Genomic DNA, 72089 nt, shown 5'->3' on the forward strand with positions numbered 1-72089 from the left:
GGTTAAGTCAGTGATAGAAGAATCTCCAAAAACTCAAGAGTGCAAGAGTTAGGGAGAATTCACGTACCTCAAAAAGGGTAAGGTTTGTGGTTTATATAGTGGTAGAGAACTGACCCAAGTCCCTTGATGCAGGGGAATTTCCTTGTAGATAGAGGAATCCAAGATACTCGGGATCGCCTTTCAATATACAAAAGATCTGATTGCGTGGTCTTTGGTTGTGATGTGCAAGTAATTTCCATGCAAGGATGTATGAGTGGGCCCCACATAAGCCCTATGGAAAACCTAGGGGGGTGGATCGGGGATTGCCCAATCCGTCAGCCTATAGGTCAGTCATATCTCTTGGGGTTGTCAGGAAGGTTCGACACCCTCATACCGATCAGTAAAAATCATCCTTATTAGTTGCTCCCTACTTCGTGAGTCATCGGGATGGCCGACAGGTCATAGAGTTGTCATAAATGATTTGTCTTAGTGTCATGCGTCATAAATAGGGGTAATTATGTCCTTCTGACAGGGCTAGAGACATGTGTCACTCTCTAATTTGATGAACCAACCATTAGGACGCTTCATTTTCAGTGCCAGACCGCCCTATAAATAGTTCAATGCCATTATTGTCCTTACCATTTGAACATTTTCCATTTCTGATCTTAGAGCTCATTCGTCAATACTCCTCTGTCGTCGGTTTTCTCATATTCATCCGTTTTAGGTAAGCTTCATCGGCTTTTTATTATATATTTTTTCTTTTTTCCTTTTTGGTCCTTCTTCATTGTTAGCTACATACTTAGGAAGTAGAGTAGAATCATAGTTTGCATTCGTCACTTGTAGGTGAAAGATGTCTAGAGATAATGAAGTGACAAGTGATCGTATGCCATTAGTTCACATGGGTTTGAACAACGATTTATCTAGTCCTAGGCTTGAGTCCACGTTAGAGTGCTTGTCAGTTTCTGATAGAAAGTCAGTATCTGAATCCCCCTCTGAGGAAGCTAGTCCCTCTAGGTGACATCCTAGGGAGATCGTCCTTCTTGACAATTGGTCCATCCACGACTTTCCAGCGAACATGAATAACGAGATCTTCAGTAAGCTGATGCCTCGCTTCCAAATACCAGACGACGTGCCTATTAGGAAGGGTGACATAGGGGAGAAGTGCTATGATGGGAGGTCGTCCAATGTAGGTTTTTACAAGACCGCATTCATAGCAGGGCTTTGTCTACCCCTATCTACCCCGCATCGTCGGTTGACCTCTTACATGGGCATGTCTGTCAATTAGATTACCCCAAACGCTTGGAGGATCTTCATCAGGGCAGAGGCGTTATAGGGTTAGCTCAGTGGAGGTCATCGCTCCCTAACTTTAGAGAAGTTTTTCTATTGTTACAAACCCCAAGAGATCCACCAATCCAAGGGTTTTTATAATTTTGTATATCGTCGGGCTGCCCTAGATTGATATCTGATATGCTTGACTCCAACTGTCAGTGGAAGACTAGGTTCTTCTTTGTCTAGGGGGTCAATTGGGTGTCTCGTCTCGATGAGTGGGATCACGATCACATAGGGTCTTTCTATGATCACTCTTGGGGGCTTTTGAACAAATCTAGTAAGTCGTTAGGACTGTCAAGGTCACCAATTTGCACTCTTTATTTTTCTAACATGCTCTTCTTGTTTTGTTTTAGCCATAGTTTACCCGACAATCCTTCTTGAGCAAGAAGTATTCTTGGAGAGGGTTTTTGAGATACCCTTTGAGAAGAGGTCTTGGGAGAAACTTGTCAATTTAGACACATTTCACGCCTTCTGTGGTGGACCCGTCCCTTCTAAGGAAGCTCGACGATTGGATCATTTCTCGAGAGTTCGTAAGTGTTTTTGCTCGTCGCTTTTACTTTGTTTTAGTTTTAACTTGTGCACTTTCCAAACCACTCGTCGGTTTCAAAGATGGATTCCTTAAAGAACAAACAAGTTGCAAAGAATAGGCAGGAAGAGATCAAGAAGGCCGCCGCCTTGAAGGCTCAAGGTGAGGGGTCGTCAGCCATACCCCATCATGTCTCCAAAAAGAGGAAGCACACCTCTGACGTTCAGTCATCAGATAAAGGTGCCAGTGGCTCATCCATTCGTCCGGAGACACGCAAGATTGTTCCTGACGCTCTTCGTCATGAAGTTAAGAAAGGTCTTATGACTTCCCAAGGCCCCGTCGCCCCTCCTCCTCTTCCTTTACTGGTGAAGGATAGGGATTATGCAATGGACACTACTCGTTCCATTGTCCAGGATGCTGATCTGGACGAGTGCTTAGAACATAAGACCGAAGCATCGATTAAGCGCCTAAAGGATCGTCTGGAGTCCTAAGCGGATAACTTGAAGAAATTCAAGGATTCTTCTCAGACTTTCAGTCAGGAGGTGATTGATCTAAAGGCCAAGTTGAGTGAGAGGACCCACCAAACCGACGAGCTGATGAAAGAGAATGCCAACTTGAAGTCTGAGGTGGCTGCACTCCATGAGCATATGGACAAAGTAAAGGAGGAGGCCATTGAGGAGTACCAGGTATCCCAACCCTATTTCGATGAAATGAGGGGTTACTATGGGGACAGGTTTGAGGACTTTCGCAAACAAGCTATCCTTATGTTCCTAGACTTGGACTTCTCCCAATCCAGATTAAGCTCAATGCCTCGACGACTCCTGCTGCCAAGCCAACTCAATGATGTGGAGATCGATAAAGAGGTGTTGGTGACCGACGGGCCTAGTGATGTGGCCGACAATCCCGTGAACCCTCAAGAGCAAACTGACAACCCCCTTGCTAATCCTTAAAAACTTTACTTCCTTGTACCCTTTTCTTTCTTTTTCTATTTTTTTAGTCTTTGGTTTGTTATTTAAAAACAATGATGGTGCCTTGTTTTGGGCTTAAGTTATCTTTGCCCTTTGTTTTGGGTTGACACTTATGCCTTTTAGCAATTTTATAAAAGCTTTCAATTTACTATATAATTAATTTTCTTACATTTCGTGCAAATGCTCATGCTCGTCAGTTTCCCTTATATCGCATCAATATTTATTTAATCATCAGTTTGGAGGGTTTATCTTTGTATTGGGCATTGAGGGCTAGGACTCGTGGGTTTGAGTCGTCGGTTTTCCTTTTGGGTAGGGTTTTGAGTTTTGATGAGGATCAAGTGTATGAAGACATCCTTAATCGTCTGTCCATCCCTTAGGTAGGACTTAGGATTTGATCAGGTGCACGAGGGCATCCTTGATTGTCTATTAACCCCTTAGGTAGGACTTAAGGTTTGATTAGGTGTACGAAGGCATCCCTGGTCGTCTGTCCACCCCTAAGGTAGGACTTAAGGTTTGATCAGGTGCACGAGGGCATCCTTGATCATTTGTCTATGCACGAGGGCATCCTTGATTGTCTATCCACCCATTAGGTAGGACTTAGGATTTGATCAGGTGCACAAGGGTATCCTTGATCGTCTATCTACCCCTTAGGTAGGGCTTAAGGTTTGATCAGGTGCATGAAGGCATCCTTGATCGTCTATCCACCCCTTATGTAGGGCTTAGGATTTGATCAGGTGCACAAAGGCATCCTTGATCGTCTATTTGCCCTTTAAATAGGGCTTTGTTTTTTATAAGCCTTTCCTCATTGTAGACAATAATAACTCCATTTGAAAATAAGCTAAATAAAAATGTTGATAACTTGCTGTTTGATCAGCCAAAAACTAGTTTGTCAACTACTTAAACAAAAACTTAAAAAAAAGCGATAACATAAGCAATAACATAGGTTGTTACTGGTGTGCTACTAATAGTATCTTTTGAGGTGCCCGATATTCCAAGGATGGTGCAGTCTTATTCCATCGAGCATTTCCAAGTAGTAGGTACCTTTCTTGTTGTAGTCTATGATTCTATATAGACCCTCCCAGTTAGGTCCTAACTTCCTTTGAGTAGGTTCCTTGATAGCCGTGGTCACTTTCCTCAAGACAAGGTCTCCAATGCTGAAGTCTCGTGACTTCACCTTGGCGTTATAGTGCTTGGCCATGAGGTCTTAATATTGGGTCATTCGTTGCTTAATGGCCACCTTTACCTCGTCCAACAAATCTAAGTGCAGACGGATCCCTTCTTTATTCTCCCCTTCGTCATGGTTGGCTATCGTGTAGCTTGTTATTCCTACTTCCACGGGGATGACAGCCTTACTCCTGAATGCTAGACGAAATAGTGTTTCTCTTGTGGTTGTCCAAGCAGTTGTCCTACCATAAGACGCTTGGTAGCTCATCCGGCCATATCCCCTTTGCCCCCTCCAGCCGAGTCTTGATTAGTTTAAGTAAGGATCAGTTTGTAACCTCAACTTGCCCATTGGCTTGTGGGTGGGCGGGTGAAAAGTAATAGTTCTTGATCCCCAATTGATTGCAAAAGTCTCTGAATGCATCGTTGTCAAATTGTTTGCAATGGTCTGAGATGAGGACCATAGGGATCCCAAATCGGCAAATGATGCTCTTCTAGACGAAGCTACGAACATTCTTCACCGTGATGGTTGCCAGTGGTTCTGCCTCTACCCACTTGGTTAAGTAGTCGATCCCCACAAGAAGGAACTTGAGTTGTCGTACTGCCATTGGAAAAGGTCCCATGATGTCCAGTCCCTATTGAGCGAAAGGCCATGAGGTGTTCATCAGGGTGAGTGGGTCTAACTGTTGCCTTACTACATTGCTGAAGCGTTGGCACTTGTCACATGCCTTTACATAGGATTGGGCATCCTTCTGCATCGTAGGCCAATAATACCCTGCTCGTATGAGCTTGTGGACCAATGATCACGCCCTTAAGTGGTTTCCACACACTCCTTCATGGACTTCCCTCATGACATAGTTTATTCGTCGGGGATCAAACACCTTAGGTATGGTTGGGAGAAACCTCTCTTGTATAGCACATCCACTATTAGCACGAAGCATAATGCACAAACTTTCAATCGTTGGGATTCATCGTGGTCTTTGGGAAATGTCCCGTTCTTAAGGTAAGAGATGATCGGAGTTGTCCAGTCAGCGCCTTTTGGAATCATTTGTATCTCCAATTCCTCAATGGCGGGGGACTGTTGAACGAAGGATAGGACCTGTTAATCGACCATTATGTGTTTCGCAGATACAGCTTTGGCCAATCGATCGGTGTGTTCATTTTCTTCTCTCGGGACTTGTAAGAATTTTATTGCAAAGGTTTGATTCATCTATCTTCTAATAAGGTCGATATATTTCTTCATTCATTTGCCCTTGACTTCGTAATCACCATTGATTTACCCAACGACAACTTAAGAGTCATTATGGAGGACGACTGATGAGGCCCTAGCTACTTTGGCAAAATCGAGCCCCGTGAGAATGGCTTCGTATTCGGCCTCATTATTAGTCGTCGAGAATTAGAGCCAGACGACACATTTGATGATGTCCCCTTCGAGGGATTGAAAGGACCACTCTAATCCCTCAAGCACACTTGTTGGATGACCCATCTGTTTGAACCTTCTAAAGGGTTGCCCCCTAGTTGTCAGTTTCGCCCATCATGAATTCTACAATGAAGTTAGTTAAGGCCTGGGCCTTGATCGCGGTCCTCAGGCGGTATTGTATGTTGAATTCACTCAGCTCTATCACCTATAAGACCAATCGTCCAGCGGCCTTTAGATTATCCATTGTTTTCTAGAGGGGCTTGTTCGTTTGAACCATTATGGTATGTGCTTAGAAGTATGGCCTAAGCTTATGGGCTGCTGTGATCAAAGCGAAGGCTAACTTTTCCATAGGGGGATATCTCTCTTCTGCCCCCCTTAGTGCTTGGCTGTTGTAGTATACTGGCAATTGTAAGCGATTATTTTTTTGGATTAGGGCCACACTGACGGTAGTGGGGGATATAGCCAGGTATAGGAAGAGTTCTTCATTGGGCTTGGATGGACTTAGGAGCAATGGGGACGCCAAGTATGCCTTCAACTCCTTGAATGCCCTCTGACATTCATCGGTCCATTTGAAAGCTACTTCAAGATTCTAAAGAATGGCAAGCATTTATTCGTTGCCTGTGAGACAAATTTGTTAAGTGTTGCGACTCTTTTGTTTAGGCTTTGCACTTCTTTGACATTCTTCAGAGAGCTAATCTCTAGGATTGCTTGGATCTTATCGGGGTTGGCTTTAACACCTCGTTGGGATACCATGAAGCCAAGGAACTTTCTCGATTATACTCCAAACATGCACTTGCTGGGATTGAGCTTCATTCTGTAGAGACAAAGAGTTTCAAACATCTCCCTAAGATCACTCAGGTGGTGATCCTCTTCTCTACTTTTTATTAACATGTCGTCTAAGTACACCTCGATGTTACATCTGATCTGTCAGACAACATCTTGTTTACGAGCCTTTGGTATGTTGCCCCCGCATTCTTCAATCCAAAAGGCATGACTTTGTAGCAAAAAAAACCTTGGCTTGTGACAAACAATGTCTTCTCTTGATCAGATTCCTCAAGCTTGATCTGGTTGTAACTAGAGAAAGCATCCATGAAACTCAACAATTGATGTCCAACCGTCAAGTCTACAAGGAGGTCGATCTGTGGGTGGGGGTAGCTATCGTTTGGACAAGCTTTGTTTAGATCGGTGAAGTCCACACACATCTTCCACTTCTCATTCACCTTCTTGATCATTACTACGTTGGCCAACTATTTGGGGTAGTAAACCTTTCTAATGAAGCTTGCGTTTAACAGCTTACGAACTTCTTTAGCTATGGCCTTGTCCCTTTCTTGTGCGAAGACCCTCTTTCTTTGTCGAACGGGTGGAAAGGATGGGGAGACATTGAGCTGATGGACCATGATATTCGGATCAATCCCGGGCATGTCCTCATGGCTTCAAGCAAAGATGTCCAGATTATCCCTTAGAAAAAGGATCAGCCCATTCCGGACCATAGGGCTGGCTTGCGTGCTGATGCGAGTGATCCGATCTACATGTTCTTCATCCAAGGAGATGGTTTCTAATCCCTCTGTCGGTTCTACATTCATTCGTTTCTCCTCAATGTTCATGGTGGTCATTTGTTCATCCATCTTCAACATGGCTACATAGCACACCCGGGCTGCCATCTGATCTCTATGGGCCTCTCCTATCTCGCATTCCATAAGGAACTTCAGTAGTAGGTGCTATGTGGATATGGCTACCCTCCACGCATTGAGCATTGGTCGCCCTATGATGGCATTATAGGCTAACGAGCAATCCACTACCAGGAGGTGACATCCTTGGTGATTTATTGGGGATAGGCATCGATGGTGACTGGCAATGTGTCAGATCTAACGGGTTTGACCTTCATTTCACTGAAGCCTACTAGAGGGATGTTTGATGGTATAAGTTGTTCCTTACCAATCCTCATCTGTTGAAAGGCAAGATAGTAGAAGATGTTGGCTGAGCTTTTGTTGTTCATTAAGACTCATCGGGTATTGAAGTCTGCTATGGTCAAATTGATCACCAAGGCATCGTCATGAGGGTGGTGGACTCGTCGAGCATCCTTCTCAGTGAAGTTGATCACCGAGTCATCCATCCGGGTAAGCTTAGGCGGACAACTAGTGAGCTGGACATTTTGCACCATCCGTAGGTAGGTTTTCCTTGCCTTCCTCGAGGATCCGATCATTGCGCTCCCCTCGACAATCACTCTTATCTCTTTAAGTAAGGCCCCAGGTCGTTTCTCGACTCGTCGATTCGGCTCATGGTCCTTTGGTAGGTTTTCACTTGCTCTTTCCTGCCCTACGAACCATTGCAACTTTCCTTGTCTAATAAGGGCTTCTATCTATTGCTTTAGGTCATAGCAATCGGAGGTGTAGTGCCCATAGTCACGGTGGAAGTGATAGTACTTATTCCTTGACCTTTTGTTTGGGTCACCTTTTAGCTTATTGGGCCACACCAAGGCGGGGTCGTCCCTAATCTGCATCAGGACCTGATCGAAAGCATTAAGCGGAGTGAAGTTAGTCATTTGTCTTGGCAGGGGCCTTGGCCTTCGTTCGTCCCTTCTGTAGCCCATTCGGGTAGCCTTCCTTCCCCTATTCAGACGAGGATCGTCATGCTTTTCTCACTTCTTCGGTCCACCCTCTCTGGCAGTTATGGCATCCTTAGGATTCATGTACTTTGTGGCTCGGTACAACATGTCAACCATGGTCTTTGGATTGTTCTTGTAAACAGAGAACAAGAACTTTCTTGATTAAGGTCCATTGGTAAAGGTTGTGACCAGGACTTTATTGTTGGCTTCATCGATTAGTAGTGCCTCCTTATTAAACCGAGTGACATACTACCTCAAGCTCTCATTATCCCGTTGTTTGACATTTAGGATGGTTGTCGAAGACCTCTTGTGTTGCTGACCCCTTATGAAATGCTTGACGAAGAGCCCACTTAATTCCTTGGAAGTTGAGATGGAATTAGAGGCTATCTTGCTGAACTATACTCAGGCTAGCCCTTTGAGTGTGGTGGGGAAGGATCTGCACATGATCTCATCTAAGACCCCTTGCAAGTGCATGAGGGTTTTGAATGACTCTAGGTGGTTGAAGGGGTCCTTCAACCCATCGTATGCTTCTACTTGTGGCATTCTGAACTTGACTGGTAGGGGGAAGGATGTGATCAGTGTAGTGAAGGGAGAATCGATACGATGGACTAGTTCATCCAAGCTAGTGGACAACCGACCCCTTAGGGCATTCATCATCATATCCATCTTTTCTTTCATCGTCTCCATCTCTTGCGTCATGTGCAACATGTCGACTTCTAGCTCAGAGGGACGACTGGTATCCTGCTGGTCTCGTCTATTGATGGCATTGCTTTCCTCTTGGTCGTCCCTCTCTTGGTGATCATTTGTTAGGGGATGATCATTGTCACATTCGTCCCTTTCCTATCCATCATTTTGATCATTCAGCTCTCAATCATTCCGCTGCCCTAACTATCGTTCCAATTCATAGTTCCCCTGAGTCAGCCATTCAACTGTTGCAGCGAGGGTTTGCACCTGCCTCTCCAATGTGTTGGGTAGGTTTCCGGTTTCTTGGTTAGTGGTGGCCATTGATCGTGTTAGGACCATAAAACTCTGTCTTTGAAATGACGATATGGCTTATCACTCGTTTCCCACAAACAACGCCAACTGATGATGCACAAAAATTGTCAGTGAGTTGATCGTCCATACACATGTCAATGGGTGTACCTAAAGAACAGAAGAGAAGAATCAATCAAAGGGCACCGGTGGGGGTACCAGCCAAAGACCCCTCGAAGGTTAAGTCAGTGATAGAAGAATCTCCAAAAATTCAAGAGTGCAAGAACTAGGGAGAATTCACATACCTCAAGAAGGGTAAGGTTTGTGGTTTATATAGTGGTAGAGAACTGACCCGAATCCTATGATACGGGGGAATTTCCTTGTAGAGAGAGGAATCTAAGATACTCGGGATCGTCTTTCCATATACAAGAGATCTAATTGCGTGGTAGGGTCTTTGATCATGATGTGCAAGTAATTTCCATGTAAGGATGTGTGAGTGGGCCCCACGTAAGCCCTATGGAAAACTTAGGGGGTGGATTGTTGGGATCGGGGATTGCCCGATTCGTTAGCCCATGGGTCGATCATCCCTCTTGGGGTTGTTAGGAAGGTTCGGCACCCCCATACCGATCAGTAAAAATCATCCTCATCATACCTTGAGGTTTGACTATAAATGCATTAGCTAATAGTTTCTTAAAATAAAAAAAAAGTGTAAACTTTAAACCCAAATTCGACTGACTAATTTGATAGAATCGTAGAACACACTAAGCAATTTATAATCAATTTATAATGACTTAGGTTAGAAGAGTCTTATCATACTACTACTACTTTTTTTTTTTTAATATTAAAAAAATGAAAAAAAAAAAAAAAAGAGAGAAAGAAAACGTGATTGATAGATATAAGAAAATATGATAGTTTTTTTTTTTTTTTTTAAATGTCATCAATGTAGAAATTATCAAATTAATGGAGATATATTCCGTTCTTTAGGATAGATTTATATTAATGGAGTTATTATATAGCTATATAATTTAGATCTCCTTTAAGTATAGTGGTTGTATGGCACCAAACAACTAAATTTAATTTTTTTTAAAAAGAAATTTAATAAATTTTCTGCAATTTAGTGCTATAAAATCGAAAAAATTAAATCAAATTAAAAAATATAGATTAAAAAAATGCCGATGTGGAAAATTGTGGAAATGTCAACCAAAAGTCAAAGATTTCAGTTTTATATATATACTAGTCGCTAACCTGTGTGATGTATAGGATTGTTCTAAAGAAAATTATATATATTTACTTGCTCAAATTAATAATCACTTGGAAAGAAAAAGATTTCATCTTCTACATACTATGGTTCAAAGCGTACTATGAAAGTATTATTATATTTGAAATGAAACTTAACAATTATATATCAATTATTGCAAAAAAAAATTAGATTAATTGAATGAAATACATACATACATACATACATACATACATATATATATATATATATATATATGTGTGTGTGTGTGTGTAAATGAATGCTTACTTTATGATAGAACACAAACCTTGGTAGGCAAATATATCATTTAACTATTTTTTGTTTATTCATTATTTTACTAATAAAAAAAATATATTCATTTTCCTCTATAATCTAGAAATTAGATGATACTTATAATTTTCATGAGCACAAAAAAGTTAAAATATAAGAGCTTAAGGGAAAAAATATCAAGAGAATACAATTTATCTCAAAAATATAAAGGAAGAAACTCATAATAAACACTAGAGATAATAATTTAATGATTTAACTACTTCTAGAGATAATTTTATTGCTAAATTCATCCAAATAAGTTATAAACACCCCCACTTTCACAAACTAAAGAAACTGTTATTCAAGTAGTTGGGTAGTAAATAGAGATACAACAGCTACCAAAATGGCTTTCACTACAATATCTAAAAATTCTCAAGGAAATAAAGGCATGGGCTACACCATTGCTTTCTCTATTGGCCCCTTTGAAAGATATTATGCTATTTTCTCTTACTTTTGCAATAAACAAGGGAATGGTTTGTTTTTATACATGATGGCATAACATAATTCTTAATGTACAACTCCTAATCTACACTTGAAAATATGTTTTTATACTTTTTCTTTATACATGTCTTATTTGTTCTTGATATGACATGTTTTACTTCATAAATTATAGGCCTGGAACAGGTTTAAATATTCTAACTCAAGCTTAAATACTACTAAATATTTACTATAGCATAATCATACGAACACAAATTTTATGGTCACATGACATAATGATTTTGACTTGAGGTTGGGGAATTTTACTCTTCAAGTCTAATTGGAAAAGAAAAATCGACTAAATTTTAGGACAAACTTATTAAATAAAGAAATTATAATATTTTTAATGGATTGAACTGAATATGATCCTTTATAGATCAAATTGACAAAAGTAATTTTTGAGGCCAACCCCCAGTAATATGTTGAGTTTAATACATGATAATGATTCCTATTTTTGTCTTAAACCCACGGTTGAATAAATAAGAGATGAGATTATGAGAAGGTTGTTTAGTCTTGGAGTTCACAAAAATCTTGGTTAAGAATTGACCCTCTATTTTCTTGAATCATTCACAAAAATTCTAACAAGCTAAAAAGAATGCTCAATGTTTCAAGTTGGTATTAATTTTTGCAGCAAGGTTGCTATGGATAGGATAGGAAAACAACTCAACAATGGAAATCAAGGTAAAATCCAAAGAAAATATATACATAATCTTATTTAATGGATATGGGATATGCTTTACTGCAAAATAATATTATGAATTTTGAGTTTGACAGTGGTGAGTATAACTTAGACATTTCATCAAACACTTTGGGGATGATTGAGTTCTATGAACCAAACATTTCCCCTTCATAACAAACCAATGCACCGAAAACATCCTTTGATTGGCAATACCATCAACATGTGCCAATTAACACCAGAACCCAATGCTTCCTTCATAAAGTTGCAAATAACTTAAATGAATGAATTTATTCATGAGAACAAAAAGCCACCATCAATTAAAGACACTACTAATATTCTACTAACTACCCTAGAAACATAATTTGGAAAATTTTCCTCAATTTAAAGTCTTTAATGACCTTAACTCATGAAATTTCTAGAATTTTTGCTTGAGATTTGGATGAGAAGTGGTGAGAGAGGTGATGGCTTTGGGACGTTTTTGGAACTTTATAGATGGTGAAAGTTGGAGATTTGGAGGTGGGGTTTACAATGAAACCGTAGATTGCAAATGGATTTGTACCCATGAGATTCGTGTTTGGGTATGGGTTTGTAGCCATGAGGTTTGTATTTGGGTTTGCCATGGGAGAGAGAAAAACTCAACACAAAGAGAGAGACAAGTTGTGCGTGAGGGAGAAAGAGGTTGGAGGTGAAGGCTGTGATATTAGAGAACTATCGGGTTTTGAAGGTTGATATTACAAAACTATTTAGCTGAAATTTTTGGGTAAGAAATAGTTTTTTTATTTTTAATAATATTGACGTAGAAAATTGTGGAGCTTAGCAAAAAAGTCAGAGGCTTCGGTTATATATATATATATATATATATATATATATAAACTCCTCTACTATTAATTTTTAACTATCAAATTAAAAAAAAAAGGAGAGATAAAATCTCACTTCATTAATACTTCACCTACTCTTTCTTTCAAACTTATCACTTGGGAAAGCTAAAGCCACTCTCTTATTTCCTCTTTTGTTTTAACTTTGAAGTCTTTTACATTGTCACACTCCCTCTCTTGGTCTCGAAGTATTTTTGTTGCAAAATAAAAATTTTCAAGAAGTTGATCTTCCAAGGTGATTCATATTTACCTAAAAAATAATCAAGAATCACATTTTAATTTTTAGTTCTTTACCTCTCTCTTTCCATTGATTTTTTTTTTCACAGTTTTGAATCATCATTCTTATGGGTTTTAGGTTGGATTTGAAGGAAAAAAAATGCAACTTTTTGTCTTTTTGCTACAAAATGCATACATCTTAACATTATTCTAAAAAACCGATTCAACCGGCCCGATTTCTAGTTTTCATGGTTGAACTGCCAGTTACCGGGGTTTATCACTTTTTCTTTAATTTTTGGTTTTTAAACATAATTAGACTGGATTAGTGGCCAGTTTTCGGTTGAACTAGTTGGACCGGCCGGTCCAATTTTTAAAACCTTGATTTTTTTTCACGTTTTTTTTAAAGTACTCAGCAAAGTTACACACTTATACCACGCCATCTCGGAACCACTGTCTCTTTGTTAACTTTCCAAAATATTCAGATTATTGTCGTTCAGAGAAAAATTTTCCCTTTTTGTTACTGCAAATTGCTATTGGATCCAACAGACCCATTTCACTTAACACTTTCTCTCTCTCTCTCTCTCTGGGGGATTGAGCTCTTCTTGTTATCCCACAAGATCTGATTGCAATTGCTCGCTTTTCTAACTGTATTCAACTGGGTATGTTTTTGTTTTGTTCTTTCTTGTCATTTCTCATTCATTTTCTTTCAGTATTATCGTTTTGGTGATATGGGTTTGTGCTATTTAAGGAAAATATGCTTGTATGCGTGTTCTTTAAATCAATCTCAATGACCCAGCTGAAATTTTGAAAATTTTGTTAGATTTGATCGAATTTTTGTTAAAAATTTGTATATGTTGTTTGAGGTAGTAGCACATAATGTCTATATTATGATCTTAGTGTTGTGCTTAAGTGTAAGTTTAGCCATGTATATAAGCTCTTGGTATTTTCCTCTTGTAAGCTGGTTTTAAAAGGTGAGTTCTACCCATGTGTTTGTATTATTTGGTATTGATTGAATGTTTGTATTATTCAGTATTGATTTAGTAATTGTGAATGGAGCCACCAAAAAAGAGAAATGGCTACCATCGGGTGAGTGTTGATAGAGTGAGCCGTTGTGGACATTGGCTGCGAAGTATGGTAGTATGTTATGATTCTAGTGTTCCACGTGGGTTAAGTGTAAGCTTAACCATGTGTATATAATCTATTAGGCACCCTTCCTTTGTAAGCCAGTTTTCAAGGGTGAGTTCTACGGTTCTGCCCATGGGTTTGTATCAATCTAGCTGAAATTTTGTTTCTTTATATGTGTATGTTGGGTGACTCTAAAGGCATACATGAAAACTTACTTATATACTTATCCGTGATTAAACATGCACATTTTCATGTTTATGTATTTATATTTATAACTGTATTTATTTATATGCTGATCAGTTTGTATATTATATGTCCATGTGTTAGAGCATATGTAGCTGAGATTTAGTGCACATTTTCTTTCAATGTCTGTAGGGTATGCGTGTGTGAATGTGCAGACTTGAAAAATCATTCATACATAATGTTCATGATTTCATGATCACACGTGCATAAATGGCTCGATACTATCATATATTGATAGTATAAATAAGGCCTAAGCACATTCATACAAGTATGTTCCACACATCTATTCTGTAAAGATGTTTTTATGTAATGAATGTAAATGCCACCCACAGCCACGTGTATTGACATGTATATAGGTATGCTTACTCGCACTAATAACCAGTTCTGTATTATAAACATGTCAAATATAAACTTTCTGTTAATGGAGATGGTTTTAATTGATTTTTGTGTTTTTCTTGTTGCAAGATATTATTCTTGAATGCTATTCCAGTCTTAGCGCAATTTCATTGGTTTTGAAAACAGTTTCATAATCAGGACTGGTGGGCAAGTGGATGCAAAACGGGATGGTAGAATGCAGTGTTTGCCATTCAAAACTGTTGTCCCCAACTTCTAGAACTGTTTCAAGGGCATACGACCGGCATAGAACTGATGTTTCCTCAAAGAGTCGAGTCTTGAACATCCTTTTGGTTGTTGGAGATTGCATCTTGGTTGGTTTACAGGTGAATGAATTGTTCTCATGAACTAAATCATTCTAATTCCAGTGCAAATGAAAAAAAAAAAAAACTGTTTTCCTATGGGTAAGTTACATATGCACTTGATGGATCTTGAATCCACAATCTTATCCTTTTAGCATATTCTTAAGGGGGAGGAAGTTCTTTTTAAGCTAGAACTCATTGACCAGTGCAAACAGTAATGGAAGGAGACAATAATAAATGCACATATTAAAACATATGTACAAATTTACCTATAAAAAAAAAAAAAACGTACAATTTACCACTTTTACCAGCAAATAGGTGAACACACAAACACGAATTTATCAGACACTTTGTGGTTTTAAGCATTTTGGTAACTACTTAAGGTTGTCTATACTTACCTGTCGTATTATACTTGTATAATTAATGAATTGGCCCAGCTATATTCATAAGTCCTTTTTTATATAAAATTTTGACTTCATCTTGCCTTGTGTAACTCAATCAATCATGAAAAGTCATGATAATATTTTTTTATTCATTAGAATTAGAACATAGACTATCTTAAGTACTTTGCAATATAGAGCCTTAGTCTTACTATTTTAGCAATTTCAATTTGTTATTATTTTTTAAACAACTCATGTATTTTTGTTGAATCATGGAAAGTCATGACCAGTATTATGATTGTCTTAGAATTAAGAACATAGACTAGCCATTGAGCTCTATTTCAAATGCTACTTCCTCCCCTTATAAGAACAAGGTGGAGAGAGAGTTTGTGGGTTCCAAACCCATCGTGTGTATAGCTTACCAATAATAATAAGGAACATTGTATATTAACTTATGAACTGAATATCAATTTTGTAAGACAGTCTTAAGCTTAAATTTTAGTAGTTCCTATTTAATCTTTATAAGTTCTCTTATGTATTTTTGTTTCCTTTTGTGCAGCCTATATTGGTCTATATGTCCAAGGTGGATGGGAAATTCATGTTTAGTCCTATTAGTGTTAACTTTTTGACAGAGGCAGCAAAAGTTATTTTTGCTATTGTTATGCTTTTGATCCAGGTATATTTACACTTTATCATTAGCAACATTAAGCGAGAAATTCCATTTTTATTTTCTTTTTTCACTGGGTTTCTGAATGGAATAAGTGCTGATTTTCATAATATATCTTGTGGAAAAAGTTAAATTTGTAATTATTATTATTATTTTTTGCCTGGACATATGAAATAAAATGTTACAGGTGGAAGGAAATAAAATTGTTTCCAAGGTATAGCCATATAGCCTAGGACATAAACTAAGGCTAGGGAAAGTGTTCCCTGTTAAGTTATCCCGATGTGGATGCAATTTCAATAACCCTATGTCCAACCTTTGAGATAAATTTTCATTTTGGTTGGTAAGTTACACCATGCATCTGGTAGGTATTAAAAACCTCACCCTCGACCTAGCACTTGCAAGGGTTGGAGGTGCTAATTGAGCTAGAGCTCATAAGACATACATGAGTGAACACAGCTTCAAGAATCAGGACAGTTTTCTCTCTAATTTACTCTAGATGATTAATCTTTGTGGTTTTCATTCATTAACTGTTGGTGTTTTCTTGTATACTTCCGGTGTACCAGGATTGTTCCCTTTGCCGTTTTTAAAAGAACTATGTACTTAAAAAAAAAAAACTAAGACATACAGGTTATGCAAATAAAGATAAATTAATTTTCATGAGGTGATAATTATCTTCATGACCTCAATCACCTTCTATATCATTAAGCATTGTCAATTTGCTATTTGTGAGGCTTACAAAAGCATTAAGTTGGGGCTTGTCAATCCACAATGTTAAATTTCCAATTCTCCCAAAAGCTTAAATTGTCTGGAGATGATAGTTTAATCATTTAACCACATAATTCTAATACTCTCCTTCACTTGTTGGCTCAAACTTGCTTTTAATAGGTGAGGCACAATGCGTGGGATTTTAAATGAGAGGTGGAGTTGAGAAGACAATGATCGAATTCATGACCTCTTGCTCTGATACCATGTTAAATTACCAAGTCTTCCAAAAGTTTAAGTTGATAGGAGATAGTAGATTTAATCATTTAACCACATAAATTTTTTTTTTTTTTTTTGATCAGTAATAAGAGTAATATTATTGATGAAAGAAAGGAAAGGAAAATACAAGGTGTTCATGATGATGAGCACAAAAAAGCAAAAACAGAAAAAAAAAAAAAATAGAAAAGAAATCAAGAGGCTATTCTAAGAGATGAGATGAACTCTATAAGAGGAACAAGAAAACCCCAGCACCGAGACCAATCAAAAAGACTATGTTGGAACAAATCTTTTAAATCAACCAACGTCTTCTCTGTGTCCTCAAAAGTAATGGCGATTTCATTCTATCCATACTATCCACATCAAACAGCCTGGAATCAAATTCCAAATATCTGAATTACTATTCCCAAGCTAGAGATTGTGACTCGAACAAAATAACAGCCCTGCCACGGAGTCCGGCATGACCGATTGACTACCAAAAACTTGAATCATAAACACCCATAAAGAGTGTACAGAAGGACAATGAAGAAGATGGTCCACAAATTTTCCATTACAAAGGCACATACAACACTGATTTGCCAAAGAGCGACCCCTAAGCATGATATTATGCAAAGTAAGAATATGACCATGAGCTGCTGTCCACAAAAAGAAAGCCACTCTTTTAGGAATCTTTGCTTTCCAAACACCCTTCCAAGGGAAAAAAGAGCTAGGAGCATCCCGGATCTCATGGTTGAAGGACCGAGTATCGAACTTACCATTTCCTTTGAGGCATCAACATAGATTATCACTCCCTACACCCCGGGGAATATAAACTTGGATAAAATCAAGAAGAGAAAAAACTGCATCTAGCTCCCTGTCTTGAAAATCCCTATAGAATCTCAAGTTCCAAACTTTATCATTTCCCTCCCCCAGATGGCACAAAACATCAGAAATTCAGGCTTTCTTGTCATTTGAACACTTTTATAGCTCATGATAGAGGATTTTAAGGGGGTCATCCCCAACCCACCTATCATGCCAGAAGAGGATATGAGTACCATCACCCACTATGATAGACAAATGCTTAGAAAAGCTCTTCCATCCTTCAAGAATACTACGCCATAGTCGACATCCATAAGCCCTCCTGCATACTTTAGTACTCCACCTCTCTTTACTCTCTCCATATTTAGTGGAGATAACTCTCCACCAAAGATGAGTAGCTTCATGCCCATACCTCCAAAGCCATTTCCCTATTAAGGCTTGATTAAAAGACACTACATTTCTTATCTCCAACCCGCCCATTTCAATAGGTGAGCACATAATTCTTACACACAACAATGTAAGAAAGACTGCTTCAGATGTTTTAGTAAAACAAAAACTGCATAGCTACCTCAGTCTCCAATATCACCACATCTGACCTGGATTCTTGCGGGCAAAATTCTTCTAGATTGGATTCCTAGATGACAGAGTTGCCAAATTGCCCAAACTGATGTCCTAATCAATCAAAAAGTGACTCCACTTAAGTCCCTCAAAATTCTAGGTAGTGGAAAGTCTTTAGTGACAGAAAAGTAGAGAGATTTACTCACCTCAAATGTGTTTAGGCTCCTTCTGTTTATCTCAATTATTTTCTTCTCTTTCATTCAAGATTACCTAAACAAACCAATATAGCACATTGCAAGTTCTGTTTAACTCTTATTTGGCCATAGCCATGGTCAAAATAATACTTATAAAAAAAGTTACGATGGTCAAATAAGTTAAATCCTTCATAAAGTCTTTCTGTTCAAGCTTCTTTGGACATTGAATTAACGACTGAAAATGGGAAGGGACAAATGTTGCCAACTAATATATATTTGCTATGAATTTTGAAGTGTTAAACTTACATCATCCTGTTCCATCCCTTCTCATGCTTGTTTTAAAGAGTGCCTTCCACAGGAGTTTCAGATTTTAGTTAGTATTTACCTGTAGTCAGAGTCTCAAGCAATAGATATTTATGTATCTCCTTTCATATATGGTTGCTTAGTTCAGTTATAACCAATGCAAATCTAATTTTAAAATTTTGCCTGAGCCTCTAAAAAGATCAAAGCCTTTGTCCTTAAAAGCAAGCCTTTATTGAAATTGAGTTTTTTTTTGGGTAAGTTACACGCACCCAATGGGCCTTGAACCCATGACCTCACCTTTCCCCTAGAACTTATAAAGGAGGAGGTGCTAATTGAGTTAGAGATCCTTGGCCTGATATTGAGTTTTAAAAGAGGCATTCTTTCCTGGCAGTGGTCATCGCCTTGTTTAATCTATGCTTCAGTGACACAGGCATTTGCAAGGATTTGTAGACGTGGTGGCACACTGTCACTATTGAAAATGGCTTTATTATAGGGAAAATTGTGGGTGTCAACTGCTTCTATAACATATATCTCTAGGTGTGTGCAAGAGATGTTTTCTTCTTTTTTACTTTTTGCTTTTTTCTTCCCCCCTGTGGAGGCTGGGGGGAGGTGTTAAGCTGATCCCTTGATTTGGCACATTAGGCTGTCTCAAGCCTGTTTGTTATGCTCATCCTTGCTTACATCTTAAAGCCTTGGCTCAAACCCAGTGAATAAACTGTTGAGTGTGAACCCCAAAATTAAGTAACAATCAAAATTAACTGTGATAGTTAATAATAAAGCACATTTATAGAGAAGTGGTGGATCTGGAAAGAAGAATTATATAGAAGTGGTGGGAACTAAATCCTTCAATCGAAGTCTTTTTAATATTCTTGTGAAATGTGGTGGGAGAGCAAGCTTTCTCTTTTCTTCCTTCTATTTACTATCATAAACTTGCAGCTAATATCTTATATTTCAACTTTATTATTTCCAGGGTCGACGTAAGAAAGTTGGTGAGAAATCTCTCCTCTCTGTGTCTACATTTGTACAGGTAATAAATATAATATCATTTTGAGTTTGTTTTTGTATATTTTAAGACAATTTTGGAGCGTTGTATATTCTGGAGTTTAATTAACACCGTGGTTTGATGACACACCAGTAATGTTTATGCCTTACAGAAGAAAGTCATTATTGAATGACTGCCTTGGGTAACATCCCCTCGTTAAGGTCCTTGTATGATTGGATGACTACCTAGTGACCTAATTCTGTAATCAAAGAGCTCTTATTGAGTTCCTTGTATGATTGGCTGTCTGCCTTGTGTAGCATCCCCTCAGTTTGTTGATCTTATTGATTCTTTTTCTTTGTGATTGTATGCTTTGGAAAGGGATTGCTTCACATCTTCTGTATGTGACCATCCCTTTTCTTTTTCTATAAAATTACTTAATTATCAAACAGAAAATTCTTTGGGTATAGTCAAGTGGAAAAATTCTTTCTGATCTAAGACAATGTTACCAACTGTGTTCATTGTCTGCTGCCGCTGGCCATCTGCTAGGAAAGGAAAAAAAATAATGACATTTATTTATTTTTCTTACTCCTGTAGGCAGCTCAAAATAATGTGCTTCTCGCCGTTCCCGCTCTCCTTTATGCTATTAATAATTATTTAAAGTTCATTATGCAGGTATAAGTCTTCATATTGCTCAACCACTGCAATCTTTAATTTTTTTTTTCCTTTGTATTCTTTTTGCAAATTTCTAATATGATCAGTTGCTGTCCTCTTCCTCTGTACAAGAGATGAAATAGTTATTTCTCTAAAAAGTTAACATTTAATTATTGAGGCTAAAATAAAATATATCATTGATTAGTTTGAATTTCATGTATGATCACGATAATTACTATTTCTTGTGCAGCTCTATTTTAATCCTGCAACTGTGAAGATGCTAAGCAATTTAAAGGTATTGTTTGTTCTTTTTTTTTTTTGATAAGTAAGAATGTTATATATACGAATGGCTACTCTATGCATAAAAAAACATAGAGCAAACCCAGAAAGTACAAGGAGGAAACAACAAAAAAGCAAAAAAGAAAACCAAACCACAAATTAATTACAAAGAGAGAGAGAGATAATGAAAGAAGGGAGAGAATCACTAGTCGTGAGTCCCCAAGCCCGAGACCAATCAAAAAGAGTCCCACTGAAAGAAGCCAGCATCTGATCACCGGAGCTAATCAAATCCTCAAAAGTCCGCTGATTCCGTTCCTTCCAAATACACCAAAAGATGCACAACGGAACTAAATTCCATATCTGAGACGAGTGTTTCCCCAACCAATTCCACCAGCCAAAAAGCAAGTCTGGTATGGAACTAGGTACAACCCAAGACAAACCAAAAGTTATAAAGACAAAGCTCCATAACCGATAAGCCATCTCACAATGAAGAAGTAAATGATCTACCGACTCTCCACAATGTCTACACATAATGCACCAGTCCACAAAATGCACCAGTCTCCTCAATCTTAGGTTATCACCTGTTAGGATCTTATTCCAAGCTACACACCAAACAAAGAAGGAAACTCGCCTAGGGGCCTTTACTTTCCAAATAGCTTTCCACGGAAAAACAATTGAAGGAGAATTCCTTAATTTGTTATAATATGACCGGATATCAAAATCCCCATTAACCTTCAACTTCCACCTCATCCGGTCTCCCACATCCATAGGAGGAGTATTAGCTCCCAACATACAAAGAAAATGTAGCCCTTCCTCCATCTCCCAATCATTAAATTCTCGAGTAAAACGAACATCCCAAGTTCGTCTATCCTCCTCCCCTTGCCTTGACAAGGAGGCTTCAACAGATATCTCCTTATCAATAGCAATACCATACAACCTTGGGAAGGCCAAGTGAAAAGGTTGACCCCCACACCACCCATCCTGCCAAAACCTCACTCTATTCCCCAACCCAACAACAAATTGACAATTCTTACTAAAATCCTCCCAACCCATGCGAATGCCTCTCCACAAACCACACCCATGAACTCCCCTACCCAGTTTTGAGGTCCACCCCCCCCACTCTTCCCCATATTTTGAAGCCACCACCCTCCTCCATAGCCGATCCTCTTCCTTCCCAAACCGCCACAACCATTTCCCCAATAAGGCCTTATTGAAAGTAGTAAGTTTCCTTATCCCCAAGCCACCATTAGCTATAGGCGCACAAACTTTGTCCCATCCTACCAGATGAGTTCTGCTATCACCCCAAAGAAAATCCCTTTGTAGTTTTTCAATTCTATTAGCCACATGCGTAGGAATTGTGAAAAGCGATAGAAAATAGGTAGGAAGACTAGATAATGTACTCTTGAGTAACATCAACCGACCCCCCTTAGACAAATACAGCTTCTTCCACCCAGCTAATCTCCGCTCAAATTTTTCCAGAATAGGATTCCAAATTGAAGGGGAATTATGTGAAGCCCCTAAAGGCATGCCAAGATAAGTCATAGGTAACTTACCGACTTTACAACCCAAAATTTCAGCAAGGGCATGCACATCATCAACCACCCCTATTGGAACCATTTCACTCTTATGCACATTAACCTTCAAACCTGTTACCGCCTGCAAACTAAGTAACAACAACCGAATATGAAGGATTTGCTCCACATCCGCATCACAAAATAGGATAGTATCGTCTGCAAACAGTAGATGTGTAACACATTCCCCACCACCCCTCCTACCTTCAACTTTAAAACCACGAATCAAACCGGCTTCCTCCACTCTTCTCAACATCCTACTAAACACCTCCATCATAATCAAAAACAGCATAGGAGATAGCGGATCCCCTTGTCTTAAACCTCTTGAACTACCAAAGAAATCAGCTGGAGACCCGTTAATCAAAACAGAGAACTGAACTGTGGATATACAAGTACGGATCCATTTACACCACTTCACTCCAAAGCCCATTCTATGCAACAAATTCAACAAAGTCTCCCAATTCACATGATCGTAGGCTTTCTCAATATCAAGTTTACAAATGACTCCAGGAACCCTACTCTTCCCTCGACTATCCACACACTCATTCGCAATAAGAACCGAGTCAAGAATTTGTCTCCCACCCACAAAGCTATTCTGAGACTCAGAGATCAACTGATCTAATACCACTCTCAATCGATTTGCCAAAACCTTAGACAAGATTTTATACACACTCCCCACCAAGCTAATAGGTCGGAAATCTCTAATATTAGAAGCATCATTCTTTTTAGGAATTAATGCAATGAAGGTAGCATTAAGGGATTTTTCAAACTTACAATGTTGAAAAAACTCTTCAAAGACCGCTAAGACGTCTTTCTCCACTACTCTCCAACAGAGATGATAAAAAGCCATAGTAAACCCATCCGGACCTGGAGCTTTGTCCCCTTCCAAATCACGTACAACTTGAAGTATCTCCTCCCTCTCAAACTTCCTTTCAAGCCAAACCCTCTCCACATCCCCAATACGATCAAATTCCAAACCCTCCACAAAAGGCCTCCAACTCTCAGTCTCCTTGTACAAAGTTTTATAAAATTGTACTACCTGATTAGACACCTCGGATTCCTCCTCAAAAACCACCCCATCCACCTCCAAACTCCTTAGATGATTAAACCTTCTATGAGAATTAGCCATTTTGTGAAAAAACTTGGTGTTATTATCCCCTTCCTTGATACATAACATCCTAGATTTTTGTCTCCAGGAAATCTCTTCCAAAGAAAGAAGATGTTCCACCTGAGACCTCAAAGCTACCCTATGGCCTTTCTCCCCATCAGTGAGACCAAAATCCCCCTCCTTGGCGTCTAATTTTTTTAGTTCCTCCAATAATTGTTTCTTCTGACGCTCTACATTACCAAACTCTCGGCGATTCCATTGAACAATATCTTCTTTCAGAGCCTTCAATTTTTTTGCAAGCACAAAACTAGGTGTACCCACAAAAGAATGCCGATTCCACCAGAACTGAACTCTATCCACAAATCCCTCCGTCTTCAACCACATATTATAAAAGGTATTGTTTGTTCTCATGTGGATGTATTTGTATTTTGATATTTGTCAACTGAACTTTGAGATTATATTGAGGCCCTGTTCAGTTCAGCTTATATTCAACCTGAAATGGAATGTACAACACTGTAAACCATCACCTTTTCCAAGGTACAACTGTACTTTTACAAAATAAACAGATGAAAATAAGCTCATCCAAATGCACACTGAAAAGTGATGAGGGACCATAGCCAAAATTATTTTAGAATTTATATTCTCAGATTTTTGTATTTATCTCATAGGAGATTGGATTATTTTGAACTTTTAGATTTGAGTTCAAATAGTGATTATCTTTTAAATTGGGATTAGTTTTCAAGTTAGTTTCAGTTTTATCTAGGATTATCTTTTATTCCTAAAAGCTCTATAAAAGGGTTCTAGATAGTTGTATTTAGGGATGGATGATTGATTAATGAAAATTTCAGATAGGAGATTTTCCATTACGTTGGGTGCTGATTCCTAACACCTTAGGTGCCGATGCTTAAGTTTCTTGCTTGGTGCTGATTCCAGGCGACTCCTAGGTGCTGATTCTTAGGGTTTATCTTTTAATTTTCTTGTTCTTTTATTTTCTCTTGATTGTTCTTCATCAAAAAGTTATTTCCATTTTCCTCTATGAGATAGACTATTTCAAAAATTTATCATCTTATGTATTCAGCACATTAGTTGACTTGACTCAAGATGACCAGTCTGTGGATTGATTTTGAAACATTGCCCATAGATTTGACTATTCTCCCCATATTCCATCTTCAACAGATGAGTGATTCATAAATAATTGTCTTCTTGTTTATTTACATGTGGATTGCAAACACATGCAGGTTTTGGTAATTGCCATTTTGTTGAAAATAATCATGAAGCGGCAGTTTTCTATTATTCAGGTTAGTCCAAACAATAAATATTTTTCAGTTGTTACACATACTGCAGTTTGACTTTCTGAATGTTTGTATCATTTTTCATAAGTCTTTGTATTTTTATATTGGTTAATTGTTTTTTAACAGTGGGAGGCTCTTGCTCTGTTGCTCATTGGAATTAGTGTCAATCAGCTGAAATCTCTGCCTGGGGGCACCACTGCTTTAGGTCTTCCAGTTGATACAGGAGCATACTTATACACATTGATTTTTGTATGTATATTAAAATCTTGTCACTCTTTAATTTGGCTAGCATGTGTTATCTATGTAAAAAGTGATTACTTGGTGTGCAACAATCTTAATTCAACAATGTGTCATAACTATTTTGAATGGTGGCATTGCTGAAATTTGTCAAGATGGTTACTGATCACTAATGTCTTGAGCTTGTAGCTAGATTTGACAAGTGCATTGCATTTGGATTTATATAATGTAGGCCAATTTCTTTATCACAACATATAGTAATACATTCCTGCAGTAGACACTCTGCTATTTGATGCCTGCTGGTGATGGGCATAATACCAAGTTTGAGTTTGTCTAAGGCATTTCTGTAGAACTACATGGTCTTATGACATTGGACTCATGTTGATGTTGGGATTCACATGCCATGATCAGTCTGATTCTTACTAAGTTGCAATTAAAAACAACTCTTCATGGATAAAAATTATATAAAGACAATGAGTTCTAAGTAAAATGGCACCCCCCCCCCCCCCCCCCCCCCCAAAAAAAAAAAAAGGGAATGGGGGTGGAAGGTAGATCATGGGTTCAAGACCCAATTGGTGCATGTTTAAAGTTACCAGTAAAAAATGTTATACAATCATAAAATAATATCCACAAGGCTGTAATGGGCATTATGATTTTTTCATAAACATTACTGTTTGACATTTTCTTTAATTGTCATCCTGTTTTGTTTATCCAACAATGTTGCATGTTTTGGTGAAATTTTTTTGGAAACTGTTTATAGTTTGATGAGAAAAAAAAAAATGTTATTAGATATGTTTATGTTGCAACTAAACACAGATGTGTAATTTCCCTAATTAGAGAACTTGACCAAAAGAAAACTGATATAGAACATTAATACAGGTCACTGTTCCATCGATGGCATCAGTCTTCAATGAGTATGCTTTGAAGAGTCAATTTGAGACTAGCATTTACCTTCAGGTATAGGTTCTATTGCTGCCTGATATTTCTTACTCTTTTATTTATTTATTTATTTTGCTTCAAGTAGGAGTTTTATTTGCTCATGAAGTAGTAAAATTATTCTTACCTAATCAAAAAAAGAGCTGTAGAGAAATTATGTCTAAAGGTTGAGATCGGATAAAGTCTGTTTTTGAAATATTTACCTTTCAATTTCAATTCTCCATTACTTTGTGTTTGCCTCCACATAACCCCATATTGAATCTCGGGCAAAACTAAATTCGATATTGGACCACTTACAGTGCTGCTTGTTTTATTCCATCTTAGGATGATTCTGTAACTTTCTCTGCTTGTTTACTTTTATTGTGGTTTCTAAAAGCTTTAAATGATTATCTCTACTACAATCAAGTTAAATACTCTCATCATGAAGGCACTTTTTGCATTTTGCAGAACTTGTTTCTATATGGTTATGGTGCCATGTTCAACTTCCTAGCTATTCTTGGAATTGCCATTTTCAAAGGTAAGGCATCAAACATAGTTTAAATTTATTATGATTGAAATTATTGAAGATCTGAAAGGGTAATGTACACGATGCCTGTGATAAATTTGTAATATTTAATGGAAAATATGCTGTCAATTAATAACTTTTATTGTTATGTTAATGAGGCTTTTTCTAATCTTGATTTATTTGTTCTTAAGTGAATAATTTAATAGTATTTACACATGCACCGACACCACACACAGAAGAGAGAGAGAGAGAGAGATTTAACAGTAGTTTAATGTTTATTAACCTGACAGTTTGTATCTGGAAGAAATTCCTTTTCTATGTTTATTTCTACCATCTTTTTGCCCCCACACCCCCTTTCTTTTGCTTCTATAGTCCAATTGTCATACTTGGGTTGAGTCATGCATCATCCAGATTGTAGGACAAAAACGTGGATGTTATTATCAAGTGATAGGAAAATATGGTTAAAGATAATAAAGCAATACAAAACTGTATAGTTTAAGTTGGAATTATTGCTTTAACCTCTGAAACTTAATGTTTTAAGGTCCCGGCAGCTTGGATATACTACAAGGACATTCCAAGGCTACCATGCTTTTAATTTGCAACAATGCAGCTCAAGGGATTTTATCATCATTCTTTTTCAAATATGCAGGTGACTACTTGACTACAATCTATTTGTTTAGCAGCTCATATTTTATCTAATTGCCATACCATTGTTGGCAGTGTGCTTCCATTCTCTCTCTCTCTCTCACACACATACCAGTTAAATTATAACATATCCTCAACTGCTAATTTTTGGGTTTATTTAATATATTTATTTGAAAGTAAATAAATGCGCTAGAAGCACTGCAACCCAAGTATGCAAGAAGCATCCAATAGAGAAACTACAAACTTAAATGAGTTGAACTTTGACTAACACAATCTCTGCTGAAACTAAACATTCCTATTAGAACTAGTATGTTTAGTTTTTGAGTTAATTCAAGATTGAAGCTTGATGTGTCTATTTGACCATCTCTGGGATGGCTAGTTTCTCTTTCCTCTAAACAATCTTGGTCAAAGTTCTACTTTGGGTATTTGATCCTCATTTGATATCTTTTTATGTAAAGCGATTTGGCACTTTATTTTTAAGGCCCGACTACCTCTAATTAGCCTGAAAATTGTTTGTATCTTCAACGATAGATATGGTGGTAGAGGAAGGGGGTAGTTTTTTCGCTGTACGGATTTATGAAAGGGGTAAGTACTTCATGAATTCAGTGTTTATGGGTAAGAAGGCAGCACAATGGTTAATGAAAAATATTGAGCATACCGTCTGTGGGGTTGGTCAATCCTAAGCAATTCTTTACATTTCGAGATGGCGATACTGCATACACTTTGCAAAGGTGTTCTAATTTGTTTGGTCACTATTTATTTGTGGCAGACTTGAAAGTTGGCAGGCTAAGGAGGTCTATCATCGTTCCTGAAGGCAAGGCAGTGTGGTTGGAAGGGTTTTGGGCTTGAACTGTGACGGATGTTTGATCCAAAGTAACATGCGTTGGGGGTCTCAGGTATTGCAAAAATTACTACACACCAACATAATACAAAATTAACGCTTCAACGTTCCTGATCTTTTGCAGAGATGATATGTCAAAGAGTATGGTTAATAAACATCAGCCTATTGTCAGTGATAAAAAGGCAAGAGTAGGATGGGGGTATTAGAGGTGTCAAAACCTGCAACGGTGGTGGTGGGCAGCAATATTGGTGTTAAATTTGGTCTGGAAGCCGTGAGAGGTGGAGATGGGCGCTTTAAAGAGAAACCTAATTTAGGGGCAAAAATCACTAAAGGAATTAAGAAAAGATTTCCATTACCGTTTGGTTTGAATTCAAAAGATTTTGATAATGTAAAATTGTAAGAATTTAAGGAGAAAGAGGAGATTTTTCAGGTTGTTAGAGAAATGGAAGGAGATAAATCTTTAGGTCCGGATGGTTTCTCTATGACTTTTTATCACCATTGCTGGAGAGTAGTGGAGAAAGATGTTTTAGCTGTCTTTGACGAGTTTTATCAACATTGTAAATTTGAAAAATTTCTCAATGCTACTTTCATTGCCTTAATTCCAAAAAAGAATGATGCCTCCAAAGTCAGAGATTTCTAGCCTATCAGTTTGTGGGGAGTATAAAATCTTGGCTAAGATTTTGGCAAATTGTTTGAGAGTGGTGTTAGATTAGTTGATATCTAAATCTTAGAATAGCTTTGTGGGCAGAATACAAATCTTTGACTCGGTTCTTATTGAAAATGAATGTGTTGATAGTCGACTGAAGAGTGGGTTTCTAGGGGGTCATCTGTAAACTCGAATTTGAGAAAGCTTATGATCATGTGAATTGGGAGGCTTTCCTGGAATTTTTTGAAGAGAATGGGCTTTAGGGAGAAGTGGTGTAAGTGGATTCGAACTTGTATATCCACGGTTCAATTTTCTGTACTTGATCAATGGGTCTCCAATTGATTTTTTTGGTAGTTCTAGGGGATTGAGACAAGGGGACCTGCTCTCTCCTATGTTGTTTTTGATCATGATGGAGGTTTTTAGTAGGATGTTGAAGAGAATGGAGGGTGCTGGCTTACTTCATAGTTTCAAGGCTGATGGTAGGTAGGGCGGTGGAGAATGTGTTTCACATCTCCTGTCTGCAGAAGATACTATTCTTTTTTGTGATGCAGATGTGGAGCAAATCTTTCATGTTCGGATGCTACTACTTTGTTTTCAGGTAGTGGCAAACTTGAAGGTTAATGTGCAGGAGAGTGAAATGGTTCCATTAGGGGAGATAAATAATGTGCATGCTTTGGCTAAGATTTTGGGCTGCAAGATTGAAACTTTGCCCATGTCTTATCCTGGCATGCTGTTGGGGGCTTCTCATAATCTCCTTCAATTTGGAATCCTATCCTGGAAAAAATTAAGCGAAAGTTGGCTGGGTGGAAGAAGTTGTATTTATCAAAAGGTGGTAGATTAACGTTGCTCAAGGGTACGTTATCTAGTCTTTCTACTTATTTTCTATCGCTTTTTGCTATTCCTACTCATGTGGCTAATAGAATTGAAAAGTTGCAAAGGGAATTTTTGTGGGGTGATAATAAGACTCATTTGGTAGGATGGGAAAAAGTGTGTGTGCCTTTGGCCAAAGGTGGTTTAGGTATAAGGAAATTAACTACTTTTAACAAAGCTTTATTAGGGAAATGGCTTTGGAGGAGGGTGGTAGCTCTGAAGTTTGGGGAAGAGTGGGGGGGATGGACTTCTAAGTTGGGTAGGGGTGTTCATGGGTGTGGTTTATGGAGAGGTATCTGTATGGGTTGGGAGGATTTTAGCAAAAATACTCAGTTTGTTGTTGGGATGGGGATCAGAGTGTGATTTTGGCAAGATGGGTGGTGTGGGGATCAGCCTCTCCAACTGGCTTTCCCAAGGCTGTATGGTATTGCCATTGATAGGGAGGCCTCCGTTGAGTCTTCTTTGACAAGGCTGGGGGCAGGGGAAAGGAGAAGTTGGGGTTCGATTAATTCAGGATCTTAATGATTGGGAGATGGGTACAGGGGATGGCTTTCTTCGTCTTTTGAACTCCAATACCTTCTACGGATAATGGGGACTGGATGGGATGGAAGTTGAAGCCTAATGGAGATTTTTACATCCGTTTGTTTTACAATAAGTTGCAAGGTTCTTTATCTGTCGTCTTTCCTTGGAAAGGTATTTGGAAAGTTAAGGCCCCTCGGTGTGTTTCCTTCGTTTGGATTGTAGCTTGGAATAAGATTTGTAGAGGTGATAATTTGAGACTTAGGGGTTTTGATTTTGTTGATTGGTGTATTATGTGTTGTCGTTATGGGGAGATTATGGATCACCTCCTGCTTAATTGTGAGAACTCATTTATTATGGAGTTTTGGTTTTTATATCTTTTGGGATTTCGTGGATCTTACCAAGAACGGTTCCAAATATGCTTTTTGGTTGGTGGAATTGGTTGGGGAAGCATTTGTCTAACATTTGGAATTTAGTTATGTTGTGCTTATTGTGGTGTTTGTGGAAAGAGCACAATAGGCGGACTTTTGAGGACTTGGATAGCTTCAGAAGTCAGTTGCTTGCTGCTTTTAGCGGATCTTTATTTGACTAGTCTCGGGCTTGGAGACACACATCTAGTGATTCTATCCCTTCGCTCTTTTGTAATTAACTTTCTTCTTCTTCTTCTTCATTTTTTTTTTTTTTTTTTTTTTTTTTTTGTTTCTTTCTTTTCTTTGTAAATATTGGTTTGCTTTATGCTTTTTATGCATAAAGTTGCCTTTTGATTATACATCTTTCTTATTTATCAAAAAAAAAAAAAAGAGTTAATTCAATATGAATTTCTTCTATCCAATTTGTGCTGTCATGTTCCACATGTAACCTCAGTTTTAGTGGCGAAGTAGCTGACCATAAACTGCCTTTCCATGTTCTTAAATTCAGTGGTGGAGATTTTAACTTTTGAAATTGGATTTTGACAGTAATTTTCAAGCCTATGTGCACTGCCTTTCTAATAGCCTGGCTTCTAGTCAAATACACTACTTCTGAAAGTTGAACAGTTTAAAAATCAGTTTGGTGCCATTATTTTTACCATGCGGGTCTTAGCCATATTTAAATGATTGAATTTTTGTTTCGAAGTAGAAGATATTTTGGTTACTGATGGAAGGATTGAAGTCACTGTGCTCTCAAATTTTTGGTTAGTTGAACAGGGGTGAATATTTTGTCAGAAAAATCCATTTGACAATGATGTGGTATCATGACCAGCCAGGATGCTACCCTTGTTTGAATAAGGTTTGAGGCCTTGCTTGAATAAAAAAGGAAAAAAGGCATAAAAATAAGAACAAAATGCTTAACTGAGTTTTATTAAACATAAGTTATTGTGACCCTAAGGAAACATCCTAGTTGGATATACATGGAATTGGGTCTTATGTTCATTTTTTTTTTATAGGTTCATGGTTTAAAGTTGAGGGGAAAAAATAACAAAACAGAGAAGAGAACATGGGCATCAGTCAGTTTTATTGGTTAGGGTTAAATGTTGAAAAATGGCTGGGTATGATATCTGCATTTCACTTGTTAAAGTGCAATCAGACTTGAAAGTGCAATCAGACTTCTTTTGTCTTTCTTCTTTTTTTTTTTTTTTTTTTTTGGCTGAGACAATCAAAGTTCATTTACTACCTTGGAACCTGTTCTCGCTACCAACTAGGTCTGAGGAGAGAGGTTAGTTGTGGTATCATGACCAGCTGGGCACTACAATTGTTTAAGCAAATTTCCCTCCCCCCAGACAACTAGAAAAGGCCATACTGCAAAGCTATTATGTTGTGAATTCTGTAATGGGTTCGCTCGTTGAGCCACTGAGTTAAGTTGAAGTCTCTACCTTGGTCTGAATGAACTGTTCAGCTGCTCATGTTAATTGTGAAAGGGAAAAAAAGAACATTTCAAATATATTATAATTTTATATTATTTTATAAAAAAATGACAGCATCTATATCATAGTTTAATACTGGTATTTTAGCATTATCTTTCACAAACTGGTGGGTTTGCACTACAATTTTCCTTGTGCTTTTCTAAATCAGTTTTCTTGATGCTTGCAGATACAATTTTGAAAAAATATTCCTCAACTGTTGCAACAATTTTTACAGGAATAGCATCTGCTGCACTGTTTGGTCATGCACTGACTATCAACTTTATTTTAGGAATCTCTATTGTGTTCATTTCTATGCATCAGGTAAATATGAGAGAGAGAGAGAGAGAGAGAGAGAGAGAGAGAGAGAGAGTCTCCATTCTATCTTATGAACTTGTCTTATGCATTACGTCTCTGTACAGTTCTTTTCACCACTCTCAAAGATTAAGGACGAACCACAGAATGTTAATTTTGAAATGATCGACAATCAGAACAACCAAAGGTGTGTGCTTGTCCACTTTGATTCTGTTTATAAGTTATATATGTAAACTAGTTCATGTCTTTGGTGGTTCACATCCATTGGCATCCTTTTATATATTTTTGTGAATGTGCAGTCGGGCATGCTAATGAAGTTTCTTTTGTTATTTTCTTGTGAAATCAAGGTTTATTTTAATTTATTTATCTTAGATGACTATCAGTTTTAGTTGATTTCATCTGTGTGAAATAAGAAACATGAAGCTGATAGATGCCAAAATGTTCTCTTTACTTTACACACATGATATTCCAGGTCAAAGGATACATCATTTGTAAATATGGCAGCTGGAGCAAATGAGGATGTAAGAATCTTCAGCTACAGTTTTTTGTTATATTTGTAAGAACAGTTGTTGTTGCAATTTAATTGATTATTTGTACTCAAATTATATTATTCCTTTTTGTTTTTTACCTAATGTGATCCCAGGCAAGCCACCATGTTGGATGTGATGGGAAAGCGCCGCTTCTTCCCCACTAAGGTAACTTTGGTAACTTTACAATTTTCTGGTTCTAGGAGCATCTCAATCACTTTTACCAGTCAATTGAAACAAGAGGCGCCTTTGAAGTACTTGCTAGAACTTAAAAACTACCTGTGGAGACAGAAACCAGTCTAAATAATTGCAAGCCTGTCTCAGAGTTGGGTATTCAGGTCTAGTTGTCATTTAGAAGAATAATATTTCTACATAAGATAATGTTGAGGCGTTATTATATAATAAAATGTCAAAATTTAAAATTTCCTGAATCATGTTTGTTGCTAACATTTGCACTTTCACCTATCTGAATCCCAAACCTGAAAAAAGTTCATTGTAACTAAGAGCTAATGCATTTTTTTAAAAAAAATACCAAAAACCTGCACAATCAAATCCTTCACTTGTGTTATTATTTAGGAAATGAAGAAAAGTTATTTGTGTGTGTGTGTGTGTGTGTGTGAGAGAGAGAGAGAGAGAGAGAGAGAGAGAGAGAGAGAAGTTTCCCTAGATACCTCCGTTGTTCATGGCTTTGAAGCCTTCGTTCTTTTAAAAGGAAAAAATGGAAAAGAAAAAGGGAATAGCTTTATTTGTTTCGATCAATCACTCAATCTACAGTTATACCTACATTATCCTTTGCAGCTGTAGTATATCACTGTCAAATCCAAATTTCGGTTGCTAGTTGCAACAAACAAATATTTAGCTGAAGAAAGATTTGGCAGAGTTCAGATATCAAATTTGAAATTGAAATTGAAATTGGTTCTAGGTAGGTAGCCAACTGTAAAGTTTCTGGAAGGATTTCATGCTTTAATGGGTCTTAAAAAATTTTGAATGATGGATCTGGAATATCCAGTCAGTTTAGATGTATAATTGAAAATTTTAATAAAACTAAGATTTCCTAAGTTAAATTTTGATAAAGTTTCATCATTGAAAAAACAAATGACCTCACACTTATCACCATATATATAATTTGATTTTTGCAGTCTGGATTCTGTAATATATCTGCCCTAATTTCCTAAAGAATAAAAAAAAAAAAAACAGATACTATACTCCAGTTGAAGCTTTGAAACCGAATTTAAAATTAAAGACAATACCAAAGGTGTTAAACCATGCTACATATGTTAGAAAAGCTAGTGGCCTATAATAAATGCAAGTGAAGTGCAATCACTGGCAATTAGATCTTTGCTGAAGTTCTTTTTCACTAAAATATGTTTTCCGTTGATAATGTGCTTCAGCAAGAAAATTATATTTGTGGGCAATGCCCTTGTGTGTGTTCTACATAAAAATTTCCTTGATTCCTTGTGTTTCATGCTTAAATACCTAATGATAACAATGGAACTGGTAATTTGTGTTGATGAAAGTAGACTAAATTGCACTTCACCTTCTCTTTTTTATTTCTTCTTTTTTGGGAAGGGAGTGGGGAGCAGGTGTTTACCCTTTTCCAGTGATAGCAAAAATTTTGGCGAAAATCATCGAAATGCTAATACTTATACACCTAAAAAATGGATGAGGGAAAATATTATGTACTGCCGTTTTTATGTCCTTGTGGCTTCACTACCTTCCTCCATATCAAGAAATTATTTTGTTGTTAGGATTCTTGCTGTTTGGTATTAAATGGGCTTATGCCGAAGACACTGGCCGAAAATATTAGTTGTTGTAGAGTTTAGAAATTTTCCCCCTTTTAATTATTCAATTTCATTAAAAAAAGAAAAGAAGTGCTACCCAGGTACATGGGCTGTATACAGGAAAAAAAGAAGAAGAAGGAAAATGGAGAGTTTGGAATTTAGTTCCATTTTGTCTGATGTGGATGATTTGGAGGGAGAGGAATAACAGAATTTGAAGGAGATGAAGTGCTGCCTGGCAGACTAAAGCATTTTCTTTTTGAGCTCTGTTTCGGTGTAAGTATATTGGGTGCAGTATGTATTCTTTTTTTTTTTTTGGATTATTTAGATTCTTTATCTGTAATTTGTAATCTTTGGGGTACTTTACTACACCAACCTATGTATAGTTTCTAGTTTTCTTAATTGCTTTATTTATCAAAAGATCTTAGACAAGTGATATGCAATGTCTAAGTAGCAGTCAACACTAAAAAGAGCTGGATTGTATAAGATAGAGGAAATACAAACACCAAAAACTGTAACAAAATTATTCAAGTAGCATCTTGTGACCCCACTGTTTTGTGCTGATGTTTGAATTCACACCATTTGATGGACCCTACGTGTGATGGGCCCATGGTAGAAGGGGTATATAGAGTCTCCGTAGGAGTCAGGGAAAGAAGCACCATTGTTTTCATAACCGGACTGGCTGGTGAGGTCCAGCCAGTGGTTTGGCAACCAATTCAGGAATATATATTTCAAGTATCTTACAACTTAAAAACTGCCTGTGGACACAAACCAATCTAAATAATTGCAAGCTTGTCTGAGAGTTCGGTATTCAGGTCTAGATGTCATTTAAAAGTCTGAATCATGTTTGTTGCTGACATTTGCACTTTCACAGTTTCGCCTATCTAAATCCCAAACCTGAAAAAAGTTCGTTGTAACTAAAAGCTAATTGTCAAGGCTAATGTCTATAACCTGCGCGATCAAATCCTTCACTTGTGTTCTATCGCATTTCAGTCAAAAAAAAAAAAAAAAAAAAATCTTCACTTCTGTTATTATTTCTCCAGTGGGATGAAGAAAAGTTAATCTGAAAATTTGCTGTATACTAATTTTCATAACCAGACTGGACTGGCTGGTTCAACCTGAATTTGGGGTTCAGTCAGTTTTTATGCAACCAGTTCAAGGGAGAGTGTGTTTTTGGAAAAATTTGGATAAAATGCACGCATAGGGACTCGAAACCAGGCCCCGCACAAAAAAATTTGTGTCTGACATGCTAACCATTAGTCAGCTTTTTGGGTCTTTATGTTACAAACTATTATATTTATTATTTGTAATTGAATTAGTATGTTTATTTTTTCATGGTTTGACCTCAGTTGAACCCTAGTTTGATCTTAAAAACCTCAACCTCTCCCTTGTCTAGTTATTTGAATGGTCTTGGTTTCAAAACAATGAGAAGTACCCATCAGAGCAACTAGATTATAGACTTTGATACTGTTCCTTAATCTTTAGTAAGGACTTGACTATACAAGGTTCCACTTAGGGTTTTAACTTACTTCTAGTACTTTTTTAATTAGACATTTCTTGTTATTTTAAATATACAATGGCAAGTGGTAGTTGGTTTTAATCTCTATCTTTTATTTAGGTAGTAGGTGATGTGTTAGTTTTTCATTAAAACAAAAAGAGATTCCAGTTAAGAAAGTACTGGAGGTAAGCCAAACCCGTCTACTTATGGTTATTTAGAAAGAGAGAAAATAGAGAGGGTTCTTAGCTTTGGGGTTTATTTTGGACTAATGTGTGTGTCAGCAATAAATACTGTAATCTCCTTGATTTATTTTGGATTTCTTGCATTCTTCACTCATAGATGTTGACCAAAGGCTGAGCGATGTACATTTTTATTTACTTTGAGCTGCTTGGTGATTGGCTATTTTCATCTTCAAAAATCAACCATTCGGTTTGTTGGTTTTCTCTCATCCCAAGTCTCAAGGCAAAATTTGCTGAATAGTAACTTTTTTTAAAAAAATTTGGTGAATAGCATGTGGTTGAAGTTAATTAGTTATGTAGACTATTTTTGGAACTCGAGTTTGTCAAAATCGAGTTCCAACCCAAAATCGAGTTTGGCAAACTTGAGGTCTAATTAGTCTAAATTTGACGTGGAATTATAATTTAAAAAAAAAAAAAAACCACGTGGAACTCGAGTTTGTCAAAATCGAGTTCCAACCCAAAATCGAGTTTGGCAAACTCGAGGTCTAATTAGTCTAGATTTGACGTGGAATTATAATTTAAAAAAAAAAAAAAAACCACGTGGAACTCGAGTTTAGTAAACTTGAGTTCCAGCCCGGTAACAAAAAGGCATAGAAATAACAAGTTTGCGAAGCCAACTACTTTGTGGGAAATGGGAGTGCATTTCATTTGGCTTGAGATATGGAAGAACCTGATGTCATATATATTATCTTTTTCTATTGAGATTGAGCCACGTAGAGGACACCAAATGCCAAATCCCATTGAAAACTCAACACGCAATTAGGCTTCAATAGAGTTAATTGAGAAACATTTCTTCTTGGGCTAACAAAGAACTAATGGCTTAACTTCTTACTGGTACGTTTTCCGCGTGTTATTATTATTACTTTTTTAAATTCATGTCAGATGACTAAATCAATTGGAAATCGAGTTTTCTAGGTGGAACTCGATTTTGACAAACTTGAGTTCCAAAAACAGTCTATTTCTAATTAACTTCAGCTGCATGCTATCCACCTCAGATTTTTCTATAAAGCTACTCTTTAGCCAATTTTGCCCAAGTCTCAACCCATTCAGCTTTCATAATCACTTTTACAAATGTATCTTTCAAGAATCTTGTTACATAATTTATATGATTCCATTTCAGGAATGCTGGACTACATATTCGTTTGGCTGGATTCATCAGACAGGAGAGAAGATGGTACTGGTTTAGTAACTCAATAGAATAAAATTTATATATAAAGAAAATTGATTACTTCTTTTGGGGACTTCCTTTCTTCATCTCTCTTGGGATCCACCCCGAAACTTTGTTCAGCCTCTAGTAACCTGTTTTCGAAATATTAAGGCCTTTGAGCTAGTCAAGATCTACCATAAATGAAAGCTACAATAATATATACTGAATGGTAGAAATTTTGTATTCATCCTCTTTCTCGGTAGAGAAAACGATATATTCCTTTTTATACATGTTCATATATGATTTTCTACCTTTATCTCCTTGTTGTATGAGGACTACTGTTGCCCTGTATTGTACACCTCCTGCAGATAAGTAAATGAAAAGATCTAGCAATTTTCTCTCTGGAAATCATAGACTTGCATTAACTGTGTCAAGTTGGCTGAGAATTCTTACGCCAATCATCAGCATTTTCTACTAAACCATCTGCATATTGTTTAATTGTAGGGGGCATCTTTGGTCATGGAATATAAACTCAGAGTGGTTTGTATAAAGAACCATGCATCTAAAGCACTTCTATCTATATATAAGATGCTATTTCAAAAGTTAATGTGTTCCAAAGAACTGTTTTTTTAAATTTTTGGGACCGTTTGTATTCAGTCTTAACCGGCTTATTATCCACATTCAAAACATGTTTATGTGAAAGTTAATAGGATGCATGGGAAACTTCTGATTAGATTCAACAGAAACGTTGGTTTTTATTTTTTTTAATAATTTCTTCGAAAATTGATTCATTTTCTAGAAACTGTAAAACCTAGAATCGTGTCTTTTAACTCACGATTTCAGTTCAAACTCACTTGTGTGTGTAAAATGGTGTGTGTAATTAACATTGCCCATCAAGAAATTTTATTTGTTTCGTGTGTTTGGTTGCAACACACAACATGCACTAGAAAACATTATTGTTGTTTTACTTCCACAAAATATCATTAATATGTTTTGTAATTCTAAATAATTATATGAACAAAATTTTCATTCACGAAAGCAGAATCACATTTTTAGTTTTTGGGCCATTTAAAAACCTCAAATCATAAAATGGAATGTTCATGAAAAATTAAGAGGGAAAGCAATTGATTTGAGAGAAAATGGTTTGTTTAATCATTTAAAAAAAATTTGTTGAGTATAAGGAGAGGACTAACTTGGATAAATTTTTGTGATATGAAATTTATTTAATTGCCATCAGTTTTTTTTAGAAGAAATGATTGTAGTCTTTATTTATTCAATATCATGTTGTATAATGGAAAAGAGAAATGAAAGACATTCTTTCAACTAAACAATAACCTCCTCCTTTCTCCCAAAAAAAAAAAAAGGAAAAAAAACCTCCTCATTTTCTTTTGTAGCACTAGCAAAAATTAGGGCAACTTGATTACATCGTTACAAAACACTAACAAATGATACAAAACAGAAATTTTCACAAATCAAACTAATATCCTCAAGAATCCAAGCAACTTTTAGGGAATAGATCTTGATTTAAATCAGAAAGTCTACTAGTTCACCAAGTGCACTTTCCACAATGACATTAAAGAAACAACTCATCTCTTAGTTACATAGTTTTCTTGTGCATGTGAGAAATTGATTATTGTTTCAAAAAAAAATTTCGCTTTCATACCAACGTCTTTAAACCAAAGAAAATGAAAACATAAATCTCTAAAATATTAGAATAAGAGAAAAGAACACCCATGGTCATGATTTATGTTCACCACCTCTATTTTTCGAAAGCAATTTCACCTCACCTTTTTCCTTTCATCCCCAAAAGTCTTTAATGGTGGGACAATCCTCTCTCTCACTCTCAAAAACCCATAATCTATCTGATAAATCAATCACTCAATTGATACTGCAGGACCCTTTTTTAGGTTGGTTCCTCTGGCCCAAACCCAATATGGTATCTTGGGTTGTTGAAAATGACCTAGAGTAAAATAAGAGTGTCGAATGAATGAACTGGGCTTAGTTCACAACGACCTATTTGGGCTGTTATACTGAACCGATCTGTGCATAAGTCACAAAAGCTCCAAAAGGCAAGTACAAAGCAAATATAACAACAAATACACAATACCTTGCAAGAATCAAAAGAGAACAATAACATAAGCAAGCATAAATACTTTAGAGAACTTTATTTAGATGAGTCAAAGGTTCAAATAAGATAAGTCCTCTTTTAAAGGAGACTCACAAAGCCCGTAAGCCTTAAAGGTCACAAACTTGGTTTGCCCTTTTGGGTCCACAAGACTTGTGAGATTTGAACCCTTGGATCAGTGTGGTTCCTTGGATATCACTAAAGAAGGACCTTTTACAATGTTTCCTCTTTCAATGAACTCAACCTAAGTTCTAAAGCTCCCTCGTATTTTTGAGTTTCTTTTTCTACTATGTATTTTTTCTTCTTCTTGCTTGCTACTTGAGTTGTTTGCCATGGCTGTCTTCTTCTCCTTTTATGTTGGTCTTGGAGGGTATGAAATTACCATCTTCTCCCATTTTCTTGGTACTGGAGTTAGTCTCCTTGGTCCAAAACTTTGGATGTCTTTCTTAATTTTCTCTTACTTAATTTTTCTTGGAACCCATGTCTAAAAGTGTCATGGTTGTCTTTCCCTTCATAGAAGGCGTCTTCTTGGGTAAGTTAGATGCCTTTTGAGGTTAGCAAGGCAGAACCCATTTTCAAAGTTTTAAAAGGGACATTTAGAAGGTTCTCTAGTCTTGATAGTGACTTCTACTTGTTGACCCTTTTACTGAAAGTGGTATAGATAATTCTTTAGGATTAGCTCCGAAAGTCTTCAAGAACCTTTCCTCTTTTGCCATGCTTCTTTGGCCAAGGTTGCTTGAACTCTCCACATTAATTAGCTGATTTTCAACTCTCAAAATTCAAAACTTGCTAGGACATCATACATCCCTGTCATCTTTTCCTTTCCCCCAAGGAGCTCGATCCTGATAGCCAATTCCTTGATTGGCTTCCTAGGGTTTGCTCTCCTTCTTGTTGGGCTTTTCGGGGGATCCCTTTCAAGGATCTTTTTCTCCTGGGTCACTTGCTCCTTATACAAGGCTTTTTATTATTATTATTTCTTTGCTTTCTTTTGCGGTTGGGCCTTTTTACTCCAACCTTTATATCTTTTCTTTAGTTTCCTTTGCAAGAACACTCACTAGGCCACATGTCCCTTAGTTCCCTCAAGGTCCACAATTCAGTTCCTAGATTTGGGCTTTCCTTATTGAAAATTTTTGGACAACATAGCCCCATATGTGAGTGGAAAAAAAAAGGGTTCATCTAGAACCTTTTTGATTACTTGTACTTACTATTATTTTTTTATTTTTTTTTACTATCCCTTTTCTGAAAATGCAGGTTTCCTATTTTTGAGGAAGTGGGAGAGTGGAACAATTTCCTCTTCCTATTTTCTTTCCTTACGTTACCTCTTCTTTTTCTTCTAGCCATTATCATGATCTGGCACTTAGCCCCCAAGACTTAATTACTCAACTTGCCCCCACTAAAAACTCTCTCTCTCTCTCTCTTCACATCATTATTACCTTTGTTGTCTTTCTTTATGTACTTCCCATCAATCAAATCCCTCTCTTCTTTCAAGACAAAACTTATCTTCTAAGATTTCCCATCTCATTTCTTCTCTCAGACTAATCTTCCCTCTTTATGTTCCCTTTTCTTTCTCAATTCTTCTTTTCTTCTTCATTCAGCTCTCATCCATGGCTTCCTCCATTTCACATAGAAGGAAAGAAAAATCATCTTCAACCTCTGATGCTTATAGTGAAGGATGCTCCGTGAGTTTTAGTTTTAGGGAACAAGAGCAGGTCCCAGAATGACACACCTTGTCACTTTGAGACCCCTAGTATACTTCTAGTTTCTTTTTCCTTCTGATTTCCCATGGGTTGAGGTCCCTTCTTCCCATTCTTGGTTTTTCTTTGGGAATTAGGTTTTGCGAGTTCATCTTCAGTCCTTGATCCAAAAGAGATTTTGGATATTTAGATAAAATGGATGAAGTAAGAGGCGGTCCTAATATTCTTTGATTTTGGAGTGCGTAATACCAGTGGTTGGGCAGAATGGGTTGATGAGGAGTTTTCTAATGCGGCCTTTGTTGGATGCTTGGATAGTGCTGGGGTTCTGAAGTTAGTTGCCATCTTAAGGAACCTAGATGGTTACATGGACATTAAGAGGCCAAGACACTTGGTTCACCGATGGTCCCCTTCTTTCAACACATTTTTCTTCTCTGTTGGTGAACTCACCATTACCTTGGAGGATGTGGTGAATACTCTTATGCTGCTTGTTTTTGGAGATGAAAGTTCCTTCAACTAGCCTAGGGTGTTAGTTTTCCCTTAGCTCCTCTATTTATACGCCACTTCTATATTCAACTAGATTTGCTGCATAGCGATGAAATTGTAGGTAACTCTTGCCATGTCATTGCTTCTTCCCTTAACCGTGTTATGGTTCAAATCATCATGTGGGAGTGTTCTAAGGATACCTTAGGAAAATGTAGGAAATTAACGAATGCTATGGAGAGATTTTTTGGTTCCCCACATGTTATTAAGGGGTTGTGAGGTGGTTCCATGCATAGCTACCCCATTATATTTCGTTGGGTGAATATAAGGGTCAAAGTTTAATTTGGTTGAACTGTTTAATTAGGAGGGTCACTTGAATTGGTGTTCCCCTAGGGAATTTGAGGTTGGTTTTGCTTGTGACTCTGTGCTATTGTCCTTTTTGAGTACCGTGGGTTACACATTTGCATGAAGCACATGCCAAGAAACACAAACCTAGAAACAACAATGAACAAACAATCAAAATAGAAACTCTAAAAAACTATCATGCTTATAATATGAAAACTAAACAACTAAACTAACAAGCAAGATATTAAAACAACAAAACACGAATAAAAACAATCAAAAAACAAGAATGAAAGAGACAAAGTTAGACCTTTACCTTAAACACTAGAAATCTTTTAAGCTTTTGATTTGACCGTTCTCTTAAGTCAATCTAATCAAGACAAAACCAGAAGGTTAGTAAACTCAGAAACTCGAAGGCAAGACAAAAACAAGTCCCAACTAAGTAAACCTTTAACTTGAGGATGTTTGGAATAAACTTCTTCTTTGATTCACTATTTTCTAGTAAATTTGGTGTGTTTTTGTAAAAGAGCCTTAAGGGCCTTTTTATAGTGATCATAGAGGGGTGGAGGGCAGCTCCCAGCTAATGTGGGATTCACTTTGCACGATTTTATGTCCAAAAAACTTTCCTTATAGAAATCTGAAACCCTACATGCGTGTGCAAATGCGGGGTATGCATGCACATGGATGAAACATGTGTATAGATACATAAGGGTTTTCCTGCAGTTTTTCTTCACCAAAACACTGTTCAAGCTAAAGATTCACAAGATTGGGTCTTAAATCAACCCTGGGCCTTTGAGTGATGTTGTCATTGGGGAACGTGGGCTTAAGTTGTAAGGGGAACTCCGAAGAGTTGCATGGGATTCATATGTCTGAAGTCCCACAAGTGTTACTCTGGAAATAAGTAACAACAAGCTCACTATCTTAGAGCCCATGGCCACAAACATCAATCAAGCAAACAAGATGCTCTTGCGAGCTAGAAAGGGAACATATTTGTGGTGTCCGTCTACGGATCTTTGCCTCAAACTTCTTCGAGTGGCTTTTGTCTTTAGGTGGCTTTCGCCTTTGGGTGGCTTTCACCTTTGTCTCTATCTCTTCTGTTCTGGGTATCTTGCACCTCTACCTCAATCTTTTTTGTATTCAAGAAGTCTAGGTGTACATGTTCAATTCCAAGAATGATATGTACTCAAAATCTGTGTCTTCTGCTCTAGTTTCAAAAGTTCCTAAGGACTTGTGCCTGCATGTTCAATTCTCGAAGTATATGTGCACAAAGTCTGATTTCTTCTTATGGTGATGGTAATCTTAGTGAAAAACTCACTCAAGGTATTTCCCAAACATTATGGGGCTTTCTTTTAATTTCTAATCTTCAAGGGGTGTTTCTATGTAAACCTCAACTCACTGGGAATTTCTCTACAATATTTGGATTACTTGAGGGCTTCTATGCAAATTCTACCTTTTCTTGACTCATTGGGAAGTTTTTAGAAAGTTTATCGACCTACTAGGGAGTAGTCTTGTCATTTTCATACTTTTTGGGAATCTCTGTGTGAATTTCAATTTTCTTGACTCACTAAGTGGCATTTTTGTAATTTTTGATGTTTAAAGGGGCAATTTTGTAAATTCCTTTCTTCTTTGACCCATGGGGATGGTTCTGACTTTTCCTGATTCTCTTCTTTTGGGAATCTCATGGGGATTACTTGTGATTTTCTAGGCCTCTGGGGAATGTCCTGTAAAATTTTGAATGGATTTTTCGTTTTTGTTTTTTGGCGACTAAACTACACATAGTTTGGCGATCTGGCCTAAACTACACGTAGTTTAGCCAATGACTGGCTTTCTTGCCACTTCATTTTCTTAACGGTTACCAACCATTTCTTTTTTCTATCACTATTCATCTTCTTCTTCATTTTCGTTTTTTCTTTCTAACTTTTCAACTTCTTTCATTTTCTGTACAAAAACCTTCTGCCTCTCCCTCATTTCTCCACTCTCTCATCAAATCCGAATCCCTCTCTCTTTCTCTTCTCCTCCAAAACTCTCTCAAAATTCAAATGGCTCCAAAGATCTCTTACACCCTTTCCAGTGATACCTTTAATCTCACCCGCTGGATTGGGGCCACAAAGCTCAATGAGGCTCCTCCACTACTTTACAGGCCAGAGGAACACCTATCTAGCAATGCACGGCTTGGACTGGTAAGTTTTTCAAACTTTTTCTCACTTTCAAGTTTTGCTGTGATCTTCTGTTTTAATCTGTTTTTGGACCTGTAATTGCTTAGGTTTTGTTGTAGGAAGGGTTTAGATGAAAACCTGATGCCTTAGGATAGGTAGAAACATGTTTTGGATGGGTTTTGATCCAAGGAGGGCTGAAAATAGCGATGAACACATTCTTGGTTCATCCATGCAGGCGCATGCTTCGCATATGAGTGTGCATGTTCAGGCCATGCGTGTGCATATAGCGTGCATGCGTATATATGCTTGTTCATAAAACATGCACACACAGGCTTCCACCATGCACACACATACTCACTAGTATGTGCACGCATGCTTGGCCATGTGGGATTAGTTTTATGCCCCAAACATGTTGTAACGCTCTTCTTTCACTTAATTTTCTCTCGATATGATCCTTATCCACTTATTTTTGACATTTTCAAGGGCTGCTGTCATACTTGGGTAGGGGTAACTCTAAAACCCTATTCGAATGGCATAGATCACTGACTACCAAGACTAAAGCTTGGGTGAGGGCGGCCGGCTTCGAGCCACTTCTATGCCTTCTTCCAAACTGTTGCCAGTATTGTGCTGGCCAGGCGTTGGCTAAGAGGTGGTGGGATACTACCCATACTATTCACATTGTTGAGAGGGAGATGATTGTGACTCTCTCTGACTTCCACCGGATGATCGGGATGAGATCCAGCAGGCACATCATCAGTCTAGAGGGTGAGTCGGGGATGACTCTTAGGTTGGAGCTATTGGGGCGTGCCTACCCTAGTTAGAATGTCCACTACTTCCACCTTGTTACAGACTTCAGGCCTCTTTCTTAGGTGACTCTTGAGGATCGAACTCAGATGCCTAGGGCATCCTTACTCTATGTGGTGGGGGCATATCTCTTTGCCAATGGGGGCCAAACGATGTCTCTGAGGTTGTTGGTGCTCTTATGCTGCTTTGCGGAGGCTTGAGAGGTGAATTGGGGGCATGTTTGCCTCGCTTATTTGTACTTGGCCATATGCCAGCTCGTGGAGCCCTGGATGCTCATTGAGGTCAGATTTCTTTTTATTCTTAGCTTTTTCTTTCATAACTATGTTCATGACTAGTCTTGTGAACTGTATCCTATATCCTTGCATTTGTCTTACATCTAAATTGTATCTAGCTTGCAAACTGCTTCTATCTTGCATCTGACTTGTATCTTGCATTTGATTTGGTAGCTTACACTTGCAAACTATACTTAGCTTGCAAACTGGTTTCTGTGCTCTGCTCTTAATCTCTATTTTCTTTTTGTAACGATGGGCTGTGTCCTATGCCCTCCTTACCTCTGGAGCGAATGTGAACATGAAGGTTCTCATCACTTCGGTGCCAGCCCATCTTGATGGCCTCACAGTTGACTTGGTGAGTCATTTCTCTTTTCTTGTTCTTGTCATGGTTATTCCCTTTGTTCTATTCTTTTCTTAACCAATTGTGATATGCAGATCACTTGGGGACCTTGGGCTGGGCTTCTTCTTGTAGTTGCACTAGACTTGGAAGCGAATGCCATCATCTCCTCTTAGAATTCTATGTTCTTTGAGGGCGTCGGTGTGACAGTCCTATATCTTGCTGATTGGGTAGCAAGCCAGCTGGTGGCCATGGATGAGCCTCATGTGCCTATGGATCCTCCCTCCTTTATGCTGTCTCCTATTTCTATGATTGATGCTAAGTACTAGATTTGGAGTTGCGGCATTGCCTATACTAATTGCCTTTTGTTGGACAAGGACTATGACGCTTTTAGCAAGAGTCGCCTTATGCTTTCCTTTGGTGTTGTGGTATGAAACTCAACTATTTCTATTTTCTCTACTTTCTTATCTTGCATGTCATATCTCTTGTGTGCTAACAATAAAGTGTACAAGATTGTTCGTGAAAAATAATCTGAAAGCGCACAAAATCGTAACAAGTAGTAAAGTGTTTTTAGAAAACGAATGTCGAATCCACAGGGATTAACTATGTTATTGAATACCAAAATTCACTAAATTAATTACTATTTGGAAAATCGAAAATAAATGGAATGTTCTACTATCTAAATTAAATTAAACTATTTAATAAAAATAAATCTACGAATACAAAACGTAAAAATCTAAAAGTGTAAAAAAATATGATAAGAATGGATCTAGAGCGGTTGATTTCACCTAACAAATCCCACACAATTTATTCTTCCTAATTATTAAATTCTAATAATCTCCTGTTGATGATTAAAAATTCCTTAAGTATTCAATATCTTCTCTCGAATAATATAAAAAATATCTTCAAATAACAATTCCATATCTCTATGTGAATTTAATTAATTGGAGACTCATTACATGTTTTGAATTTTCTGAAAAATCACACTAATCGCGGTAAAGCATCTCTACTTTCACTCAACTAATGGTGTTTAATTCTAGAACTAAAATAACAAATCATCTCTCGGTCTCATTGTCATTCAATTGATCAATCAATAATTCGTAAAAAGAAATATTAAGTATTAAGAATAATAATTAAACACTCAATCATGGAAATATTAAAAATAAAATAACTCAGAATATAAATTGTGTGTTCATTGCTAGACTACATCAATGCTCTAGAAAATAAAATTTAGTTCATAATAAAATTGAAAAGAAAACAAATAAAACTTATGTCTTTCATCTGAATTGGTTGATCAACATGAAGCTCTCGCCTTTGTCCTCAGATCCGCCTCTTCAAAAAGACTCCAAAAAAAAAAAACTTCAATGTAGCACACTCTTTTCCTCTCAGTTTTCTCCTCCCTCTTTTTTCCCTAAAGAGCCTTTAAATAGGTCAAGGAATCCTATTCCCGTTTGGAGAAAATCCCAGATTTTTAGGCTAAGTGACTATTTTGGCCCATTTAACTTTAGAATTCGGACTTTTGGTAAACTACAAAGTTGTAGCCCTTTAAGTTAAATTTCCAGCCGAACTTGAGTCATCTCGATTGAACATCTGAGCCCAAAGTTGTGCTGAAAATACTAACTGATATGCAGTCCTAATCCGAATTGGACTTGGATTTGGTGCAAATTTCCTTTGATTCCTTGCTCCAGTTGTACTTAAATTTAATTGGGTTGGTCTTCTCTTGAATTCATGCCTGGCTGGATGTAAGTTGACTTGATTCAATTGGCCTAGCCTCACTTTGCATGTAAAGCCCTTGTAGATTAATCTGAAATCTTCTCATTCCTTCAAAGCACAAATGAATAGATAAATATAAATAAAAATCAAATCAAATCAAAAGAAATAAAGGAAAACTAAAAATTTTAATAAATAAGAGGATAATAAAAATCATGTAAAAATTACACTTATCAAGGATGAGCTTGTTCATCCTTAGGTTGGTGCTGCCTAGTTGCTGGAAATCCCATTGACTCTTCTATTATAGCTTGGTCAGTCTATGCTTGTAGGTGAGATGGGGTCGCCCGGGAGTGTGCTATTGAGTGTAACCCTAATGTCATGGGTTATCCTTTTCTTGAAGGGACATGAGCTATGAGTTTTCTAATCTTTTTTCTTTGCACTTTCTTCTTTGTATTCTCTTGGCTCATCCTAACATGGTCTCTTTATCTAAAATTAGCCTACTATGGCTAAGCATGAGGATTTGGTCTGGTTGACTGGAAACCTCAAGTTGGAGGTGATAGAGTACTCTCGGTAGCTCTATGGCCCTGGTGGGGGTATGCTCGAGGTCCAGACAATGATAATGATGATGATGATGGGGATGAAAACGATCCTGAGGCGACTCTGAAGGTTCATCAAAGGAGGAGGCAATATCGATAATGATCTTATAGATAAACAGACAATCAACCATATTTCCTGCTTTGTTTGTTTTTTTTTTTTTTTCTCTCTTTTTTCTTTTCTTTTATTTCTCTTTTTAGCATTTATTTTTTGCACTTTCATTTATTTGAGATAATGGTTGTATTTAAGAACATCTTTATATTTCTACTTTTATTTCAAAATATGTACTTATTTACAACTTTATGGGAAATTTGGAAACCTAGGAACATGTATGCTTTATAGTTTTCTTCTCTTTTTGCTCTTCTCTCTCTTTTTTCTCGCATGAAATTCTAAGGCAAAACCTATCGCGGACATTCCTTTAGGCTATAGGAAACACAAAAGAGGTCCTTGTTGCAGAAAGCAGACTCCAAAAAGGAAAAGGAATCCAAAACCTAAGGACCATGTGCATGCATACTTAAGCCATGCGCATGCATGCCCTTAGCATGTGCACACATACTTGGGATCAGAAAACCCTAGCCAACTTATTTTGCTATAAAAAGGTTGTAAGGAGTCCCCAAACCTTCACAAAACATATTTTGAGCCTAGGAGGCAATCTTCAAGGTTCCTAATGGCAGAATTCTCTCTAATTCTATCTTGCACTTCACCCATCCACCAAATCAAGGTTGATAAATTTCTTCTATGTGCAGTTGTTGAGTTCTAGATCCTTTACTGCCATGTATTTTAGTTCAATGGTGTAAAGCTATGTGATAAGGGAATTTGGTGCAATTATGGGTGAGTGTGATTTTGGTTCTATCATTCTTCCTACTCTTGAAGAGGATTTTTCTGACCTTGCTCACCAAGTATTAGGAGTCTATCTATCCATGGCCAAAAGGTGATGCAAACCGAAGAAGCTAAATGTCTCCATGGTCTTTAAGTACTTCACTAAGCAAGATGTACCCTTAATTGGAATGGAGCGCTCCTGTCATCTTATTGTTTTTTGCCTTTGTGTTCTTGCAAGCTTCTTCTTGGTACATGATACACCTTGAGTTTATCCTAACATTCTTCATGTGGACAAGAACTTGGGGAATGGAAGTCTAGTGCCCATCATCTTGGCTGAGACTCTCAATCGCTTGGATGCAGTTCGTACGAAGGAAGTAACTTACTTTTCTAGCAATCCTCTTCTCCTTTAGGCATGATCCCTAATTTTCACCTGGGTTTCCTTGACCTAGCTGGATTCCTCTAATTTTAGCATGGATTACCTTTCATTTTTCAACCCATCGAGGCTCCATATATCGTCTTTAAATGCCTTTTTTTTTTTTCCCTCTTGTTTCCTACTCAACAATCATGTTTTCTTTTTCTCTCCCTCGGATATAGTTATATGAGAAGCTCAAATTGATCCATTATTCTTTCATTCAAGTTAATCAGTACCAACCAAAATACTATTAGGATCACAAGCTCAAAAATAAAGAGATGGAGCCTTCTACACCCACGGAACTCTTGCGGCATCTTACCCCCATGGACATCCAATGGGTGGTCGAATGGTGGCGCAACAAGGCCATGACTAATAATGGCTTCAAGGAAGATTATGTCATCTTAGTTGGGGCTTCGCAATTGTTTTTACTATCCTACGTGTTGCATTGCTTGGAAATTTGGTAATCGACAAGGCGTACCTCATGCTAATGGTTCTTACTACACATTGGCACTCACTAAAAGGCTAGTAGAATTGCTGAATTTTTTCCTTGAAGAGCCCTGAACAAGGACATTCACTTTCCTCAGTTCCTTCTACCTACTTCTGTGTACAAGAGTTGGTTATCCATTGATATAAGAGTAGTAAAAAGGGATGAAAATGATCATAGGAGGTCCAACAAAAGAAAGAGGATTGAGTGACTACCTTGATATGTCCCAAATTTTACTTTTCAGTACTTTTATGATTCTATATCTTTTCATCTGAGTTAATAAAGAATTTGAATGTTCCAAGTCCCTTATGAAAACAATTGGAAAAAAATGCCTATACACCCCCTGAACCTTGGAGTAGTGGCCAAGGCACCCGCTAAACTTTTATATTGGCTAATTTACTCCTTAAATATTTTACAACTACCAAATCAATACGTTAGTTAGTCTAACATTAAAACATTAACAAAGTGGCATGTGAAATTCATGTGAACATTAAAAACAACACAATCCCAAGAATCTGAAACAGGATAGAAAGAAGAAAGAAGAGAGACCGACAGACGAACCTAGGTCGAACCAACAGAGAATAGGGAGAGAGGCAGTAGAACCATGTGATAAAAAAATCTTGTTCGGATTCCCTTTTTTGAAATATTTTTGGTCGATGTTTGGATCGATCACAAAAACCCAACTCATCTTAGCGATCCATCAGAAACATCTCTTTTTAATCTCTTCTGTTGATTCCCTTTTGGCTTTTGCTACTTTAGTTATTTCATATTAGGGAATAGATTACCAAACTATATAACAATGGGAATTGACGTCATTTTTTGGCATCATATTACCTATTGTAATGAATAAAATAATGGGTGATGCTTGATGGATAGATACGTGTTGGTATAGGAGATATATTTTTGGGAAAAGTAAAAAGGAAAATGGAACCTATCAAAAGACACAGTTGTCTTTTAGATTTTGATGTTGAGAAAAAAAATAAAAATAAAAATGTGTAACAGATCGACAAAACGAGTCTGCTTGTTTTGGACTGGGCGGTAGAACGGCACGGTAGACCACCAAGGCACGTTCGGGATACAAACGGCGAGAATGGTGGTATAAAGAACTAGGCGCTGTGTAGTGGTGGCTCTAGTTCTACTATCTCTCTCTCTCTCTGCCAGTCCATTCGTCTCTCGTCTTTATTCTTCTTTCTTCTTTCTATCCCATTTCAAGTTTTTAGGACCCTTTTTTTTTTTTTTTTTTAAATTAAAATTTTTTAAGTTCTTGCGAGATTTTTTTTTTTTTTTTTTTTTTGTGGAGAAAAAGGTAAGGAAATTTTATTGAATCAAATCCGATTGGAATACACTATCCAAATCACTAGGTAGAGATTCTACCCATACATCCATGTCTACAGATATAACTGCTCTCCTAGCTAAAGCATGCGCCAACCTATTCTCTTCCCTCCTAACATGGCTGAACTTGCAAGAACAGAGCGACGCCCCTAGACTCTTGCACTCATCAATCACATAACCAAATAAAGTGCTACAGCTCCTCGCCATGTTGAGAGTAGCAAGAACCCTTGAACAATCCCCTTCTATCTCCACATCAAACAAACTCAGCTCTTTGGCAAATAACAGGGCCCCACGAGCAGCCATAGCCTCTACCAGCTCCACCGATTAAACCAAAGGAATTTTTTGACTCAAAGCTGTGATCACTTGGCCCTGGAAATCATGGAACACCACTCCAACACCTGCGCAACCAGACGTGTCAAAGAAAGCCGCATCAAAGTTTCCTTTATATACCGATTCCGTCGGCGGAGACCAAGACACCTGAGCATGCCAAGAAGAAACTTGTGAGGGCTGATAATTCGCGTTGAGAAAATCCACAACATAAGCCTTAGCTTGACTGCCCAACTCATGAAGATTCCATGATGGCTGCTTCTCCCTGAGCCTATTACGTCGCTGCCATAAACTCCAAGCTGTGGTGCAAAACAGAGCAACCCGAAACTGAGAGCTTTTCAGCATCACTGCCTCAAGCAAGTCCTGAAAAGAGCGATACCGTTTCTGAAACAAAGGAGCAAAACCTGGATCAGACTTCTAAACAAACTGAGCATGGTCACACAGCCATAAACTATGCAACAACGTCTCCTGATGATCCTCACAAAGATCACAGGTTTCATCAATGGGAATATGTCTAGCGCGCAAATTCTATTTAGTCGGAAGCGTATCTTTTGCCGCACACCAAATGAAATGTTTTATCTTATTAGGGGCTCGGATCTTCCAGATTTTTTTCCAAAAGTTCTGCTGCTCAATACCTGAGGAAGAGCTTGGTTGAGAGCTAAAATTTTCTGAAGCCAGGAATCTATAAGCACTACGAACACTAAAGGAACCATCAAAAGTCAGGGGCCAAACTAGGAGGTCTTCAACACTACCATCACTGACTTGAATCCGACTTACCATCTCTGCCTCCCACGGATAGAAATTCTCCTCAAGCTTTCCCGGATCCCATATTCGAATATTCGGATAAAACAACTCACTAACCCGAGACACAGAAGACTCTCTTCTTGGAGAGACAATTTTGTTGTAGGTCGGGTTTGGGAGCCATCTATGCTTCCACACATCTATCCCATGACCACTGCCCACACGCCAGATAGCACACTTCTCAATGACCTCCCGAGCTTGTAAGATACTCCGCCAAGCATATGAACACTTTTGAGGAACTGAAGCGTCCATAATACTCCCATGAGGAAAGTATTTCGCACTAAACACCTTGTAGAGCAAAGTGTCTTTTTGATGGATCAACCACCACACTTGTTTAACCAAAAGAGCATTATTAAACTTTTGGATATCTCTGAAGCCCATCCCAACAATCGACTTAGAAGAGCACAAGGAACTCCACTTCACCCAATGAATCTTTTTTGAATCACCTTGCCCCCACCAAAATTTGCGAATCATTGCTTCAATATCCTTACAAAGATTGATCGGCAATTTAAAAACACTCATCGAGTAAGTAGGAATGGATTGAATTACAACCTTGATCGTAACCTCCTTTCCTGCTTGAGACAAAAGCTTTTCCTTCCAACCTTGCATCCTCGCCCATATTCGTTCTTTCACCTTAGTAAAATAAGCCTTCTTTTCCCTGCCAATAAAGGATGGAAGCCCCAAATATTTTTCATAGTGTTGAATGGCAGGGACATTGAGTGCCACTTTGATTGCATCTTGCGTTTGTGTATCTGTATTTTCGCTAAAAAATAGCATAGTTTTCTCCTTATTAATCATTTGGCCTGAAGCCACTTCATAGATATCCAATAGTGACTGGATCTTAAGGCACTCCTCCAATATCGATCTACAAAAGATAAGACAATCATCTACAAAGAAAAGGTGAGTAAGTTTTGGTCCATTCCTACATAAGGAAAAACCCTCAATCTCTCCATCTAAGGCTGCTTTCCTGAAAATGGCATTTAAACCTTCCGCACAAAACAAAAATAAGAAAGGAGAGAGGGGATCGCCTTGTCTTAAGCCCCTAGAAGGAGTAATTAAACCCTTCGGCTCTCCATTAACAAGGATTGAATAAGTCACGGTACGAATACACTCCATAATTAAAGCCACCCAAGAATCCTAAAACCCCATCTTCAAAAGAATCTTCTCAAGGAAAACCCATTCCACTCGATCATAGGCTTTACTCATATCAAGCTTTAGGGCCATAAAACCCTTCCTCCCTGTGCAATTAGTCTTCATATGGTATAAGACTCAAAAGCTATCAAGATATTATCAGTAATCAATCTATCAGCAGTGAAGGCACTCTGTGTTTCTGAAATAATGGAATTAAGCAAAGGTTTAAGGCGATTGGCTATCACCTTACTAACAATCTTATAAATCACATTACATAAACTGACAGGCCTAAAATCTGAGACCTTTTCTGGATTATTAACTTTTGGAATCAAAATAATGAAAGTATGGTTAATAGATTTCAAGATTGCACCTGAATTTAAGCTAGACAAGACCGCTTGATGAACATCCACTCCCATGTCCGACCAATAGGTTTGATAAAATAATGGAGGCATACCATCTGGCCCTGGAGCCTTCAAAGGTGCCATCTCCTTAATAGCAGCATCTACCTCATCAGAAGTGTAAGGACGTGCTAACTCTACCTTCATCTCTTCAGTAACAACTGTATCAACCCCGTCAAGGATACGATCAAAATCATAAGGGTGTGAGGTTGAGAATAATTGAGAATAGTACTCGATAAGCAAACCCGAAACTTGGTTCTCCTCTTCATGCTAGACATCTTCATTGTCCTTTAAACCCTTAATGAAGTTTTTCCTCTTCCTTTGAGTGGCTGTCCCATGAAAAAATTTCGTATTTTTATCCCCACTTTGCAACCATTGAATACGAGAGCGCTGTTGCCACATCTTCTCCTCCTTTTCATACAAAGCTAAAAGTTCGGATATGATACGAGCTGCTTCCTCATAGCTCCCAAATCTGACCGACTCCATCTCTGCCTTCTATAATTGTTCTTTAAGCTTCTTTATATTATTCTTTACACTTCCAAAATGATCCCGGTCCCAATCCTTTAACCTCTTTTTACACTTCTTCAATTTCTTCGTGGCAACATACATAGGAGTACCCACGACATTACAATCCCAAGCTTTTGTGACAATTTCCTTGGACCTCGGATCTTTCAACCACATTGCCTCGAACCTAAAGGGTTTCCTTCTCCACCATTGTGCCTCCCCATTAGAATCAAGAGCTAGAACAATTGGCCTGTGATCAGAAGTAAAACAATGCAAATGACGAATTCTAGCAGTGGGAAACTTAGCCAACCAATCATAATTAGCCACCCCCTGGTCTAACCTTTCCCAAATCAATTCATTACACCGTCTTCCATGCCAAGTAAAATCTGGCCCTAAGTACCCTAAATCCATAAAACCACATTGATCCAACACATCTCTGAACATTTGCATTTGATTATGAGCTCTCGGAGCGCCCCCTGTTTTTTTCCTCTACCTCCAGCAATTCATTAAAGTCCTCGAAGCAAACCCAAGGAAGCTTTGGTTTGGAATTAAGCATTCGGAGCATATTCCACCCTTCAAATCTATGATTAGTATTCGGCTCTCCATAAAACCCCGCTAATCGCCAAGCACTCTCTAAATTTCCATCTACAATAGAGTCAATGTGATACTTTGAAAAGCTATCCACCCAAACCTTTGCACCCCCTCTCCAAAGCAAGGCTAATCCCCCCCCCCCCTCGACCATCAGTTGGGATAACAAACAAATCATCAAACACTAACCTTTCCTTAATACTAACCATCAGTTCCTTATCTGACCATGTTTCAGACAAAAACACCACCATGGGATCTTGAGCTTGTACAATATCGACAAGCTATTGAACTGCAGGACGGTTCCTAAGCCTTCTGTAGTTCCATGCTAAGAGTTTCATTGTTGTCGGTGGGGCTGGTCTCCAGCCTCCACCGATAAATCATTGCTACAAACTGCCCTTCTCTTCTTACTGCCTTCAACATCCTCCATCTCTTCATCAGTGTCCCTATTCACTCGTTTCATCAACAGAAATTCCTGCACTTCCTTCAACTTGTTTTGTTGTCGTGGCTGTCTTTTCCAAGTACCAGTCAAAATTTCCTTCCCCAAAATAGCATCATCTTCCTTATTCATTGGTTTGACAACCACGTGGCCACCATGTTTGCAATGTGATGTAAGCATCTTTTCCTTATCCAATGCTGTAGTTGCCACATATGGATCACTAGTAGGTAAGTCATCTCCTTGACTGACACATACTCCCTCTAAGGTCAGCATTGGTTCATTAGTGGACAAATTCAGGTCCTTGTCTATTTCCTGTAAGTGAGTATTGAATAAAACAAGGTCAGTTATAATATCTCTATTAGTTGGTACTGGGATTACCTCTTCATCATCTGCATGCATTGGATTTTTAATCCCCATAGTATTCTTTGTCCTTATGTCCTCTTCATCTTTTAGTACAGTGAGTCGAAGAGTTGAGGGAGCCTTTTGTGGCATATGATTTGTCTGATCAGAATTGGCCCCGCCCTGCTTAGTTATGGGTTGTGACTTGTAGAATCTCTCCATCGTAGCTCGCCTCCACCCCCCATATTGTTGCTCCTCCTTTCGTAAACTCCCTTTACTCCTCAACCACATTGGACAATCTTTCTCATCATGGTTCAAAAGTCCACACCAGTAGCAAAAAATAGGAAGACGTTCATATTGAAAAGATATCCATTCAGGTTTTGATCCTCCCATGTTCACCATTCTACCTCGACAAAGGGGTTGAGATATATCAATATTAATCCGAACTTGAATACACCAACCACGGCAATCCCCAGAACTGGATTGATCAACACTCTCAACTATGCCTAAGGTTTGGCCGATAGATTCCGCAGTTACTTTATTCATCCGTCGTATAGGTAGTTCGTGGATTTGCACCCAAAAGGAGGCTTTGTCAAAGACTGCATCCTCCACAGCAGCATCGTTCCCAGGTCTAAACACACCGATTAAATATTTGTCAAAGGTCCAAGGTCCCTGTAAAAGAATTCGTTGCACATCTGCTTCATCGTCAAACAAAAGTAAGGCTGTGTTAGAACCAAGTTCTCTAATCTCAAAGGCTCCACCAGACCGCCACATTCTTCGAAGAGTGCGAGTGATGGCTTCCATATTAGGTCACTGTTTTGTGAAGAACTTCACTACTAGAACCTTACTGTTGTCCAATTTGGCATCATGAGACTCAAAGTCCACAGCATCGGTTTCTTTTGTGTTAAGGGTTAAGTTAGCCCAGCGCCCAGTGATGTCTTCCATGGCAGAAGACGGTGAAGGACTGGCAAAGATCCTACTCGGGAAGGAGAAAGAAGGCCTACCTAAGGTAGGCGATGTGTTCCACCGCTCTAGGGTTTTCTAGAGAGAAAACCTAGGCGCGAAAAAAAAAAAAAGGATGACTACGTTACTCTAAGTTCTTGCGAGATTCATGTGCCACTTCCGTAGTGTTTTAACGTTAGACTAACTGATATATTGATTTGGCAGTTGTGGAATGTTTAAGGAGTAAATTGGTTAAAATAAATGTTCAAGGGGTATCTTGGCCACTACTCTGAAGTTCAGGGGGTGTGTGGGCATTTTTTATAAAACAATTTATCAACTTTTAATTTGAGAAATGAGAGAATCATTTATTTATTATCTTTACTTATTGTCATTATATTTTTTTTTGCCATGTTATTTTTGTCCATGATGTCTGTTGATGCCTTGCAATGGTTGACCACCCATCGCAGAGATGTGCGTGCCTCCCCACCCCTTTGGCATGGGCTCGGGTGTTGTGAAAGAGGGTGAAAAAAGGGTAACCTCTGGTGTGTGACTGAATTGAGTCATTTTTAATCGATTATTACCAAAGGTAGTGAAGTCGCCACCAATCGTTGGAATTTTTCTAAGGTGTCATTGGTCACTTGACTCTATTTGATTTTGAAAGCTCAAAAATGTGTTAAAACACAAGAGTTGTTTAGATCCCCAAATTAAAGATTACGACTCGATTGATTTTACTCTAACTAATACAAAGTGTGGAAAAGAGTAAATGCAAACGTACAAATAAATAAGCTACTCTAAGCCATATTCATCACAACCCAGCAGTAAAATGAGAGCTAAAAGAGTAGGAAAGAAGAAAGCAAACACAAGATAACACGCCGATGTGTTATCGAAGAGGAAACCTCAGTACTTGGCATAAAACCTCTCCGCCGCCCTCCAAGCGGTAATCGATCCACTAGACAATCAGCTAGGATACATGAATAGCAAAAGACCCTCCAAGCCTAGTCTACCTAATGCATCTAAGCCCTCCAAGCTCCAACTCCAACAAGGCTTCTCGGAACCATGTTTTGTCTAGCTCTCCGGATCCCGCAATACGCCTGATTGCATTCGCCAAAGTTTGGTTTCTTCCAATACTTCCCAGTAGCACCAAAACCTCACTTGATACTCTGAAAGGGTGTGGTAAGTGTTTAGGCTATCAACCTCTCAATGGTATGGAAATAGAGAGGTAGGAGTTGAGGAAAATTCACAAGTAAATTGTGTAGAGAATTGTGGGTATAACAATCTCTAACTCTCAAGGTTTGTGGCTAGGGTTTTCTCTCAGAAGCACTCCTCAACATATGTGGGTAATGGGGGTATATATAGTGTGGGTAAGGATAGAGTGTATCAGAAATGACAATCTGGCAAAAATAGAATGTTTCGCGGGTGTCTCGCGAGAAGGCCTTACCTAGGAGACACTTACGAAAACTAGCTGTCTCCATCCTGTCCTGACTCTTTGCATTCTAGTTATGTGTATGGCACATGCATCACTTCACGAGAAGCTTACTCGCAAGATACCCGCGAAAACAAGTTCAGTCTTCAATTAGCCTTGAGTCTTCACACACTCTTTCTCTCACTCACAACCCTTACAAATAAAAACCCACATGAAATACAGGATACATAAGATTGAACAAAATTACAATCAAATTTGACACGGAATAAAAGCCAACAAAAACATAGTTGTAAATTACAACTTTACAGATTTTATTACCAATCCTAGGCTAAGAAAAATGTCATTTTTCCTAATCTAGTATGGATGATAAAAAATCTTGATTCTTGGTTCGGAAGTCTAGTTACTTGTGGGGAAGGTGTTAGGCACCCCACAATACCTGTCCGAAGACAGCCCTTTGTTTTGGTAAATTCTTAATTTTTGATCATTGGCAGTTAAAAACAAGCTATTGGCATTAGCTTTTGGGGTTTCAAAAGAATTGGACTTTGAGGTTTGATTTGGAAAAGGGGTGTGGCCTTCATCAATGCTTTGCTAGCACATTTGGGAATTATTGCCAAACTTTTAAGACAAAAATTTGGCAGCATTTCGCATTATTTTGGTAGCAGAAATCCGACATTATTTCGGATTAGGTGCATCATAGCACAAAAAACACTATTCTTACCAAGCTTTCACTTTGAGAATATGGAAAAAAGATGCCCCATTTTCATAGTGAAAATCTAGCAGAGTTTCGTGTTTGGTGCGCCATATTTCATGCCTATGTATATGGAATGTGTCAGTATGTTCATACTAAGGCAAGCAAGAGCTCACTGAAGTATTAAAACATTGAGGCATGTCGCATACACGGGGAAACCAATGTAACTAGCTAACATAGATGGAGGCAATCACACTGTGGCAGTTATGCACACAATGCAGCATGAATATGCATTTATAGCATAAGCCTTGAATGCATACCTACACTCCAAGGTCAAAAGCATCAATGATTAGGAAGGGGTTGCCCTTCTATGTATGTCTATCATACAAAGTGCTTGACTACCTTTTATCCGTACACACACACACACACACATAGCATGCACAATGCAAGCACATAGAGTAGAAAAGTAAATCAGACATTGACATCTAGAGAGTATGGCCCAAGAAAAGTGCAGAAAAAGGAATCGGACATTGCCGTACCCAAAGGATCTGGCCCAAGCAAGGTACAGAAAAAGGAATCCTAATCTAGAAATCTATAGACATGGTTCTAAAAGTAAAGGCTAAGAAAGAGAGAGGGGACCCCATAGAGAGGCTAAATCTCCTAATCTATTGATCTCTACCCTTTTGTTTGCATTTTAATGTTGCACCCACACTTCGTGTGTACATGCAATAAACAAGGAAAACAAAAAGGCAACAGACAAGCATAGAGATAACAAAGAAACATCGAAATTATGAAACAAACAAGCAAGGTAAGCAAGCAATGGAAGGGAGACATGCTAATAAGCAAACAATGAAAGAAAGCATGGGAAGAAGCAAGCAAGCATGTTGTCAAACAAGCAAACAAAGAAAGGGTGTCCTTGAGGGAAAAATGTGGGTTTGGGTTTGGTGTCTGTAGGTCCATTATATTGGAGTACAAACAACACCTGTGCCATAAAGCAAAGCTCCTAAAAGAGGCTTGGGATCTCGTGTACAAAGATGGGTATGAACCTACACAAGATCGTGGGTAGGAACTATGCTTGATAACACAAAAAAGCAAGCAAAGACACATGCATGAACATGTAAACAAAGATGAAAAGATGCAAACAAAAGCAAGGGAACCACATGAGATGTTTGAAATTTTCGGGTCCGGCATGCAAATCGTGGGTAGACAAAATATGGTATCCACAACTACCCATTCTTTATCTAAAATTTCGATGACAATGAGAGAAGTTGGATAAAGAACATGATTTTGCATTTTGTTGCCCCGGATTTTGTGCGGAAATTGCACTACTCACGAGTTGAAACTGGTCTTACCCTGATAAGGCTGAGTTGTTGAAGAGTATCAAATCATCTCTAGGTCTTTTCTACTCAATCTGGCATACTTGGCATTGAGAAATCTCCCCTTTTTTTGTCAACCCTAGTCAACCATTGACCAAATCAATGCTACACAATATGCACTAAGAGCACGTCAATTGGCCCTGGTGTGCACTTAGTGCAAGTTAAGTAGCAAGTCTGTAAAAATAGATTTAAAATGGTACTTCCACCTTAATTTTGACCATTTCCACTCAAATTCTCACTTTCTCACCAAAAATCTTCTTTCTTCGAAGTGAGTCTTGGTTTAGCAAGTCTGGTTCCGGCTTCAGCCTTTTGCTTTAGACTCCTATTCTGCATTTGATGTAGGTGTCCCTTTCTTTTTTCTTTTCATTACTTCCTGAAAGTATGTTAGTATCAACACAACTAGGAAATAATGCTAGAATTTATTATATTTTTATTTTGGACATTTACATATCTATTTTTTGTTTTTATCATTTATTTATGCTATGGTGATGCTAGAAAATATTTTTGTTCACATGCACAGGTAGATTTGCAAACATAAACATACTTGCATGCTTTCACATGTGCATACATGCATGCACATAAATGTACATTCATATATAAGCGTATGAAAATATGTACACGTATAGTCAGGTTTATGCACACCCATGCATGTGGAGAAATTCTTAATTTTGGGAAACATAAATAACCATGTAAAGGCATTAAAAATGTGGGATGTCATGAAAACACTGATAAAAACCATGAAAATTGTGGAAAATGCTAGGTAAACATAATTAGTGCTATGCATGCTAAAAATGGAGGGTTAGAAATTTAAAACATGATTACTAAAGCAATTTTGATTTTAAAAGGGAAACCTTAAAACAAGAGGAGTTTTGAAAACATATAAGAAATGTCATTAAACGAGCACGGTCGAATCAAACCCCGAGAGAGAAATAGGATTAAACGAGCATGGTCAAATCAAATCCTATAGATGAGAATTAGCGATCGTCATCGAGTAATTATCAGTAACTCGCAAAAAAGGTGAGCACAGTGCACAGGATGAAGAATCAAACCCTCATTGGAGTAAACGAGCATGGTCGGATCAAATCCTAAAAACAATTATGGATTACCATCAGATAATTCTAGAAAGGCAAGCATTATGCACAGACAGCAAAATACTCAAGCCCTAGGTTAAATGAGAAAGGCCGAATCAAACCTTCATGAGATTAAACAAGCATGGTTCAATGAAATCATGAAAAGATGAGAATCAGAGATTGTCATTGAGTGATTCTCGGGAGTAGAACTAAACGAGCATGGTTGAATCAAGTTCTGAAAAGAATTATGGACCTTTGTCAGATAATTCTTATAAGATAAGCATAGCTGTCAAAGACACGAAAATGCTCATCCCCTAGTTAAAAGAGCATGGTCGAGTCAAACCCTTAAACAAAGTTTTAGAACAAGCATGGTCGAATCAAATCCTAGAAATATTTTTAGATAAAAGATAGGATTAAATGAGCATGGTCGAATCGAACCTTAGATATGCTTTAGTATGATCATGAATGATATGCATTAGGTAGTAAAGTTAAGCATAATTACCTGTTTGTTTGCATTTCCATTTGATCTGGACTTAATGCCTGATCACAAATTCTTATTTGCAGGTTATGCCTCGGGCACCGAGATCCGGCGGAGATTGCGAGAAGACTCCTACTTCTGCTCCATCTAGAGAAGACTTGTCAAGTAGTGACGAGGGGACTTTTTCAGCCAGTTGGCGAGTTGCCTGTGCTCTTCAAAGACATTATGACAAAGCTAGAGATGTTATCATGCCTAAGGGGCATCGGCATTGGGGCATGCACCTGGAGCAAGATCATATCACAAAGCCAATCAAAACATGTCATCATCCAAGGCATCAAGATAATAATTATCATCAAACCTAAGCAAGATCATATCACAAATGCATGTACATTATGAATGCATGACTTACCTTTACTTACCTTGCAGTAACTCAGCACTGTGGCATTATGCATGAGCATGTGAATGCATGTTCATGGCATTAAAACTATAAAACCCTAATTCTAACAAGTGAGAGCAAACAAACAATTAAACTTGTGAAACAAAAGCTTTGAAAGCATAAAAATATGGAAAAAAGGCTATACAGAAGCATATGTGTGAAAGCAGGAGCAAAGTTAAATAAATAAAAATTAGAGTTTCTAGGCTAGTTCATGCGCATGCATGAACAAGCCTGCATGCATAGGCAAGATTATGCATACGCAGGTTTCTATGCAGAAACCCTAGAAACACAGCAGATTCAATAAAACCTCAAAATGAGAAATCTAACCTCCTAACATGCTTTTAAAACATACAACTACATAAACCTAAGCTAGATAAACATATTAAAACATGAAACTAAGGCAAATAGAAAGATTATAACATAGAAAAGAAAAGAAAAGGAAGAAGAAAAGTTTAGACTATTACCTCAAAGAAAAGCTCTTCAAGATTGATTTTTGACCATTTCGTTTAGTCAAATCTATTCACAATTAACAAAAAGAGTGATTAGTAATCTTAAACTCAAAGATGAAGGTTGGAAAAGGCCCTAATCAAAAGAAAATTGACTTGAGAATGTTTTGTGAAAAACTCCCTCTTTGATTCACTATTTCTAGTGAATCTTAATGTTTTCCCGTTGGATTTTTGTGTGTTTTGAAAATATACTATGTAAGGCTACTTATAGTGTGAAAATAAGGGTTTGGAACGATTCCTAGACGATGTGGGAATCATTCCAAACCTCAACATTAATGCAGAAAACTTGCCTTATATAGTTTCTGAAATTCGCTATACGTGCGCAAGATCGAGCCTACATATGTATGCAGAAAGCTGCATGCGCACGTTGATTCTTGCGTGTGCATAGCGAGGGTTTCCTTGGCCTTATTTTTTCAAAAATAGATTTATTTGCTCATTAAGAGTTACATTTTTCATTTTAACATTTCTCAAGTCAAGTTGACATCTGATTGGGTCCTAAACTAAATTTGGGTCTTAGAATTTAGTATAATTGGGGAATGGGGGCCCGAGTCGTAAGGGGTACAAAATATGGTGTCTACAAATGTCCCTTTTTTGATTTGTGAGCTTTGCTAATGGAATCAAAAGAATAAGAGACAACATTTTGTTTCGACGTATGGCTCGGGCCCAACCCATGCATATGAAACACATCATGCATACATGGGGTGGGGTGTAACTCCGAAGAGCTGTGTGAGATTCATATGTCCAAATTTCCACCTTTGTGGCTCGAGGAACAAGCAATGACTGGTTTGCTATGCTAGAACCTGTTTTGCCTGTTGCAAGCAAAAGGTGAGTGACTCACTATCGTAGAGTCACTAAAAAGAAAAACAAAGGTGCACTTACGAGCTCAAACAAACAAACAAGGGTGCTCTTATGAGTTCAAACAAACAAACAAACAAGGGTGCTTTTACGAGCTTAAAAAGATATATATCTGGGGTGTCCATTTGGGGCTTTAGCCTCAAACTTCTCTAGGTGGTACTTGTATTCCATCTCTATCTCTACATGTTTTGGTGAGGTTCTTGCCTCAAGGTGACCTTGGTGTCTATCTCTATTTCTACCTCTTCTACGACGCTTGCATGTTCAATTCCTGTAGGATATGTGTGCGAAATCTTTATGATGTGGCGCATGTTTAACTCCCGAAGGATATGTGCACTAGTTCTGTGTTGTATGGGATATGTGCTTGCATATTCAATTCTCGGAGGATATGTGCACAAGTCCTGCATTCTTCCTTTCAAACTCGTACAGAGTTTTGTGCCTGCATGTTCAATTCCTAGAGGATATGTGCACGAATTTTGTATTGTATGAGATCTGTGCCTGCATATTCAATTCCCGTAGGATATGTGCACAATTTCTGGGTGGTATAGGGCTTGTGCCTGCATATTCAATTCCTGTAGGATATGTGCACAATTTCTGTATTCTGACTTGCTTGACTATTTTTGGATGAAAGATCCACTGGGATGCTAGAGGACTCATTGGGGAGTATAATTTTGTGGAGACATGTTTTGGTGATGATTCTGACCTACCATGAAGTCTTGATGGTGTACGACCCACTGAGGAGGGGGTAGTTTACTCGGGATTTTTTGATGGTGTGTTGCTCACTAGGGAACTCCTTCCATTGGGAATATTTATCTTCTTCTTTCTCATGATTCACTGAGGATTGTTGTTGACTCCACCCTCGAGGGGGGGGGGGGGGTGGTTTACAAAACTCTATTGGGGAAATTTTGCTTCGCAACTCTTGAGGGAGCTACTTCTGTGCCTTGGATTTATGGGGGAGTCCGTCTATGATACTGGATTTACTTGGGATTTAGTTGATGATCTAGACTCATGGAGGAGTTTTCATGATATTTTTTGATTCATTGAGGGATGTTTTGATGCTTTCAATCCACTTGGGATATTTTTGATGGTTCCGATCCATTAGGGATGCTTTTTTACGGTATTTACACTCCTTGCATACGAGGGCATTTTTGTCATTTTTGGGTGTATTTTTGAATTTTCTCTTGCACTTCTAGTCTTTTGGGAACTCCATGGGGATATTTGAAATTTTTTTTTTTTTTTTTTTTTTTTGCTAAACTACATGTAGTTTAGCCATCAAGTATATTCTTGCCTCTTCATATCTTTTTTTTTTCTCCAATGGTTACCAATCGTATTTTTATTTTTTATTTTATTTTTATTCTCTTCATCTTCCTCCATCTCTTCACATTCTCTAACTCCCTCTACAAAAGCCTTCTTCCTCTCTCTCTCACTCCCTCACAATTTGATTCTCATCTTTTCCTTCGATCTTAACTTCTCTCTTACACTCTCTCATCTCCTTCAATGGCACCTAAGTCCAAGAAGAGTTCTTACATCCTCTCCACCGATGCTTTCCATCTCACCCACTGGAATTGAGTGGTAAGGCTAACAGTGGACCCTCCCTTAACTTATAGATCACTGCAACACCTTTCGGAGGGTACGAAGGCCGGATTGGTAAGTTTTTCAAAATTTTCTCATTTTTTTAACTTTTCCTTAGATGAAAACTTGATACTCTAGAAGGGGTAGAAACATATTTTGGTTGAGTTTTGGTTGAGAAAACTTGAAAAATGTCAAAGAACAACCTTCTGTGTTCATTCCTACGTATGTAGGTTTGGGCCTGCATGCACAGACTTGTTCTTGCGTGTGCAGCCTGGATTGATGCATATGTAGGCTTATTCTTGTGTGCATGTATCTATTCTTTAGTTTATGCTTGCGCAGGTCCCATCCTACGTACGTGTGCAGAACTCTGCGTACATAGGCCCTATCCTGCGTATGCATGGCACTAGGCAGAAACCTTAGTTTGGGCATCTAAGTTCAATTTTCATCCATTTTTAATTTGTTTGCAATTTTAACATCATCCTTCATCATTTTTGGACTCAATTGTATGTCCCATGTCATATTTCATCTTATAGTGCATCCAATATTATTTTCTAACCATTCCTTTCACCTAATCTGAATTTAATCCCATTCTTTTCTTGCAGGTTTCAGCCCTATATAGGGGTAATACCAGTCGGTTCTTGGTGTGGTGCTTTGTCCTAACCGAGGAGACTTGAGGCCATGTTCATGCTGCGGGTTTTGAGCCCGTTATACTTTTGATGTCTAAGAGGTCTGCCACTGTTGTGTTAGCGTAGACCATGGCCGAGAGATGGTGGGACACCACTCATACCTTCCACATTGCTGCTCGGGAGATGACTATCACTCCTTATTACTTCCATCGCATGACTAGCTTGTGGTTTGATGGGGTCCCAATTAGTCTAGAGGACGAGTAGGGCATTTGGTTTGGTGCAGACTTTCTAGGGAGGAGGTATGCTATTGAGATGATCTGCTACACTGATCTTGAGGTGGACTTCATGCATCGTTTACGGGGGACGGTTGAGGAGCGTCTCTGGATGGCTAAGGTCTTTCTGCTGAACTTGTTGGGGGCGTACCTATTTACCAATGGTGGGTAGACGGTGTCTTTGAGGTGGTTGACCATTTTCCAAGATTTTGAGAGGGCTTAAGCTACCAATTGGGAGTCGGTATGCTTTGCCTACTTTTTCTCCTTCTTGGACACTCTTAGTCAGGGGACTCTGCGCCAACTAGTGGGGCCTTAAAAGCTCCTTGATGTTAGTTTCTTTCCCCTTTCTCTTGTAGCTCATGCATTCTCATCCTTATGGTCATACATTCACATGCCATCTAGGTTAGGGTTATGTACCATATTCTTGTTAACTGCATCCATACCCATATCTTGCGAACTGTTACCCTATAAATTGCCATATTTATGTCTTGCAAACTGTACGATATCTGAACCTTGCAAACTATCATCTTACAACTGTACCATAACCTCTTACAAACTATCATCTTGCACATTGCTATCTCTGAATCTTGGAAACTGTCATGTTTTTTTTTTTTAGTGTTGGGTCGTGGAGTATGGTCTCATTGCTCGGGGGGTTGTGGTGGAGTTGAGGAAGGTCACCTCGATTTGTGCCCATCTCGACAGGCTCTCTCTGATGATGTAAGTTAGAAACATATACCTTTCACTATTTGCATGCTTCTTAAGGTTCTCTTTCTAAGCCTATGTGTCGTTATAGATCATGTGGAGTCCTTGGGCCGGAGCTGCCCCCTGTAGCAAACCCGGGCTCTGAGTCAACTGCTTTTTTTTGCTTCTAGTATCTCTTAGCCCCTCGAGGGCGGTGGATTGGGGGTGATCTACTTGACAGAGAGGGTGTGCTACCAGTTAGCAGGGGAGGACGTGCCTTGGGTTCCTATGGACCCTCTAGTGTTCATGTTTGCTCCTCGTTCCATGACGGATGCAGAGTATGAACTGTGACGGCCGAGCATCCCCTTTAACAATTGGGTCATGGATGAGCTAGCTTATGACGAGTTTAGTGGTACTCGCCTCATGCCTTCCCTCACCGTTTCGGTATGTGTTCTTGCTCCTCTTATTTCCTTTAATCAGTCATCATCTGCATTCTTGTACATTAGTAACTCTCAAATGAAACATTTATGTTAGGAGGGCCCTACTGTTGGTGCTCTTATTGATCCTCCCCACTTGCCTTGGTCGGTCTATGCCTATGGCCTTGATGGCTTCGCTTAGGAATGTCTTGTTAGGTGCAATACAAATGTCACGGGCTACCTTTTCCCTGAAGGCACATGGGCGGTGAGTCCTTTTCCATTCTTGTTCTCTTTACTTTCTATTCTTGCATCCCAAAACTTGTTCTAACAACCTTCCCTTCAAAATTCAGCCTACTATCCAGGAGCATGAGGAGCTTGTTTTGCTTGCAGGAAACCTCAAGCTGGAGTTGATTGAGTACTCCCGGCAGTTGAACGGTGGTGGGGATGGTGAGGATGGTGTTGATTGTGATGGCGGTGATGGTGCAGGAGGTTCAGAGTCAACTCTAAGCTACCAGCCGAGGAAGAGGTGCTTTTAATGATCCTACAGACAGACAGACATAGACATGGACATAGCATAGCATAGCATACCTTTTCTTTTCTTTTTCTTGCTTTAATTAATTTTCCTCTTCTTAGCATACATGCTTGCACTTTATATTCGGTTTGAGACTTTGGGTTGTACCTTAAGAACTCCTTTTAAATTTATGCTTTTATTTTGGATATTTACTTAAATTACAAACTTGTGGGAAATTTATGCCATTTTGTTGTTCTTGGAAACTCTGTGCTTGAATTATGTCTTGAGTAGTCCCTTTAGTCTCTCCCTTGCACATTCCTATACCATCAAGTTAAAATGGATGAATCTTTTCTCTCAATCCCTAATTTTTGCTTAGGTCTTCAACCTAGCGGGATTCCTCTAATTTTTGCATGGATCGCCTTTTGGTTTTCAACCCATTGAGGCTCCTTGTATCGTCATTGAACTTACTTTTCATTTCAATATTTAAAAAAAAAAAAAAAAAAATTCTCTCTTTTTATTTTCCTTCCTCTCACATCTTCTCTCATTCTTTCTTAGCTCTTCCAAATATGGCCACATGAGAGGTTCCAACTGCCTCATCCGACTTTAGGATATAAGAAATGACTTAAGGTTGTCATGAAGTGGGTTCACATAATTGAGAAAGCTTACAAAAAGTCCAATCAAAAGAAAGAAAGACTAACCGACCACCATGATATACCCCAAATTTTACTTTTCTACACTTTATGATTTTCATGTCTTTTCCTACGAATTTAATAAAAGGTTGGAATGTTCTACATCCTCTATAGAAACAATTTATCATCTTTCAATTTGAGCAATGAGAGAACCACCCATTTATTATCTTTGCTTATTGTCATCATTTTTCTTCTTTTTTTTTTTCTTTTCTTTTTTTCATGCCATGTAATTTTTGCCCATGAGTCCTTTAAGGAATTTTTTTCCATGCCCATGGTCTTTGCCCCTATCTTTTGCCTAGATCTCCCTTTCAGGTTTTCAACCTAGAAGAGTCCTTTTGCCTTAACTTTTTCCTAGGCCGCCCTTTCGGGTTTTCAACCTAGTAGGTCTTTTTTTTTTTTTTTTCAAATGTGGTATCTACGAAGTCTATCCATGTTGATTGGGCGAAGCATCTCTTCCCCATCCAAATCTGTAATTCTGGAAGCACCTCCTGATATGATCTTCTTGATAATAAAAGGGCAAGACCATCTTGGCTTCATCTTTCCTCTTGGATCAAAAGTTTCATCTCTGAGCACTTTTAGAACCAAGTCTCATTCCTTGAGGTTTCTAGGTCTTACCTTTTTGTTAAATGTTATAGCAATCCTCTTTTGGTATCCTTGTGCATGGTATTGTGCCCTAGCTCTCTTCTCATCTATCAAAGACAATTGCTCATATCTTTATTTCACCCAATCTTCCTCTAGGACCTTGGTTTCCGCTAATACTCTCAAAGATTATATCTCCACCTCAATGGGAAGTACCGCTTCACTACCGTAGACAAAAGAGTAGGGGGTTGCCCTAGTTAACGCATAGATAGAAGTTCTGTAACCCTATAGGGCAAATGGGAGCTTCTCAGCCCAATCTTTGTATGTCATTACCATCTTGGCTAGGATGTTCTTGATTTTCTTATTGGCTGCTTCTATGGCCTTATTGGTCCGTGGTCAATATGGTGAAGACTTGTGATGCTCAATGTTGTATAGTTCCATGATTGTTCTAACCTCTCTCTCAAAGTGCGAAACATTATCGGAGATGATCTCTTGGGGTACCCTATACTGACAAATGATGCTATTCTCTATGAATAGAGCCACATGCTTGGCTTTTAACATGGGGTAGGAGGCCACTTCCACTCATTTGGTGAAGTAGTCAATCACCACTAGGATGTATTCGTGTCCATTTGAGGCCTTAGGGGCTATCCTTCCAATCATATCTATGCCCTAGACTGAGAAAGGCTATGGAGAGATCATGCTATATTGCTCACTAGGTGGCACGTGATTCAAATTCACATGTGTTTGTCAATCATGGCAAATCTTCAGAAAGTCTACACAATTGGTCTCCATTGTGTTCCAATAATACCCTATTCTCAAGATCTTCTTGGCTAATATTCTCCCATTCATATGAGGACCACAAATCCCTTGATGAATTTCTTCGATAACTTTCTCGGCCTCTTCTTTCTTTAGACAGCGAAGGTGTATACCATCGTAGGATCTCTTATAGAGCTGACCTCCACATAGGATGTATTACATTGCCATCATCCAAATCGAATGATGCTTTCTTTTGTTTGCACCATCCGAATATACCTCAAATTCCAAAAATTTCATGATGTCATAATACCAAGGAACCCCTTCCTCCTCTTTAACCAAGACTGAAGCTTCGGCCTTCTTTTTGTGTACCATCCCATAACTTTGTTTGATCTCTAAGAGTTGTGTCCATACTCCTTCAGGTATTTCAACCATGAAGGCTAAAGTAGCCAAGGTGTCTGCAAACTGATTTTGAGCTCCAGGGATGATCGTGTACTCAATTTTGTCAAAGTTTTCATCAAATCCTCTAGATACTACTAACAAGATTTTAAGTGCTCCTCCTTCACTTTCCACAACCTTTGTGCTTGAGCTATAACCAAGGTCGAATCTCCAATGACCTTGGCCTCTTTTACTCCCAACTCTCGGAGAGCTTCCATTCTAGTGATATAGGCCTCATATTCTGCCATGTTATTGGTTGCCTTGAAGTTCAACTTAACTGCCAAGGGTATGTGAGATCCTTCGAGAGTGATCAAGAGTACTCCTATCTGTAAGGTTGAATTTATTCAACCATCTAATTGGCTTTATTCCGTGCCAAATTTGCTTGTAATTCAGCATTTAGTAACCCTGTTTTTAGGTGGGATTGTTGTAAGGGTAGTGAGTGAGATAGTGTGAAGAATGCTCAAGAGTGTGCAAGAAAACAGAGTGTCGCGGCTGGGACTCGCGGCTTCAACCCGCCAGAAGATGCACACGTGCCAAGCATGCTGGAAGATGAACAGTCATGCTAGCTGGAGCACTACAGGACAAAACAGGACAACTGGCCATACGGTTAACTCGCGACTGGAACTCGCGACTTAGTCAAGCCGCGAGGTCAAGCCGCGAGCCACCCCTGTTTTGGAAAAACCTGACGTTTCGCATTCCACTCCTCTTCAGTATAAATACCCTTTTAACCCACGATTGAAGGAGAGCTTCCAGAGAGAATTTTGAGAGAGAAACCCTAAAGAAAAACCAGATTGTTTTACCCACAATCTCTACCTTAGAGTCTCATCAAAATCCCTCACTCTCTTCCTCTCCATTGTCAAATCCTTGAGAGGCCATTATACCAAACCTGGTTCTCACCATTATCATCTCTGTGAGACAGTCGTTTGGAGTTCTGGGAAGCAGTTAGGAAGGAGCCAATCTTCATTGGTTGATGCTACGGTGTAGTAGCGGAATCCGGAAAGCTAGAAAAGAAAAAGGTTCGGCGCAACCTCGTTGGAGCAAGAAGCTTGGAGGGCTTAGGTGCATTGGGTAGATTAGGCTTGGAGGGTCTATTGCTGTCCTTGTATCCCAACTGTATTTTCTAGTGGATTGATTACCGCTTGGAGGGCGGCGGAGAGGTTTTTCGCCGAGGTCTTCGGTTTCCTCTTCGATAACATATCTGGTGTTATCGCTGTGTTTGCATCTTCCTTCCTCTCTATCTCTGCCTTTACATTAATCTGCTGTGGTTTATTTTGATGTGGCTTAGATAGTTGTTTAATCAATTCCATGTTATAGCATATGTTAAGTTTCCGCACACTAGTTGTTTAACATATTGCATGTGTTGATTAAATTGGTTTTTGGGGGTCTAAACGTTCAAAAGTGTTTTTGTACACGTTTTTGAACTTTCAATTGGTATCAGAGCGGGTACACATCTGTTTGGTTTCATTACCATTGTGTGATCCTTGACTCCCTTTCTTTTTGAGATGGATAGGTCTCAATCCCTTAATGCACCTCCATATTTTGATGGAAGTAATTATGCATTTTGGAAGGTTCGTATGAGAGCCTTTTTATGCTCTATTGATGAATCCGTGTGGGATGCTGTTGAGATGGGTTGGACCAAACCTGAAGCAGCCAAATCCACATGGGATAAGGCAGCACTTACTGCATCTAATGCTAACAGTAAAGCACTAAATGCTATTTTCTGTGGTGTGTCTCCAGATGAATTTCACAGGATTTCTCACATTACTATTGCAAAAGATGCATGGGAGATTCTGGAAACAACTTATGAAGGCACGAAGAAGGTGAAAGATACCAAGTTACAAATGCTGACCACTCGGTTTGAGAAACTCAAGATGAGTGAGGATGAGTCCTTCGACTCGTTCTATGGGAAGCTAAATGAAGTAGTTGTCAGCAAGTTTAACTTGGGGGAGAAGATGGAGGACTCTAAGATTGTAAGGAAGATCCTTCGATCATTGCCGGAGAGCTTCCGTGCTAAAGTGACAGCCATTGAAGAGAGCAAGGATCTTGACGACATCAAGGTGCAGGAGCTGGTTGGTTCTCTACAGACCTATGAAATGTCGCTGCCAAATCAACGGAAGGGTAAATCCATTGCTCTAAAGACCGTTAATGAGAAGGTGGAAGATCAAGGCTCTTCGGGAGAAGATATGGTGGACAAGGATGTAGCCTATCTTGTTAAAAATTTCAAGAAGTTTTTGAAATTCAAAAACAATGGAAAATTTGATGATAAGAGAAAATTCCAAAATTCTGGAAGGGAGAAGAGGGATTTCCAAAGGAAAGATGGAAAAGAATCCCAATCCACACAAGGTGTTACTTGTTTTGAATGCAACGGGCATGGACACTTCAAAAGGGAATGTCCTAACTATTTGAAATCAAAAGGCAAGGTGTATGCCACGACCTTGAGTGATTCAGACTCGTCCGACTCAGAATCTGAAGAGAGCTGTGATGGAGAAGGGAACTACTCAGCTTTCATGACTATTGCT

The 72089-nt window shown here is 38.3% G+C and overlaps 2 protein-coding genes across 14 annotated transcripts; one reads left to right on the top strand and one right to left on the bottom strand.

Moving 5' to 3' along the window:
- Nucleotides 1–13082: 13082 nt before the first annotated feature.
- Nucleotides 13083–37489, top strand: LOC126690767 (CMP-sialic acid transporter 3-like). Of its 13 annotated transcripts, none has more exons than XM_050385921.1 (16): nt 13101–13433; nt 14665–14861; nt 15777–15893; nt 19686–19742; nt 20292–20369; nt 20599–20643; nt 24545–24604; nt 24725–24847; nt 25715–25792; nt 26219–26288; nt 26818–26925; nt 31864–31997; nt 32096–32175; nt 32461–32509; nt 32632–32683; nt 34385–34843. In XM_050385921.1, the coding sequence occupies exons 2-15, from the start codon at nt 14694–14696 to the stop codon at nt 32680–32682; spliced, it is 1218 nt and encodes a 405-aa protein (XP_050241878.1). In that variant the 5' UTR covers nt 13101–13433; nt 14665–14693; the 3' UTR covers nt 32683; nt 34385–34843. The 13 variants fall into 13 exon arrangements, 11 of the variants coding, with proteins under 11 accessions (XP_050241910.1, XP_050241883.1, XP_050241872.1 ...); XM_050385934.1 differs by having other exon boundaries at nt 34417–34843; XM_050385939.1 differs by lacking the exon at nt 34385–34843 and adding an exon at nt 37151–37489 and having other exon boundaries at nt 13102–13433.
- A 13573-nt stretch (nt 37490–51062) lies between these two features.
- On the bottom strand, nt 51063–53881 carry LOC126712626 (uncharacterized). The gene is made up of 5 exons (XM_050412033.1): nt 53779–53881; nt 53452–53556; nt 53011–53104; nt 51843–52731; nt 51063–51449 (listed from the first exon to the last, which is right to left on the bottom strand). The coding sequence occupies exons 1-5, from the start codon at nt 53879–53881 to the stop codon at nt 51063–51065; spliced, it is 1578 nt and encodes a 525-aa protein (XP_050267990.1).
- Nucleotides 53882–72089: the final 18208 nt, after the last annotated feature.

This window comes from Quercus robur, chromosome 1 (assembly GCF_932294415.1).
Source record: "Quercus robur chromosome 1, dhQueRobu3.1, whole genome shotgun sequence".
NCBI lineage: Eukaryota > Viridiplantae > Streptophyta > Magnoliopsida > Fagales > Fagaceae > Quercus > Quercus robur.

Coding starts and splice junctions, on each gene's coding strand:
- LOC126712626 (XM_050412033.1), bottom strand. CDS start 53,881: ATGGAGTCGGTCAGATTTGGGAGCTATGAGGAAGCAGCTCGTATCATA. Junction 53,557..53,778: donor GATGTGGCAACAGCGCTCTC/GTATTCAATGGT, acceptor GGGTTGATACAG/TTGTTACTGAAGAGATGAAG. Junction 51,450..51,842: donor ATCCGTGGGAGGCAGAGATG/GTAAGTCGGATT, acceptor CCTTTGTTTCAG/AAACGGTATCGCTCTTTTCA.
- LOC126690767 (XM_050385926.1), top strand. CDS start 14,694: ATGCAAAACGGGATGGTAGAATGCAGTGTTTGCCATTCAAAACTGTTG. Junction 20,370..20,598: donor ATTTAAAGTTCATTATGCAG/GTATAAGTCTTC, acceptor TTTCTTGTGCAG/CTCTATTTTAATCCTGCAAC. Junction 20,644..24,544: donor AGATGCTAAGCAATTTAAAG/GTATTGTTTGTT, acceptor AAACACATGCAG/GTTTTGGTAATTGCCATTTT.